Here is a 72,089-nt window from a genome sequence, read left to right on the forward strand (position 1 = left end):
TGTATGTATTTGCATTGTACATATTTGTATTTGTACTCTTTTCAAAGTGAGTCTTTATGGAATTAATTGAATCTTTTTTTCTTCCATCCACCTTCGGTTAGTTTGATCTATAAATTCCTTAACCACCATCCTTGGTGTGTTGTCGTTTGTCAAAATCCCATATTATTTCACTATGCAACTTTCTCTCGGAGTTCACATCTGTTCATCATAGAGAGATGTTCCCACTACACGACGGGGATGTACTGTTGGGCGTTGTGGGGCGCCCGGTAGTGGGGCATAGATCTGAACTCTTACTCTCCACCCATTTATCATTTCAAAAGATTATATCCACTCCATTGCTAATTCTCCAAATCATCCCTTTTCCTAGGAGACCTCTCTCCTCTATAATTGCTCTCCAATCCCATGAGCAGTTCCAACTTCCCAGAAGTTTTATTTTTCATATATTTGTGTGTTATGACTTGGACCTGTACCAATTATTTGGTTGTGTTAAGAATTTTTCATCCAAGTTGCATTCATCCATTGATGGTTTTTTAGCCCCTAACATCCACACATTTTTTTTTTGTTTACATGCTCTTTTCTATCCAATCAAGTTGAAGGATTTTTTTTTTCATTTTTACCCCATATCTAGAGCATAAAGCCTTATATTTTGTATAGATTTGCACTATATGTATTTGTATTTTTTTTCCTTCCAAACTGGGCCATAAGAACAATAATGTCTATAGTTTTTTGTATTTGTATCATGGTTACAGACGATTTTAGGAGGGTACTCTCCCTGCTATTGAAAGTGTGTTTTTTATTTTCCACCCATTGAGCTTTTTTTGAAACCATTTCTTCCAATTTTTAAAAGGTTTGCCTTGTAACCCTTGAATCAATTAGTGAGGCACCCAAATAATTTTGTTTTCTTTCTCCAATTAAAATTTTCAGGGTCCTCGGGATTAAATGTGAATTATTCCATTAAGTCCTTTATTTTTTATTTTTTTACATTTTCTATGCTTGTGTTGCAAAAAAAAAATTAGTCGATCATCTGCAAAAAATTAATATGCCTTTTATTAAACTCTATTTAGTTGTTACAAGGTAGATGAGTACAAAATCTAATCAAGATTGTATACCTAACTCCATTCCTTTGCAACTACATCACCATGAACTCGTCCTCAAAGCGTTCTTTCTTAGTTCGTCTATGCTGTTGGACAACCAAAACTGAGCTGGTGGCACCAAAATCCGAAGATGCCAGAAGGTCTCCAACGGCCCCTATCTCAGGGCACTCTTCCCAATCATTCATCCCCACTGTTAGAGGGGAAAGTCCTCTCCCACCTTTCCCAACTATAAACATAGAGTACTTGTCCTTCATCTCGCGGAGTACCGCCACTGTATCTGCTCCGTTCGCCACTGTCATCTCTGTGTAATTCACCTTCCCCGTTGCCACATACCTATATTTTGCAGTTATTAACAACCATGCATCAGATCAGTAGGCAAAATAATCTTAATTGATGATGATGACGAGGTTGAGTTAGGCAAGAATAAGCCCCATTTGGTTCGCAGGAATAGGGGTTGAGAATCAGAATCAGAATAGGCTATTTAGGCTATTTCAATTCTAACCGTTAGGTTGGGCGGAGTCAGAATCCCATTTCTACTGGAATTGCATTTGCCCATTTGAGTTGGGAATGGAATTTTATTTCTGGTGATTATAATTCTCATTCCCATTCCTCTCTAAACCAAACCAGACAGACTAAGACTGTGGTCAGATGAGCATGAAATGAAGCGATAATTAAACCTGTTATAGAAAGAAGCCAAAAACTCTTGGTCTGCATCGTTCTCACTCTGATGACTTTGGATGGTCATCAAAACTTCCTCATCTTTGGTTATTGCCATCTCCATACCATTAATGTACTCATTGGTGGATGTGGACAAGAACCTAACGAGCGTTAACTTAACATCAGGATGCATGACAAGTCGACTAGCAAAGGCCAAGGCCTCGCGATCATCAACCCCACCGAAGAACAAAACCGCAATCATCTGGCATGGCTGCTGTTGTGCATCAAAGCTGCCCATTGCTTGTAATGTCGGTCCAAACGCACCAAACCCCTTATCAATGAGGATGCCAACGGTGCAAGGAGCGTGACGAAGTACCTTCTGATTGATGGTTCTGATCCCCTCCTTTGCACACTCCATCTTCCCATCGATGCGCATGTACTTGTGGAAGGGGATCAATATGATGGATATTGTGAGATCCTCCGCACCATTGCAAACATCCTCATAAACCGTGGATAGGGTCGATGCGGCCGTGATCTGGTTCATGTGTACACCCGTCTCGCTTGTGAACATATCGACCATTTGGTTGATCTCCATTCCATCATTCCCACCAAAGCATTCATCATCACTCAAGTCATCTTCCTTTTGGTGATACAACAGATTGGATCGTTCCTTCCCGGTAATCTCCACAAGGTGCATCAAGTAAGGTGTAACCGGGGCCTTACATGACCCACTCAACCAGGCAGTGATCCCTAGTAGCGTGGGTACGTGGCGTGGCCCATGCACACATGCTAGCATTCGGAGCTCACTGTCTGGGTTTTGTCGCTCAAGTCCCATGTGCCTATAAGCCATCACTTTTCTTTCTTTTCCCACCACGTAACTCACAAATGGACCCACCACCACCGTGTTCAACACCACCGTTACTAGGAACAAATTATGGACGTTCCGATGCCATCCCTACCGGTACCAAACCAAACCCGAAAAAAAAAATAATATTATTGATTGATTTCATAAGGGAAGGACGAAGGAAGAAAATTAAAAGAAAAAGGAAATTAATTAACTTACATGGGTCGCTGTGGCTAAGCTTATGATGAGAAGATCGACATGGCCTTTGACGTTGAGCAAGAAGGCGAGGATAAGGCCTTGGTTGGGTGGAATGCTTACGTAGTGGCAAGCTGCAATTGTGCCCATGATCTTGCCGCTGATGCTCAAGCAGACAACAAAGACGATGAGGAGGATGTTATGAAAGGTCATGGAATGGCTTATATCGGCCTGAAACCCTGTGTAGCCGAAGTAGAATGGGAGGATGAAGTTGTGGACTGGGTAACTCAATTTCTCTAACAAAGTCCTGGTGGTTTTCCCGTCTCTAGGGAAGAAGACACCCAGAATGAAACAAGTGATGGTGCTGTTATATCCAATCAACTCTGTAAAGATAGAAACAATGGTGATAAAAAATAGAATGCATGCCACTTGTAAGTTGCTAATGTACTTTCGGCTATGATTCCTCCGATTTAGCCACCTGGCTAGTATCCGGTTTGTAAGAATTGCCAAAAAAAGCACAATCAAGCACAAGATAGCGGCTGCTAGCTTTTGTTGGATTCCCCTTGAGTGTGTTTCTTCGCCACCACCTCTAGAATGATGAGGATTGTGGGCACGTGGAACGGGTTTGGATTGGATAGACACAGTACTTATGACCGCCACTCCTATCAAGCAGGTAATGTCGTTTACTATGGATGAAGATATGGCCAGGCGCCCTAGCTCCGAAGTTGCAAGCTTCAAATCAGCTGCCACCCTAACAACTATGGGGGAAGCAGTGTTGGATAACAACATCATCATGATCAACGAGAATTTGAAAATGCTTCCGTGGGCATGAGTCTGTTGGTATATAAACGGTGCGAAGCACGCTGCTAGAATGCAGCATCCCACGTTGCTGCCGTATGCAACTATTGTCGCCAACCGGAAGGAGCGTAGTAGGTAGGGAACGTCCATCTCCAGCCCAATCAGGAACATAAAAAGTATACGACTGAAGGTTGACATGGTTTGGTAGTATTGAACCGCCTCTTCTTGAAACACATGCTCCCTTACAAAATCGATCCGAGACAGGCCTGAGGGACCTAGGAGGAACCCTGCCTGTTGCATGTGACCGGTGACCCCACTCATTATTATAAAATATTTACAAACTTTAGTAAAGGGTCTCAGGCTCAGACCACTTCTAGTCTAGGACCCATTAAAAAAAAGATATACATTTACACATAGAATTAATGGGCAATGAACTGAATAGAAGGGAGTGACAAAACATGGCCGACCCCATATAATTAGGATAAGGCTTTGATGAACTCCATCAGGTTAAATATGGAGCCTAGATCAGCCCAATCCATTGAAAATATAAATAATCAACATCGGCCCATAAGAGAAACCCTACAAATTACATCCAAGGTAGGGGTGTAACTTGGGAGGGCCCAACCTGAGCCTGGACCGACGGGTTGGGCTTAAATTTTTAGTCCTCTGGTTAGGCATGGGCCCAAATCTGGCCCGAGCCTAGACTGAACTTATCCCAGCCCAAGCTGGTTCAATTTTATACATGTATATGTGCATATGTAAACACATATTTGCTTGCATAGATGCATATATGCATATTTTTAATAAATTATATATATATATATATATATGCATACATACACACACACGCACGCACACACACAAGTATATTAATTTTTAGTATAGACTAATTAACCAACCCGAGCCTGGCCCAGGCCCGAACTAAACTTATGTGTATCAAATTTTAGTACAAGCTGGGCTTAGGCTAAATAGTTTAAGCTTGACCTCAGGCTTGGGCTTTAGGGCCTTGGTTGAGCTAAATCCCAACTCAACCCGCCTGACTTGCACCCCCACTCTAATGTGAAAGATAAGATAGAAAAGGAAAGATCATTTTAATTATAACCCTTAATTTTACAAATATGATTAAAATAACAGCTATTTCAAAAGTTGTTGTCTAAAACCCAGTAGAGAAAATTTTAAATTGTTTGTTTGTTTTTTTTCCTCACATCGACCCTAAGGCTCTGTTAGGTTTGTGGGGTGGGAAGGAAAAATATGGAATATTCTAGAATATTTGTGGGATGTCATGAAATGGGATGGTGAAAAGGTAGGATTATAGATCCCAATTCTTGGGATGTGGAATCCCACCATTTTGGTGGGAAACAAGTGGAAATGTAGGAGGAAACTTGTTTAATAGAAAAAGCACCTTGTAGTATTTCTAAGAGTTAATACTAGATCCATGACCTATAAATAAATTATTAATTCTTTAATAACTTATTAATAAAAAAGTAATCAATAAATAATTTAATAATTAAATGTTTTTATTAAAATTATTAATTGTCATAAGTATTAATAAAATAAAAAAACTTATTAATAAAATACAAATAATAGCAATTAAAATATCAATTAATATTAATAATTGATTAACTAATTAATATCGAATTAATGATTACAATAAAATACAAAATCATAAATCGTTATTAATTAATTAAGAATTAACAATACAATATATGATAATGAATTAATTTACTAAGTAATTAATAACTAAATAATTATTTTATACTTAATAATTGAATTAAAACAAATTAAAATGAATAATTTATCAATGAAAAGTAATTTCATAATTTATGAATAAATAATATTAAAATTATTAATTAATCATGTGTATCAATAAAATATAATATTAATAATAAATTATAATCTAATAAAATGCAAAATATTAATTAATTAAAGGGTTATGGATTTTAAATAATTAGTATCTAATTAATAATGAAATACTAAATAATAAAAGTATTATTGAGTAATTAATAATTAACAAAAATATTTTATAATTAATTTACTAAGTAATGAATGAATAAAAATTAAGGATTTTATTATTGGTCTAATTAGTGATTCAATAAAAATAATTAATAATAAAAAATAATTAATAATTAGTTATAGTAAACTATAAAATAATAAAAATATAGCTACTTAATTAATTAATAATTGTTACTAGGTTGATTTTCCCACTATTTTCCCTTTTACAACCAAACAATGGAACATGAAAATTTTTCACCCAATTTTCCTTTTCCCATCCTATTTCATCCCATTTTCTCTTCCAACCAAAATCTTCCCATAAACCAATAACAGCCTTAGGTTTGATGAATGGAAAATTTTAAATTGGTTTGATAGAAAATAAGAGAGAAATAGAAAGTTTCTCCAAGTGAAGTTATACATGTATTAGAAAATTTTAAACCACAGCCTCCTTTCACCCTCCAAAAATTGACAGAAGCTATAGGCTCGCCCAAGTTGTTAAAACCATCTGAATCACTTCCATGGATGTATGTTTTTTTATGTAAAATGCATTATTTATCCATATATAAATATATAATATAAATTTGTATGAATGCAGGCAAAACATATATACTTACAAGTATTTGGGAGATTGTCACAGGTTGACCAAGGGGTTTGAGTAGGAAATGGAGGAAGTGGGAAACCACAAGAATACAGGCAAGCTCGACCATCAAGGATGCAACTGCAGAGCCACCGTTGTCATGGGCGCAGTGTGAAGTTACCCCGCTATCCATCTTTTTGAGAAAAAGAAAGATATGACCACGATGACTCCGACACTCTGTAGTACACACGGTGGCCGCCGTTAGAAGGGAGAGAGTGGTGGAGGAGAGGAATCCCTTCTGTCCTCACCTCTCTCCTTTCCCAGGTCTTGAGTTCTCTAGTGGTTTCTTTATATCTATTCCCCTGTTTCCTTTCTCTTTGCTTTCGTGTGGAAGGGAACCCTTGCTTTCCCGCAAAACTAGTTCTTTGATTCCCGCAAAATTTTACAACCCTTGCTTTCCCCATGGAGGATGTATTCTTAGGCTGCATTTGGCATTAATTCCTTATTTTAAGGATTTCATTAGGAATGACCCCTTACTAAGTATGGAATCATTAATCTAAATAATTTCAAAATTTTAAATTATTTATATTAGATATTTAAGTTAGGCGTTTTATTTGATTTAAGAGAATTACCATATTTTATCTATAGAATGATTCCATACCAAGTAAAGGGAAATTACAGTATCATTTAATTTGAAACTTGTTATTTAACTACAAAAAATTAAATTAGAAAAATTAACATGGGTCTTACATCTTTGTAACTGGCAATATCTATTTTGACCTACTTTATTTGATAATCACTATTAATTTATGTTGTTTTTTATATGATTTAAGAGATTAAATGAGGTCTTATTTCTAAACAATATACCACTTTAATTGGTATTTACTATTTATTTGATAAATTTATTTTTAAAAGCTAAATTAGGTTACGCTTCAAAAAAAAAGTTAAATCTAGTTTGCAATTAATAAACTATTTCATCTAAAAGAATAAAACTCACACCATTTGTATTAATTGTCTAGTCATTTTTATGAATTTCATTTTTTTTATTTTTATCCATTTAATATTTTGAATATTTTTAAGTTAAACTAATTGTTTAATCGTTAGTTTTGAAATGGTTGAGTTTGAATAAAATTCAGTTACTACCATAACATTTGAAGTGACTACATTTTAGGGATTATGATGCTACATGTGTGACTTTTAAGAGAGTGGAGTTGTCACTTTTTTTGTGAGTGGATAAACTTTTTTAAGATTGAGAGTTTAATCTCTTCTAAGATTCTATCTATTGAAATTTTACAATGCCACGTTCCAATGGTTGATTATATCTTCCAAATAATTAAGTAGTTGTTCCAGAATGATTTATATATGGATTATATTATGAGCCCTTTTGTTGCTTTTCTTTGTGTCTCCGCCTTTGAATTCTTAGAATGAATGCAAATATGAAAGCCCCACGTTACTAAATTATAGAGAAATAATAAGGCAAATCACAAATGCATTCCCCTCTTCACAAAGTCACAAAGCACAAGTAGATGAGAAAGCTTATGCATCCCTACATTAGGAGAACCTTATTTTTTTATTATTATTATTTAGGGAGAAAGCCTAGTTCCCTTCAGATTACCTTGCCATCTTATGTGGGTCTCAACATAGAAATTTTTAGTTGCGACAGTTGTTTTTATTTGGAAAAATAAAATCATACAATATTGGCAATTAGCAAATACATCTTAGGGTCTGTGTGGTTCGCAGTTGAAGACCTTCCAAATGCAGCCTAAAATCCCATTGTGAGTTCGAGATTAACATCATCATTGAATCAAATTCGGATATGTTTTGATTATAAATATCTAATTTTGGCTGATTATTTAATTATTATATATTATATATAAAATATTTGAATATAATTTATAATTTATATATATGTGATATTTAAATTATATAATTAATTTACATATTTATATACTTTATATAAATAAAATAATTATTTTATATATTTATTAATTATCTAAAATAATTAACAAGTCAAATTCGAATATTTAATCGAGTTCAAACATTGATTTTCAATATCCGTTGGATATTGAAATTTCCAATAAGATTTGAATTAGGATATTATGTGATTCGATTTAAATTCATCCATTTACAACCCTAGCCAACCTATTTATGTTTATGTCCATGAACCATTAATAAAAATGAGAATGATGAATAGTAAAATAGTTTAAACTACCATTAGGTTTAAGTTGACTAATTCTACTCCTATTGTTTGCAAAATGTCTTAAAGTATTCCTGATTTTTTTATAATAGGACATCTATGTTATTTATTGATGAAAAGAAGGAAATGCCTATAATATTTCCATTTTTCTTTTAAGTTTTCAAAATGGCATTTGTAACTAATTAAGGTGGTCAATGGACTAGTTTAAGGTTGGATCCCATCCAAATCAAAATCAATTTGGATGGATTGCACAGACCAATAAGACATTGAATTAGACCATCCAACCTTAATGGTCCAAAGTTTCTATTGGATTGGATTGGATTAGATTGAACCAATATCTGGTCCATTGATAAAAGATAAGAATGTAGTTGTGGACCAGGTTTGAATTGGAACAAATATCAATTAAAACCAATTTGAACAGATTGGATGGTCCAGACATTCAATTGGACCAGTCCAAAATGGTCCGAGGTATTCATCGGATTGGATTGGACCTGGTCAATTTGTAATGGAGTCATTTTGACACCCCTACTTGTAACTCTTTCAATGTGTACCCTTTCTTCTTTAAGCAAACTATAACACAAATGATCATAACTAGGAGGTGTATAACCTTTACAATTGTGGTTGGAAACTGGTGTATGTAACAAAATCTTACCAATAAGGAGCCCTTACCATATTGAAGGCTATGATTTACAACTGACAAGGATGAGCTTGTGGCTATTGCTTTCTTGTAATATATATGCATTTGTGTGTTCCCCAAGGGGGGCGGGCATCAGCCATTCTTATGTTTTCTGAGATGAGGTACCCATGGGAATACCCATTGGGGAATTACAAACTCAACCCCTTGTCACACCAAGTGTCTCCATATGTTCTGGTTCTGTATGCCTTGGCTTGGAAGTGATTTTTTGATGTAACTCATTTCTGTTGTTTTGCATCACAATTGATACCCTTCCAATTTCCAAATACTCATATCATAATGTTGTGAGTATTCCTATACTTGTTGCATAGATATTCACACTACCAATGAGTCAAAGAGACAAAAAAATACAAATTTTGTGTCAGGTAGGAATGCAAATTATGATTACAAACAAATGAAAACACAATTGAATTGGATGCAAATTTTCATTTTCACCCAATCAAGATTTGCTCTCCATGTTGTATTTAACATCTAGGTTCTTATTTTTATTTTTGAATTAATAAAATTTAATAATAAATTACTAATAAAAAAGTTCATAGTATCCATTACAATATAAAAAATTTACACAATTAATTGTAGCCTATTTCTTTGATATGTTATCATAATGAGAGATCTCCACAAGTTATGGAGCAGCATATTTTGTAGACAAATTAAGATAACAAACAAAAAAAAGTAGCATAGAAAATAAGTATTGTGAACTTCAAGAGTGAATATATAACAATAAAATAAATAAATAAAATGGAAGAGGAGCACATTCAAGGGAGCCTTGGATTGGTGTTGAAGATGAAAAATAAAAAACTTCCAATGGCTTTGTAACCCTTTTTCTATTAGTGGTTTAATTGATCTGAATTTATGTATGTTTTTTCAACAATCTTGATTATTTGGGAGGAGGATCCTTTAGAAACCACAAAGAAGCATCCTTAGTGTATTTTGGTCCACTAGTAAGTTTGCACGTGGCAATTCTAGATGATGATGATAATGATAGGAATAATGTATCCAATTTTTTTCTATAAAATTCATGTATTTTTTATTTTATTTTATTTTTGTTTTTCACTATTAATTGGATGTAGATTGCATAATCTGAATCTGATTACATAAGCAACTCATATTGGGTTGCAAAGTTTTGGGTATCATTGACATGCCTACCTACTTGGCTAGACTCTTCTTTTTGTAATGTTTTATTTTCTTATTATACTTTTTTGTTCATTTATAAAAAAAAAATGTAAGATTTAAAGAGAGGGAATTGAATGATGTGAAAATTGTAATTTAAGCTACATTTTAAACCTCACAATTAAATATGATTAAATTCAAAAATGGATATTTTAGTAAAAAAAAACTCCACAATCTTATTTATATTTTTAATAACAGTGTAAATATGGAGTTATAGATGTGATCAATTTTTTCTATAATTTTTTATTTCTATGTGTGTAAAAATAATACTTTTATGTACACTTATTTTTTGTTTAATATAATAAATATATGATATTATACATGTGCCCAAATGTTTTTTATAAAATTTATGTTTTTATTTTTATGTTTTTTATATGTTATTAATTTTTATTATTTAATTATGACATTAAAGGTTAAAAAAATTGACCCAAAAGTTGAACTATTGATCTCCGATAAATAGGAAAATAATTTAATTTTTTGTTAGTTTTAGATTTTACATTTCATTTTGATCATCAATAAAAATAATTCTTGTTTATTACTCTTTTTTTAATTTAATTAATAAAAATATTATAAATGTTTCTATTTTGTTTACATTTTTATAATTTTCTATATTTATTTCTATTTAAAATTTTGATTATCTAGCTATTACTTCATGGATTAGCTAATTTGATTCGGATAGTTGAATTGCTTAGTCATCAATTGGATAAAGAATGATTTTGTTTTTTATTAAGTTTTAAAATATATGAATTTATATTGTTAAAAGTATTGGACATAAATCTACTTAGTAGCATTTATTAGTGAAAAATGACTTAAATATATGATTTAATAAGAGAGAATGAGAGTTAATGCCTTAAGTACAAGAGTTAATGAGAGAGGATTAAATGAGCTGAAAAGAATTAATTGAAATTATGTTTTCAACTTTCATATTTAGAGATAGACTAAATTACAAATGTGGGCATTTTAGTCAAGAAAAGTTTCAAAATCTCATTCGTACTTTTTATAATAGTATAGATATGACTACAAGAGACGAGTGTGTGAAGAGATGTTTTCTTGGCTCATGGCCTATGGTTGGTGACTTCTCGTACTCAGGTCAATGTGGCAATGGTTCATACACTATAATTAGTTGTGTCCCAAAGCTGCTTAAGGTCGTTCGTCTATTGACCATTTGGTGAGTGGTGGAGAAGCCAAATTACTTAGCATAAAAAATGAACACTTGTTGATTGGCTACCCGATTATTAGTTGACATGTTAGCTAATCGAGTTGAGAGGGATGGATAGTATTTGCATGATAAGTATCACAAATATGGAGGAAGGTTGAATTGATTATTGTCTCTATAGTCTTTTAAGTTGCATTATGTTTCTCCTGTGGCTTTCTCCATCATATTGTTTGTTTGGTTATATTCTTGTTAAACAAAATAATCAATTAATTAGTTATAATTATTTATTTATCTTAATTATGTTTTTGTTTTTATTCTTGTGCATCACATGGGTTTTCTTACTAGTTTTAGATCTATTCATTTTTTTGGAAAGGTGCTTAAATGAGTTTATATTTCTTAGAAAATATTTATCTAAATAAGTGCACTTGTGTTCTTGTGTTTTGTAGGTAACTATTCTTGGACCATTTTTACCTATAAAATGCAATTAATGTTTTGGCAATTTTCCCTTTATGTGGAAAGTTCCACAAAGCAAGGAAAGATAATTCACTTATGGCCCACAACTTACAAAATGGTGATTACAGGAAAATTGGTAGATTGAGTGGTTGTTTTGTATCACTTTAAATATGTGGTGGGACCACACAATAAGTGGAAAGTAAGTACTTATTTGTGTTTGGTAAAAAAAGCCCAGAATAAATACTTATTCGAAAATAAGTGCCTAAAAAATTAAGTTGGCCATGGACGGCTTAAGTGCTTATTTCATTTCAGTGGGACAAATGACTGCCTATACCCTTATGAATGGAGAAGACACCCCCAACCCTATCATCTTCTCCATTTGCACAATAAGCTTGTAGGGGTAGTAGTGGTAAGGAGCAACCAGTGGATGACCGATGACTATCCGACCTCTTTTAATTGCATCATTATTCTCCATTCTTGCATTGTTTTTTTTTTCTTTTTTGAGATTTCTTTGGCCTTTTGGGTTTCAAACACATTCTTGCACCATTTCTTGCCATATCTAAGTTTGGGACAACACCCAACCATCTAGCCAGCAGTGATTCTAGGTATGGTGATTTCTGAACATTTTTTTTTAAACTTTCCTAGCTATATACAAAATTTGACCTTCTTTTTTTGAAATTTTCTACAAACTACTGTGAATGAGCATGATATAATGCCTGAAAATCTCTTCTATAAAATGTGGGATATTTTTTTTGTTATTATTATTAATATTATTTGTTGTCAATAAAAATGATATCTTAATCAATTGCTCTTTTGCTTGTCATAATAATTATTATTTTATTATTGTTATTGTTATTGATATTAAATTTTAAAAGTAATTTTGTGAAAGTACTTATTGAAAGTTATTTTGTAAAAGTATTTTTTAGAAGTGCTTATGTAAAATTACTTATCATCATCACTATTATTGTTGATTTTAATAGTGTCATGTGTGTGATGTGGATCCACGTGCATGCATGCAATGTGGGCCCATATGTGTTGTGAGGGTTAGAGTTGTCATTTCCTTTAAGATAGTTCAATATAATACTCATGAAATAGCAATTATATGCATTTGTTAAGTTGGGGATAAAATTTTTATTTCTGCAAAAATAAGTACTTCTTGGTTAAGTGTCTCACGAAAATAGTGTATTCCTAATAAGTACTAGTGATTTGGAAAGTGACTTGCCAAACAATAAATACTTACGACCATTTGGTTTATTGGAATAGGGATCTGGAATCATAATTGGAATCAGAATGGTCCATTTTGTTTCCAGTGTTTAGTTGGGTGGAATCAGAATTTGATTCCTATTCTGCATGGAATGGCAATCCCCCATTTGATGGAATGACCATTCCTGACCCACCTCCAAGGAATTGGAATCCCATTCCTGTTGGTTAAAATAAGAAGAAAAAAAAACAATTGAACCATGACCTCAACCCATGGCTGGAACCCATGGCTGGTTTGGTCATACCCCTAAAACCAGATTGAGTAAAAAGCTAACCAAAACCGCAAACCCAATCAGTCAAACCAAAAAATTGGTGAACCGATTCTAGTTTTAGAAAACCAACCAGTTTTTTGAAAACTTTTTTAACATGTAAATGCAAATTTTCAGATACCATAACTTTGCACTTGGATGTCCAATTGGGTGATCTTATTTTTAATTTTGGGTAACTTGTCAAGATCTACATGTTTCAAGGCGCCAAAGGCACTTTGTCCCACTATTTTTGCCAAAAAGTGTGTTTTTTAGCCTCAAATCTTAATTTTTAATATAAAATTAAAACTAAAATAAAGTATATATTATAGAAGATTATAATAAATTATATATTATATACATACAATTCAAAATTATTACATATAATATACATATATATTACATCATCACGGTTCAACCCCAATTAAACATTTGACTCGCTAACCTCTGCCTTTTTCGGGTCGATACTTGATCCAATTATCTGATTTCTATGTGTTCAACCCTCTCTCTCTCTCTCTCTCTTTCTCATTGCTTGTCACTCCCTCCTTTAGTGGCTAAAGTTTGAATAACTGATCTATATTGAAACTCTGGTGAGGTTAGTCACCGCCAATTTCTCTCTTCCCTTTCCTCTTCTTCTTTCTTTCCTCTCTCACACTTTTTTGCCCTCCCCTGTTTTTCCACTACAACAGACTAGACCAATAATTTCAAGTGCTAACTCACATCCCTACAACATCAAGGTATGATTTGATTAGATCCTTTTGAAAAAAAGCAAGACCTAACCAAGAAGAAATAGGAAAAAGAAAAATAAGAAAGGCCTAATCAAAATTTCTGTTGGATTATTTCGTTGTGGTTCTCATTGTATATGGGCTGATGTAATTGGATTTCTTCTGTGATACAATACTTTACCTTCTTAAAAAAAAATATTTCACTGTGGTTAAAAGCATGGGTTTCACTTTCTTTTGTATGTTTCATAAATGGTAACAAACTTATTTTAGTTTTTGATTGTAATTTATGCATTAGAGATGGCTTATATGTAGTTGTGTTATACCCTGAAAAAATATTTCATTTTCCTTTGAAACCAATTTCACTTCAGTTCTGGTGTTGAGATTTTTTTTCCCTCTAAGAGGATTACACTCTAGAGTTGTTTTCTTAACGATCATGTGTTAAATTAAGTGACTTCCCAAAATAATGCATATATCAGGCGTCAAAGGAAAATAGAAATTCTATATAAGGACCTTTTCTACTAGATTGTCGTCTTCTTTTTGGTGTAGTGGAAGACAAGGAGAAAAGAAGAAAATAAACGTTAGACAAAAAAAAGCAGAAATCGGAGTAGCTACAATCAAAGAGTTCATACCTTAAAATTCTTACTCCCCTTGTTGAATAAAGATTCATTACCTCAATAATATGCTCAAAAGAAAAAGTAAAAAATAAAGAGAAAAAATAAGGAAAATAAGGAAAATAAGAAAGAAAAGCATTTTCCCCTTACATCCATTTATAACCTTAACATTCCCCAACATAAAGACGATTAACAATCAACTAATTAATCATAATGAATTGATCTCAGCAACTATATCTTGAACAAAATTAGGTGACCTAGGATTCAAGGAACATGGGAACATTTCAGTTTTTTGAATAATAAGTTAGATACCAACTGAGGGTTGGCTTGTTGGTGTGTTAGTTGGTTTGTTCCAGCTAATGTTTTCGAACCGTTGTTGACCCAGACGGTTGGATCGTTTAGACTAGAAATCATTTAGGTGATCGGTTCCATTTTACCCCAAACCCGGTCTTCGGTCAAAAACCATTGAATTAGTCAGTGAACCATTGACCCGAACGATTTGATTGTTGAACCTTTCGACTCGGAGAATGGTTTGTGGTTTACAACAAGGATGAAAAGAAAAGAAGTGAAGAACTCTCAGATCTAAGATCTACTGGGGGAGAGAGAGAGAGAGAGAGAGAGAGAGAGAGAGAGAGAGAGAGAGAGAGATCAGTTGAGGGATGTGTAAGACAATGAGAGAGATCTGGGAGAGAAGGCTAGAGACCTAAGATATCTGAGATCTACTGGAGTCTAGATGACAGATTTGAGAGAGAGAGAGAGAGAGAGAGAGAGAGAGAGAGATATCTAATACTGAGAGAAATCTTAGATCTACTTTCATCGTCACCGCTGGAGTTCGCCATTTCCGTCGCCGTCACTATTGTCATTGTAAGTCACCGTCATCGTCGCCACTACAGCCTACAAGTGACCTCCTCCTCCTTTTTCTTCTTCTTCTTCTTCTAAACCCTCTTAGTCATCGGCAACTTCTCACATCTCTCTCATTCTCAAACACTCAAACCTTTTTTCTTCTTGTATTTATATGCATCTTACCCTAATATTCCAATCTAGTGGGTAAGATGACATATCACCAGTTACAATATTTAAACCGTTCGAACCATTTGACCCAGACGGTTGAGCCGCTAACCTGGAAGCCAGAACGGTTCCATTTCCGGGTCGATTTTTAAAACCTTGGTTCCAGCATTGACACAGAATCAAATCCTGCAACCAGCACTTTGGGGAAAAAGGGGTCAGGGGAAGTTATTAATGGTGCATATCACCTAATACCAAAAAAAAGTTAGATGAAAGAAAATTTATCGTCCTCATGGGGGTATATTTGATTATGTCAAATCTGTTGTTGTATAATCCATGCTTGCCCATCTGGTTCTATGCTTCTCAAAATAAGGCTCCATGTTTAGGATTTTTTATGTTCCAAATCATAATAAGAATTTTGGATTAGGACTACATTTTTCATGCATTGTGTGTTTTTCGTTTTAGAAGAAAAACGTATGAGTTCAAAATTTTCTGTCCTTTGTTTGGATGGATTTGTTAAATAATGGAAGTTAACATTTAGAGTTGTTCATTTGTTATTAGTACCACCCAATGGATTTATGAAAATTTATGTGGACCTATAGTGACATTGCATAATTTGTTGGCTTATGAATGTGTTATCTCCACTTGGTATTATGGCGACAAGCCATTTTCATCTGAGCTTTCATCTTATCTTGTATTGATTCTTTTTCAAAGGAAGGAGTTGGAAGGAATGATCTACAGTTGAGTTGGTGTTGGACAATGCACCAGGCCCAATGGCATTTTTTTTATTGTTGTTATGTTTTTGGGTTCTTTGTTGATTGTTATTGTTGATTAGAGAGATATAGAAATGATAATAAAGGCCATTATCTTAGATATGAAACCATGTATTATTGGTGTCATTGACCCACTTGAGCTAGTGAAATGTCATTGTTGTGTTGCTGAAGTGGAGATTGGAGTGAGGACAACTGTATACTAAAGTTTCTTGATGATAGGGCATAATCTCTTTTATGAGCTTCTAGCCACAAAAAGCTTCCAAGGAAAATGATCTAACTATGGTGATTTTGACATACTAGTGTTTTTTGCTCAAAGATCACCATAGTTACTTTTTGCTCAAAAAAAAAAAAACACTATGGTGATTTTGACCTTTTAACAATGAAGGTTACAAACTAGGCAAATGGTAAGTGGTAATTTATTAACTAACTACCATTGAAGTAAATGATATATTCTTGTGATAAATTGTGCTTGACATCATGGATAGTACCCCCATGGATCTAACGGTATGTGGCCACCAGGAATTTAGCTCACTTGCATGCCATGGCTTTGACTTGCCGAAGCTTGCCTACATGATGGCTTCTGCTTGGGGATTTAAAGTGATTTCAAGTTGCATTAGAAATTTGTTAGCTACTAAAATAGATAGGTTAAAGGTTGTATAGTTCCTTTTTTATTACGAGAATTGCTTCATAAGGTTTAATTCATGTCTCTTGTCAGACTAGTAAATATGCATGGCAATTTCAGATAATATTACTAATTTCAACATCCTTATTAGAACCATTTAAAAATGATAAATAATCAAAGCATAGATTTTATATTTTGTTTTATTATTAATAAAAATACTTCTTATTTGTCATATTTATTTTTGTTTAATATGATAAATATATAATACTAGAGATGTGCACAAATTTTATAAACAAAATTTTGTGTTTTCTATATTTTATTTCTATTTATTTTTTTTGAATTTTTATTATATAATTATGACATCATGTTCTGGCCTATTTGACTTAAAAAGACAATCTCATTTTTGGGCAACTTTAAATTTTTTATTTCTTGTAGATAATTAATTCTAAAAATAATTCTTCTTTATCACACTTATTTTTGTTTGATATGATAAGTTTATAATATCTATGATGTGTCAAAATTTTCTACAAATTTTATGTATATATTTTTTTATTTTTTGTGCTTCTATCTATTTTTTTTTTTAATTTAACCCAGACCACCTAACGCATATGCATTGGACCTAAGGTTTTAAACCAAAGTAAAGCCTAACTTGCCAACTTGGGCCCAACTTGCATTGAAATTTGATGCAATTGGGTTAGTCTTGGACTTTCTTTTGTCAATTAATCCCATGACGGGCATTAAAAATGCATATGTATAACTTCATGTACATGCATGTATGCGAATATATGTTATGTATGTATTTATGATTGTATATATATAGTCAGGCTTGACTTTAGCTACCTTAGGGCTAGGCTTGGACCCAACCTAATGAATAAAAAAGCCCAAACTTTTGAGCCTAGGCTTAGGCCCAAGTCGATGACCGAAAATTGAAGATAGATTGTCTAAATTACAAGTTGAATCAATTTGAGCTCCGGTTAAGCCCACCTAATTTGCCTTCCTATGGACCATTATCAATCAATTAGATACAAAATAGTTTTCTTTTTATGTTAGTTTATTTTTTAATTATATTTCTACCATTAATAAAACTAACTCTTATCTATCACACTTGTTTTTGTTTAATATTATGAATATATAATATTAAAAATGCACCCAAATGTTTTTTTACATAATTACTATGTTTTTAATAATATTTGTATATCTATCTTTTTTTTTATTTTTTATTATTTATTTATTATATCATGGGTTGATCCTTTTGACCTAAAAGGCTGAACCATTGATCCACCACTTGAATAAGAAAGTGGTTTTGTTTTTAGGTCAATTTTAAATCGTATTTCCTTTTGATTGAATAAAAATACTTTTATTTAGCATGCTTATTGTTATTTGATATGATAAATAGATAATATTAAAGATGTGCCTAAATTTTAACTTATTTCTTATAATTTTTATAATATTTATATTCATTTTTAAATTTTTATTGTTTAACTATGAGAACATTGATTAACTCATTTGATGCGGATGGTTGAACTATTTACTTGCCACTCAAACAAAAGGGTTGCTTTTTAATTATTTTGCGTGTTGGTTTTGAACATAGGTTTTACATTATTAAAAATACTAGTAAATGTGGACGTGCATTGCACATTAAATTTTTAATACAAAAATTATTATCATCACTATTATTATTATTATTTAATTATGTATTCCATTTCCATAATAAAAATAATTTTTTATTTAATATGATGAATACATATAACATTAGAAATGTCCCTAAATGTTTTTGACAAAATTGTATACTTTTTTTGTGTTTTATCTATTTTAAATATTTATTATTCAATTATGACATCATCATGAGTTTATTTGAAAAGTTTGATCATTGATAGGAATATAACCTTGTTTTCGGATCAAGTTTAAATTATATATTTCATCTACATTATATAAATAATGTTTATTTATTATACTTTATTTTTATTTGATATAATTCATATATAATATTAGATATGTATCCAAATTTTTTTATAATTTTTATACTTTTGACTCTTTGTAATTTTTATTGTTTAAATATTTGTTACAGTAACTCATTGGTTAATCCATTTTACCCAAACCACTAACCCACCACCCCAAACCATTTATTATTGCATTTCCATCATTGATAAAATTATGTATAATACTTATTTTTGTTCAATATAATAAATGTGTAATATTATAGATGAACCCAGTATTTTATTTTTTATAAATATATAACACCAATTATGTGCCCAAATTGTTCTCTATTTTTTCTTTATTTTTGTGATTTTTTTATATTTTTATTTTAAAAATTTTATTATTTAACTATGACATCATTTAATTTAATTTCAAAGTTTATTTTAGATTTGTAATTCCATTTTCACAGTTAATAAAAATATTTATTACATTTCATACTTAATTTTATTTAGTTTAATGAATATATAATATTAGATATATGCTAAATGATTTTTTGTATTTTATATATTATTTGTTTTATTTTTATTATTTAATTATGGCATTATTGATTAACCCATTTGGCCCAAATGGTTGAATTGTTTACCCGCCATCGAGAGTGAAAAAAATGGTTTTGTTTATGAATTATTTTTTAAAATATTTATTTTTATACTATTAAAATCAATGTTATGGATTTAATTAATATAATTTAATAATGATAAAAATATATCTTAAATATAGGATTTAACGAGAGAATATACCTTAGATATAAGACTTAATGAGAGAGAATAAAAAAATAATTTTATTTCCAATTGATTTTAAATTTTATATTCCATTTCCATCATTAATAAAAGTTATTTCTTATTTATCATACTTATTCTTCCCTAATATGATGAATATATGATATTAAATATGTTCCCAAAATTTTCTTTAATTTCCATATTTGTTTTGTATTTTATCAAGCTTTAATTTATTTATAATTTAATTGTGGCAACAACGCAACATGGGTTGTCCCATTTGACCCAAAATTGTTTATTTTCTTACCACCACCTAGTTCCAAGTCAATTTCAAAAGTACAAGTTTTTATGTTATTAGAATTATTTATGTATGGATTTAACTAGAGGAATTTAGTAATTAAAAGAAACAAAAATGCCTTAAATATGAGGGCGAACGAGAGTTAATACCTTAAATGGGATTTAATGAGAGGGAATTGAATGCAACAAATAATAGTATTAAAATTACATTTCCTGCCTTCGTAATAGATAGAAATCCTATTTAAAAAAGGGTATTTTAGTCCAAAAAAATCCAGAAATCTTAGACCATATTTTTATAGTAGTATAGATTGGATATAGACTTAATTTGTAGAATTTATTGGTGAAGAACAAAAATACTTAAAATAAAGTATAAAGAGAATGAAAGTTAATACTTTAAAGAGGGGGTTTAATGAAGAAGAAATTAGTAGTACTTAATTTTTTTTTTACCCACATAGTTAAAGAGGGACTTAATTCATAAATAGGGGTGTTTTAGTCAAGAATTACTTAATTTTTCTTAAATATAAGATTTAATGAAAGGAATTGAGAGTTAATACATTAAATAGTTAAATATAAGACTTACTGACAAAGAATATAATGGATTTAATAAAAGTAATAGTTCAAATTATTCTTTTACCCTCATAATAAAGAGAGACTAAGCTTAAAAAATAAGGGTATTTTAACAAAAAAAATTCAGAATATAGACCTAATTCACACTTTTAATAGTAATATAGATTATTGTACAAGAAATGCTAATACAACATGCTTTTTGAAGTCTTTTCCGTTTCTAAACTCCATGTCCTCAGTATAAATGATGTTTTCGGGATGAACATTAATGCATCAATGATGTTTCCATTTCTAAATTCCATGAGCAAACACTAGAACAGAATTATCCCTTTCACTATAAGGGTGACACCACATAAGGACATTGTGGTAATTTCTGGCTGAATCTGTTTATGCTCCCATAACAGAAGCTCCAAAAGCATTAAATGCAAATTGGAGTTTTAATCCTTCTAGTTAATCTCCTAATCAAAACCCATATAATAGGAGGCTGGATATGACACTAGAGCAGTTATAAAGCATTTCAAAGAAAAAAAAAAAGTAGAAATGGTCTAGAAGAGCTGGAGAGGTTTACAAATTTGTTTGGGGTAAACTGTAATAGGAAATATGCCATAGTTTGAGCATTCTTGTACAAGATTATAAAACTATAATTTTAATTAATACAAGTTCATAATTGTACAAGATTATAGCTGCTTTTTTTGAAAGATAAAGATATAAACTTGATGAAAAAAATAGGTACCTTGGGCCATTTTCCTCAGGCTGAGTTTGGAAGGAGTACAAATGCAAATATTTAGAGTGCAAAACCTTATATTTTGTATGTATTTATACTGTACATATTTGCATTTGTATTGCTTCCAAACTGAGCCTCAATTAAGCTAAAGCAAATGCAATGCACCTGACCTAAAGCCCAAACTGACTGGATTATTTGTCAAAATTGGTTCAGCTTTGTTCATTTAAGGTTTATCTGCAGATTGGCTGATAATTAGGCCTGTTCATAGGCCGGGCCGGGCTGGGCTCGGGCCGGGCTTTTACTCATCATTAATGGAAATACGTTAGGCCCGAGCCCGAGCCCGGCCCAACCAACGGGCCTATAACTTGGGCCCAAACCCGACCCTAATAAAAAATTCGAAGCCCAACCTAATAAAAAAATTACAATTTTCCCTATTCAAATTAGAATTAAAAATTCAGATGTTTTTTTTTTCCTATTTAAATGAACAATGGGCTTACAAGATGGTTTTTTCCCTTTCTTTTACGTTTTAAAACACAGTTTTACATTCTTAAATAAAAAAATTTATTCAAATGGACATAATCACATAACTCATTTTAAGTCTAATTTTAGGTCGGGCCGGGCTATTTTGACAAAACCCGAGCCCGGCTCGAATTTATTGTGGGTCGGGCTTTTTGGCCCGAGTTTAAGCCCATGGGCCTATAAACATGTTCAAGCCCGTCGGGGGCCAGCCCGGCCCGTCGGGCCACCCGGCCCATGAACAAGTCTACTAATAATGTATACATAATGTCTTTAGTTGGTTCAGCAAATACAATATACATTGATGGACTTAGGATGTTTTAAATTTCAATTAATTAGTTACTTGCTTCCTTGTTGCTTCTTATATGATTAATGGGTAGCAAGTGAACTTAAATGGGATGATTTAATGATTTTTGAATGGGTTGCATTTAGGGTTGTCAATGGGTTGGGTTGGACAAGATGGACCCGAACTGATTGGGTCAGTTTTTGTTCCAAGAACCGGAATTGATAGATTGGTTTTGGTTCTTGATATATTGTCTTGATTCTTATTGGGTTGGAACCAGTTCCACCTAGTTCTGAACTAATCCAGATTCGATCAGATCTATATATAATATTAAATATATAATATATTAAATAAATTAATATTATATATAATATTTACAATACATTTAATATAATCGGGTCCATTGGATCAGATCTGACTATCTGGAAAATAGATCTATTCAGTTTTGGGTCTAAAATTATAGACCCTATCAGGTTTGATTCGATTCCAGGTCCTTAATAATTCTTGTTGGGTTAGTTTTGATTCTACCTAGACCCGACCTGTTGACAGCCCTAGTTGCATTTTTTATGTTGTTTATCCTATTATGTGCATTTTTCATTTTTTTAATCACTTTAATTGAATATCACATTATATATTTATCTCTTTACATGTTAATTGGATTGTGTTGGATTTGGATTTTCATAGATTTTTTTTTTCTTTATATGCTTTTTATTAGGGGCAAAATCGAAAATGATGAATGGTTCTGATTCCAACCTCTTGATAAAGATAAACCAAACAATATCAACCGGAATTCAATTTTGATTCCTGACAAACAAGTAGAGGAATAGGCCGTTCCGATTCAATTACGATTCCAATGGTGAATCAAATTAACTGATTGCTATTTCTCAAGCCACATATTTGCCAAACATAATCTCAACCACTTTGGCAGCTTTCCCTCATTTATGTAAAAGATTTAAGGCTGAATTTGAAAAGAGTACAAATGCAAATATATACTGTACAAATACATATAAAATATAAGGTTTTACATTCTATATATTTGCATTTGTACTCCTTCCAAACTGAGCCTAAATGCAAATATATATAAATGCAAAATACAAATATACAACATAAATACATATAAAATAATACAAAATATAAAAATTTACACTCTACATATTTGCATTTATACTCCATCCAAACTCAAAGGAATACGAATACAAAATATAAAGCTCAAAGGAATACGAATACAAATTTGCAAAAAAAAACTTCTATTTTATATTATTTTGTACATATTTATAATGTGCATATTTGTATTTGTCCTCTTTCCGAACTGAGCCTAAGAACGGGGCCTCAATAGTAATACAAATCAAAATAACACCTTTGCAGTTTGCACTGTGCTTTCCCTGCCGCCGATTGTTGACCGCCATATTATTCTCTGTATTGCCTCCCACGCACGAACGCACGCATACACAGCTGACAGCACATAGTTGCACGCACATAAAAGACGCCCATGGCGGAAGTGGAACCCAAGCAGAAGAAGGCAAGTGGTCGGCAGTGTTGTATCTGTAATCAGAGGAGGGCAGTCCTTAAGAGACCTAAAACACTTGAACAGGTAGGCGTTGAGGTTTTAATTTAGGTTGAACTAAGTCAAAGCTATAACTTATGTTCAATTATCACTATTATTGTTTTAATTTGAAGGGCTTAGGTTACTTGCCTGAATTTAGTCGATGCTAGAGTTCGTTCCTTCCGTCTGATTTGCTGCATCTTTCGCTTAAAGCCTAATATGGTTAATTTCTGAAAGATATGTAGGGAATGCTTCTACGCTGTTTTTGAGGATGAAATCCACAGGGTTATTGTGGACAACCAACTCTTCAAGCCTGGAGAACGTATTGCTATTGGAGCATCTGGTGGAAAAGGTGATTCTTTTTTTGCTTTCCTATTTCTATTGGAAGATGTGAATACTTTGGGGAGAATTATATTGTTTCCTAGTATTTCAATTATTTTAACTACAAACTTGTTCATCAACTTAAATGCTTAAACAATATCTGCTTCAAACACATGCTAAGCCAATTTTGCGTTAGATGCTGCTTACAAACTAGTCATTACTCAGTCATTGTGAATAGGACGATGCATGATTTGTTTGAGGGCTTTTAGGCAGGGTGACCCCCTCTCCCCCTTTCTATTTACTTTGATTGCTGAAGTGCTAAGCAAATTAATTTCTAGAGCGAATTGCTTGCAGCTTTTTAGAGGTTGGTCAGTTGGGAGAGACAATATTTTGATCACTCACTTGCAGTTTGCACATGACATTCTGATATTTTGTGATGGAGAACTTAGGGAGGGGTGGAAAACTTGAGGTTGGTGGTGTAACTCTTTGAGAAGATGTCTAATTTGAGGATTAATTGGTCTACGAGCTTAGTGGTTGGAATGAACATTGAAGAGAATGTTTTGAGGATTATGGCAGATTCCCTAGGTTGTGAGAAAGGAGAGTGACCTATGAAATATTTAGGTTTACCCTTAGGTGATAACCCTAGATCCGCTAGGTTTTGGTCTCCAATGGTGGAAAAGATTGAGAAGAACTTAGCTGGGTGGAAAAGGAATTATATCTCGATGGGGGGGGGGGTGAGAATAACTCTTATTAAATCTACCCTTGCAAATCTTCTAATGTACTACATGTCAGTGTTCAGGATGCCACAAAGGATAGTGAGGAAAATTGAAAAAATCATGAGGGATATTCTTTGGGAGCTGGGGGGAAAAAAGAAGGATCATTTGGTTAGATGGGGAGAGGTGGTGAAATTGAAGGATGAAAGGGGATTGGGAATTGGTAATGTTAGGTTGAAGAATCAGGCTTTGTTTTGCAAATGGCTACGGAGGTTTCCTAATGAAAATGAGAAATTATGGCACAAAGTCGTTGCAAGCATTCATGGCATGTCAAGCAATGGATGGGATGTTGGATGTCTCCGTAGAGCTACCTGGGCTGCTCCCTAGAAGGTCATCCATGATTTTCTTCCTACCTTTCTAAATCAAATCAGGTATGACTTGGCTTTTGGTCAGAAAATCAGATTTTGGGAGGATGTGTGGGTTGGGGATACCCCTTTGGGTGAGAGATTCCCTTCTCTTTTTGATCTTTCCAAGTTCAAGGGTAGGCCTATTTCAGAATTCCTAGGTCAGCATTCTCATCCCTCAAGGCTGAATTGGAACTTTGGCTTTAACAAGAACCTTAGAGAGTCTGAACTTCTTAGTGTGTCTGAATTGTTAGGCTTGCTGAACTCAGTGGTCTTGGGAGGTGGATTGGATTCTAGGGTTTGGGGTCCTAATTTTGATGAGTTGTTTTCTTGTAAACCTTCTTACATTCTTTGGTAGCCACTTCCTCTTCTCCTTTCCCACTCAAAGAAATTTGGTACTGTCCCATTGCCCCCAAAATCAGTACTTTCTGTTGGAAAGTGTTTCATGGTTGTATTAATGCCTATGATCTACTTCAAAGAAAACAACCTATTTGGTGTTTGTCCCCCAATTGGTGTGTCCTATGTAAGTTGAATGGTGAGAGTGTGAGTCCGCACTTCATCTTCTAATCTCGTGCCCTTTTGGTAGCTTTATTTGGAATTGGTTTGCTTCCCTCTTTGGTGGTAGGTGGTCTTTTCCTGACAACTTGGATGGCTTGTTTAGCCCTACTAGCATTAGTTGCACTAAAAGGAGGGGTAGGATCCTATGGAGGTGTACTAGAGCGGCACTACTGTGGACTGTTTGGGAGGAAAGAAATGCAAGAATATTTGAAGAAAGAGAAAAAAGTAAGGAAGCATTTTTGGTTGAAACAATAACTTTGAGAGTGGAACATTGGGTAAAAAGCATGAAGTTGTTTTCAGATTTTAAGGTTGAAGATTTTTTCAGGGCTTGGGGTGCTATTGCTGCCTCTTCACCTACTAGATAGTGTTATGGAAAAACCCAAGAAAATAGATTCGAATGGCACCGAAACTGAAAGTAAAAGTAGAGATAAAGAGAAACAAGCACAGAGAACACACACAGATTTACGTGGTTCGGCTTATAGCCTATGTCCACGGGCGAAGGAGGAACAAGAATCCACTATGAAGATGGAAATGGAGAAGAAGTACAAAGTTGTGCTCTCATAGAGAAAACCCTAAGCCCCAAAGTACACCCAAAGCCTCACTCGTCTCTCACAAGACTTAGACTTTGTATACAAGAGAGAAACTCCCCGAAAAATACATAACTCTTCGTATTCGGTTTGGACCTATAAGATGAATATGGATCGGGTCTGCCCGACCCTATGCATCTACCACAAACCACTATGAAAATTTCCCTTTGGGTTTTTTTCAAATTAATTCGGGGCGGATTTATGAAGTGGGTCGCCACAAAGAATTCAAGGCACAAACATAACAAATCTCCACCTTGGCTTGAATTCTCTCAAGCATCACAGAATAGTAGTCTCCCTCCACCTTCTCTAACAAAAGCCCCAATGGGCAAGCTCAAATGTTGCAAACACCAATCAATTCCAAGCAGTGCTTGAACTTAGCCACAGGAAAAGGCTTTGTTAACATATCAATTGGGTTATCTATAGTACCAATCTTCTTCACAATGATATCTCCGTGTTGTACAACATCACAGACAAAATGGTACCTCCCATTAATGTGTTTCGTCCTCTTATGGTACATTTGATCCTTGGTTAGATGAATGGCACTTTGACTATCACAGTAGACAACAGTCACCTTTGGACTCAAATTGAGTTCACCAAACAAACCTCTCAACCAAATAGCTTCTTTAATTGCCTCAGTCACTACCATATACTCAGCTTCAGTAGTAGATGAAGCAATTGTAGATTGTAAAGTAGCTTTCCAAATAACAGCACAACCGCCAATAGAAAATACATAACGTTTGAGTGATCTTCTCCTGTCAAGGTCACTTGCATAATTTGAACCAACATAACCCATCAATCAAACTGTCACTGCTCCTTCCAAAGTCCAGACAAGCATCTGATGTTCCTTTCAAGTATTTGAGATTCCACTTCACTGCCTGCCAATGTGTCTTGTTAGGACATGACATATATCTGCTCACCACACTAACTGCATGTGAAATGTCAGGTCGTGTGCAAACCATGGCATACATAATACTCCCAATTGCACTAGAATAAGGGACATGCGACATGTATCTTTCTTCTTCATCTATCTGTGGTGGTAAATTTGCTGAAAATCTGAAGTGGGCTGTAAGAGGAGTACTTACTGGTTTAGCATCTTTCATGCCAAAACGCTCCAAGACCTTCTCAACATATTTCTGTTGTGTCAAACACAACTTCCCTGCTTTTTGGTCCCTCTGAATCTCCATGCTAAGAGTTTTCTTTGTTGCACCCAGATCTTTCATTTCAAACTCACCACTCAACTGTGTTTTTAATTTGTTGATCTCAGATATTTCTCTTGCTACAATAAGCATATCATCAACATAAAGCAGCAAGTAAACAAAAGAATCATTTGCAAGTTTCCTGATATAAACACAACCATCATACATGCATCTGGAATACCCAAGAGCCACCATAAAAGAGTCAAATCTTGTATACCATTGTCTAGGAGACTGTTTTAAGCCATACAAAGATTTCTTTAACAAGCAAACATGGTCTTCCATCCCTTCAACAACAAAACCCTCAGGTTGATGCATATAAATCTATTCATCAAGTTCTCCATGCAAAAAACCAGTTTTAACATCTAACTGTTCTAATTCCAAATTATGCATGGCAACCAAAGCAAGAAAAACACGAATAGAGCTATGTCTAACAACTAGTGAGAAAACATCATTAAAATCAACACTTTGTACTTGCCTGTAGTCTTTTGCAACCAATCGTGCCTTATATCTAGCATCCTCTACACCTGGAGTACCTTCTTTTCTTTTGAAAACCCATTTGTATCCAACAATCTTCTTTCCTTTAGGTGGTCTTACCAACTCCCAAGTCTGGCTCTTTTGCAAGGATTTAACCTCTTCATGAATTCCTGTCAACCACTTAGCAGAATCAACAAATGAGATAGCTTCTGCATAAGTATTAGGTTCTGCAACATCAACATTCTCTGCAACTGACAATGCATAGGCAACCAAATCAGCATAACCATATCTTTGAGGTGGTCTAACCTCTCTCATTGTTCTACCTCTAGCAATAGAATACTGCTCTTCATCTTCTTCCTCTTGTACATGTTCTTCTATCTCAGTAGAAATGGGCACCTGGATTGATGTAAATTGAGGTGAGGAAGAACTTCTAACTTCTAACTTCTAACTCCACCTACTTTCTTGAACCTTGTGTTTTATTTGCATCACAAGAAATTGAAGACTCCTTTCTTGGGTGAAGCATAGTAGACTCATCAAAAGTGACATCTTTGCTAACTATGAATTTTGGTGATTTAGGATCAGGACACCACAATCTGTATCCCTTCATCCCTGAAACATAGTTGAGCAAAGCGGAGAACCTTAAGATTTTAATAAGTACTTTTGAGAGGGTCTCCAACTTGAAGGTACATTTTGATAAAAGTTGTGTGGCTGGAGTAAACATGGAGAATAGGGAGATTGAGTCCATTGCAGGATGCTTAGGTTGCAATGTTTCTTCTTGGCCTTTGACATACTTAGGGCTACCCTTAGGAGCCAACCCTAAAGAAAGTAGTTTTTGAACCCCTATTGTGGAGAAATTTGATAAGTGCTTGGCAGCTTAAAAAAAGAATTACATTTCAATAGGGGGTAGGCTGACTTTAATTAAGGCTACACTTGCCAACCTTCCAACCTACTTCCTTTCAGTGTTTAGGATTCCTCCAAGGGAGGCAAAGAAATTGGAGAAGAGAATGAGGGACTTTCTATGGGAACCAGGAGAGATAGGGAACATAGTGCTGAAGAATGTAGCCCTTATAGGGAAGTGATGGATATGGCCTCGAGAGAGAGAGAGAGAGAGAGAGAGAGAGAGAGAGAGAGATTATGGCATGAGGTGGTGGCAAGCATTCATGGTTGTGCAGGAAATGGTTGGGATTCTGGGATATCTCGCCAAGCCACCCTTACTACACCTTGGAAGGTTATACATAGTTTTCTCCCTCGCTTCCTCATACTCATCAGGTATGATGCTTGTTCTGGTAATGCTATTTTGTTATGGGAGGATATTTGGGTGGGTACTCAACCCCTCAAAGATCGTTTCCCCTCGCTCTATTCCCTTTCCCTTCACAAACATGAGCCAATTGCAACTTTTCTCATGAGCCCGTTAAACCCCTTATCTTTAAACTGGGACTTTGGGTTTCGTAGAGGGTTAAGGTATGGTGAGTTGAGTTGTGTTATTGAGCTAATTCATTTACTAGAATCCGTTTGCTTGGACCCCACTTCTTCTGATCAAAGGATTTGGACTCCTCTTCCAAAAGGTACTTTTACTTGCTCTTCTTTTCTAAAATCGCTTAGTTCTAACCCCATTTCCCAAGGATTTCCTGTCAAAGAAGTCTGGGTGCAACCTATTCCTCCAAAATTTGTTGTATTTTGTTGGGAAGTCTTCTATGGGAAAATCAATACTTTGGAAAACTTATAGAGAAAGAGACCCTCTCTTTGTCTTTCCTCAAATTGGTGTTCCTTGTGTAAGTCCGAGAATGAGGACTGTTTCCATTTGCTGATCTTCTGTTCCTTTGCTACAACTATATGGAGGTGGAGCCTTTGTTTATTTGGAGGTAGGTGGTCTATGCATTCTGATTTAAGCTTGTTAATCAACCCATCTGTCTTTGTTTGGCACACTAGAAGAGGTAAGGTCATGTGGAAATGTGTCAGGGCAGCCACTTTGTGGACTCTTTGGGAGGAAAGGAATGCAAGAATTTTCTTAGAGAAGGAAAGAGGGTTAGATGAAATGAAGGATTGTATCCTGACAAGAGCAATCCATTGGCTAAAAACTATGGATATTTTTGATGAATTCTCCTTTGATGACTTATGGAGGAATTGGCTAGTAATAGCTAACACTTCAACAAAGAATGATAGAATTTTGTCAGGATGGGTTCTGCCTTTGGAAGGTGTCAACAAACTGAACTTTGATGGAAGTAGCCAAGGCAACCCCGGGCTTTCAGGTATAGGGGGTATCCTGAGAAATAAGGACAACAACATAATTTCCTTATTCTCAGGACCGGTGGGAGTGGGGGATTCCACAAGGGCAGAAATCCTTGCTGCAGTACAAGGAATTTAGATTGCCAATCAGCTTAGGGTGGAGCATCTCCTAGTTGAAGTGGACTCTCAGGCGGTAACAAGGTGGCTCCTAAACTTGGATACCACCATTTGGGGCTACAAAGATCTCATCGAAAAAGTAAAGTGGTTAACTAGCAATATGAGAGTTGAGATAAAATGGGTTAGTAGGTCTGCTAATTCTTTGGCTGATGCTTTAGCCAAACAGGGGGTTTCTAGGGAAGATCTTTTTTGTGCTTCTTCGTAAGTTGTTATTAATTTGGAAATCTATACTTAACTAGCCCGGAGAGGTTGCAACTCGTGCCTTTCCTTGGGGACTTTGTACTATTGTCTATTGCTGATTAATAAAATTATTTCAATTATAAAAAAATGCACTTTTTTGCTCTAGGCTCAAGCTTGCCTTCATTAACATGTGCATATGTTGGACAACCAAATATTTTCAGAGTTGAATAATTAGGAGGGTTGCCAGACCATACCTCTTATGGAGTTTTACATTCAATGGCAGTAGATGGAAGATCAATTTAGCAGCCTTGGAGAGACTAGCATTTGACAACATGCACCTTGCTCTCTCTAGTAGAGTTCTGTTCATACGTTCTACAACTCCATTTTTCTATGGTGTTTTGACAACAGTACGATGCCTTAACAATGCCTTCATTTTTGCAAAACTCATTAAATTCGTTTTCACAAAACTCTAAACCATTATTTGTTCTTAACCGCTTGATTTGCTTTCCTGTTTGCTTTTCAAGAAAAGTTTTCCATTGTTTAAAAGTCACAAATACATCATTCTTATGCTTCAAAAAATAAACCCATACCTTTCTAGAGTAGTCATCAATGATGGTAAGAAGATATCGAGCATTACCCTTTGATGGAACTCGTGAAGGTCCCCATAGATCTGAGTGAGCATAATCCAAAGTGCCCTTCGTTTTGTGAACAACTGTACTGAAACTGGTTCTTTTCTGTTTCCCGAAAACACAATGTTCATAGAAGTCAAGATTTCTTGTACTTTGGCCACAAAGAAGACCTCTCCTACTTAATATAGTCAGTCCCTTTTCACTCATATGTCTTAGCCTCGTGCCATAACTTGGTGGTGTCAGACTCAGATAGAGATGATGTAGAAATTGCAACAGAACTTGTGTTAGTAGTACCTTGTAGCACATACAGACTTCCTATTCTCATGCCTTTCATCACAACAGGAACACCCTTGCTGATTTTCAGAACTCCACCTTCAGCTGAATATTTACACCCATCAGCATCTAGAGTGCCAAGAGAGATGAGATTTTTCTTCAAATCCAGTACATGTTGTACATTTGTTAATGTTCTCACAACACCATCATGCATTCTGATTCGAATTATTCCTTTTCCCATAGTTTTATAGGAGGCATTATTACCCATCAATACAACTCCACCATTAATAGATTTATTTATTTATTTTTTTATCAATAGCAGATTCATTAAATTCATTGAAACAACATAAAAATAATTACAACAAGAATTCTTTGAAAGAGGAGTGATAAAGCCGGACTTGAATTCTACTTTTATTGCTTTAATTCCGAAGAAGGAGGGGGTTTGTCACCCTAAAGAGTTCAGACCCATCAGTTTGGTTAATAACCTCTACAAGATCATTGCTAAGGTGTTACCCAAAAGAATTAGAGAGGTGCTTCCCTCAATTATTTCCCACAACCAATGTGCCTTTGTGATGAATAGACAAATTGTGGACTAAATCTTAATTGCAAATGAGAGTGTGGAAGATTATAAAAGTAGAGGGGAGAAAGGGCTCGTGTGTAAGTTGGATTTGGAGAAGGCATATGATTTGGTTGATAGGTCTTTGTTGTTGGAAGTTTTAGAGTCCTTTGGATTTGGGCAGAGATGGTGTAAGTGAATAAAAAGGGTGTATCAGGACTTGCCATTATTCTGTTTAGTGAACGACAAGGTGGTGGATCATTTTCCAGCTGTTCGGGGTATTAGGCAAGGGGATCCTCTTTTCCCCTTCCTCTTTACCCTAATTGCTGAAGTGTTAGGGAGGTTTATTGAGAGGGCTGATTCAAGAAGTTTGCTTAGTGGTTGGAGAGTTGGGACTTGGGAGGGATAGGGTTCCGGTCACTCACCTACAATTTGCAGATGACACAATTCTATTTTGTGGTGGAGATGAGATTAGTTGGGTTAGCAAACTGAAGATGGTGATTAAGATGTTTGAACAAATGGCCAACCTCAAAGTAAACCTTGGCAAGAGCTGTGTGATTGGTATTAATATGAGTGCTGGAGAGGTGGAGGAAAGGGCCCAAGTGTTAGGTTGTGAGGTAGCTCAATGGCCACTGAAATACTTAGGGCTTCCATTAGAGGATAATCCTAGAAAAAGGAGCTTTTGGAATCCGGTGATTGACAGATTCACTAAAAGTTTAGCTTCTTGGAAGAAGAACTACTTGTCTTTGGGGGGCAAGATAACCTTGATTAAGTTAACATTGGCAAACCTTCCAGTCTATTTCCTGTTTGTGTTCAGAATTCTTGAAGGAGTCTGTAGGGTGTTGGAAAAACTAATGAGAGACTTCTTATGGGAACCAGGGGAAGAGAAAAGGGAACACAGAGTTAGATGGGATCTAGTTACAAGACCCAAAAGTGAAGGGGGACTGGGGTTGGGAAATCTGCAGAAGAAGAATGAAGCTTTTTTAGGGAAATGGTTATGGAGGTGATCCAAAGAAAGGGAGAAGCTGTGGGCTAAAAGAATCCTAAGTATTCATGGGCAAGAGGCAACTGGCTGGGATTCGGGACTATCATCTAGGGCTTCAAGAGCTTCTCCGTGGAAGTCGATCCATGCCATCCTTCAGTCATTTCTTCCCTTCATCAGGTATGATCTTGTCTCTGGCTTGTCTATGAACTTCTGGGAATACACTTGGGTGGGAGGTACTCCCTTAAAAGAGTAGTTTCCCTCTTTGTTTGCTCCATCAAGGTTTAAAAATAAACCAGTAGCAACCTTTGCTACCTTGTCTAATTTTGCTATTGGTTGGAATTTGGGTCTTAGAAGGGCTCTTAAGATTCTGAATTGGAACCCATTTTGAATTTGCTTAAGATCTTGGATGAGGTGGTTCTTGAACCCTCCAGTGTGGACTTTAGGGTTTGGTCTCTTGTTCCTTCAGGTATCTTTTCTTGTTCCTCTTTTTTCAAAGCATTAACACAACCTAGTTCGGTACCTGGGTCTCCTTTTCCAGTTCGGGAAGTTTGGGGTAGCCCAATTCTTCCTAGGGTAGGTGCTTTTTGTTGGGAAGCTATCCTAGAAAAGTGTAACACTTGTGACCTACTTCAAAAGAAAAGGCCTAATTGGTGCTTTTCCCCGCGCTGGTGCATCTTATGTAAGAAGAAGAGTGAAAGCTGTTATCACTTGTTAGTTTCTTGCCCTTTTGTTCAGATATCTGGTGTTGCTATTTGGTTGCAGGTGGCTCTCCCCTTCAAGTGTGCAAAGCTTGTTTCGTTCCACATTAGTGAGGGGTCTAAAAAGAGAGGTAAAATCTTGTGGAGATGTGTTAGAGTTGCTGTTTGTTGGACGGTCTGGGAGGAAAGAAATCAAAGATTATTTCATGAAAAAGAAAAAAGCAAGGAAGCCATCATAGAACTTATATATGTTAGGGTGGCCCATTGGGTCAAGTCTTTGAAGCTCTTTGAAGCCTATTCAGTAGGAGACATTATAAGAAATTGGGAAGAAGTGGCTCGGTCAGCTCCCATGTCTATTGCTCTTAGACCAGTTTGGACTCCACCAGATTTGGGTTTCATCAAATTGATCTTTGATGGTAGGAAATCCAGGCCCTTTAGGCATAGGTGGTATTTTCAGGGACGAAGAAGGTCGAATTATTGCTATGTTCTTAGGACCTATAGGTTGGGGGGATTCACTGAGAGCTGAAATCCTGGTAGCTCTAGAAGGAATTAAAAGAGCTAAGTAGTTGAATATTAGCAATTTGCTAGTGGAAGGTGACTCTCGGCTGACTGTTAGATGGTTGCAGAAGGAAGAATCCAACCCGTGGAAGTTCTCAAATGAAAGAAACAAAATTAATCAGCTAACTTAGAACATGCTTATAAGGGTTCAATGGGTCAAGAGGAGTGCTAACTCCATGGCAGACACTTTGGCTAAACAGGGGGTGGGAAGAACAAAAAAGATCTTCCTTAATAAAATTACTATTATTGATAATTTCAATCTCTTTTCTAATAAAATTACTGTTATTGATAAAAAAAAAATAATTACAGCAAGGAAGATAAACACTCTTATCTTCCAAATACAACTTAAACCCTCAAAAAAGAAAAGAAGAAACAGTTAAGTTACAACTTGGCCCAAAACATTGCTTCCCTTTCTATCCCTTGTTTAGCTAATCCATCAGTTATAGAATTAGCTGATCTTTTAACCCAACTCATCATGACTTCCATCTCCTGCACCAGCCACATGAATTTCCTCCTCTCATTGCTGTAATTCCATAAGCCACAATTGTCTTTAATCAGCCACCCTATCACCACCTTCGAGTCTCCTTCAATTATGAGTTTTCTGACATTCATCTCCTTAGCTTTTTGGACTCCTTCCATAACTGCCAAGATCTCAACTCTAAGGGAGTCGCCCACTCCAATTGGGCCTGAGAATAGGGCAGAAATGATCCCATTCTAATCCCTAAAAATACCCCAATCCCTAATTGTCCAGGATTCCCCCTACAACTCCCATCAAAGTTTAATTTTAAGAAACCAGCAGGTGGGGGTGGGGGGGGGGGTTCCATGACACCCTTATTACTGGTTTGGTCTGTGTGTGATTTGCAATCTCACCCCACTTCCTCAACATGTCATCCACTGTGTAGTCTGTGAATAGCTCTAAAGATTTCAGCCACTGTACAACCCTTATATGGATCAGCCCTCAATTTTTCAACCCCTTTCATCTTCTGAGAAGATCCTAAAATTTCTTTCTTCCCATAATGACTAACATATTGCATCCCTCAGTCCTCTTCACATAGTCCTTCCCCTTTTCATGTGCCACCTGAAAAAAGAAGGGGAAAAGAGACTCTGCAAGTCTGCTGGAGGGTTCCACCTACGCCCAAAGAGAGAAAAAGCCCACTCCCAAATTGACTTTGCAAATTGGCAAAACACCAGTAAGTGAAAACCAGTATACTCATCCGCTTTGCAAAGAACACACCAATGAGGTGACAAGCAAGTATTGGGTCTCTTCTTTTGGAGCAAATCACCAGTGTTGAATATTTCCAGATAGGCTTCCCAACAAAAACTACCAACCCTAGGAGGAATTGGTTTGCACTAAACCTCATTAACCGGGAAAGGGGAGGTTGCAGGACTGGTGGACTGGCATAGGACTTTGAAGAAGGAAGCACAAGAAAAAGAGCCCGTGGGGGTAGGGATTTGATAAAACTTAGATTAGATGTTTGTATATGTTCAGATCAGAAGAAAGAGAAGGAAAAGAGAGAGGAGGAGAAAGAGAAGAAAAAGGAGAAAAGTCATAGCCGAGCTAGAGAGAAAATCTCGAAACCTCTAGTTGGCCCTTCTTTTATTTATACTCTTCTAAGATATATAAGGATTACCATTGTGCCTTCACTTAAGTGAGAGCCACATCAGTAGAGTAGTACATATATAACTAAACATAAAAGGACTGTACTACCCTTATACAACCGACTCTAACACTCCTCAAGCTGGTGAGTATATGTCATATAGTCCCTGCTTGTTACATATGTAGTCCACTCTTCCCCAATTCAACCCTTTGGTAAACAGATCTGCCCATTGATTTCCCGTGTTTACATATGCTGTACTTATCACTCCACTAAGCACATTCTCACGTACAAAGTGGCAATCCACTTCTATGTGCTTCGTCCTTTTGTGAAACATTGGATTAGAGGAGATATGAACTGCAGCTTGGTTATCACAGTATAGCTTCATAGGAGTGTCAATCGAGTATCCCATCTCCTCTAGAAGATGCTTCAACCACACCAGTTCACATCTTGTATGAGCCATAGCCCTATATTCAGCCTCTGCACTGCTTCTTGCTACCATTGTCTGCTTCTTACTCTTCCATGTCACTAAGTTCCCACCAAGAAAAGTGCAATACTTTGTGGTGGACCTTCTGTTAGATATGGACCTGGCCCAATCAGCATTCGTGTATCCCTTTATCTCAAGACTTCCTCCACTCTTATACAACAAACCACGACTTGGAGCACCCTTCAAATACCTCACAATCCTTAGGACTGCCTCCCAGTGTGGGATTCTTGTGTTCTGCATAAATTGACTCATACACTGACCGCAAATGAGATATCAAGTCGAGTGATGGTTAGGTAATTAAGCTTATCCGCCAGCCTTCTGTACCTTCCCGGATCCTCAAACTCCTCACCTGTATCACTACCCAATCTAGCATTCAATTCCATAGGTGTTTCAGCTGGTCTGGCACCCAACAACCTTGTTTTCTCTAGTAAATCAAGAACATATTTCCTCTGGCACAAATTAATACCATTCTTGGACCTTGCAACCTCTATCCCTAGGAAGTATCATAATTTGCCAAGATCCTTTGTCTAGAAGTGATCATGCAAGTAAGTCTTCAACCTGTCAATTCCTGGTCTGTCATTGCCTGTGATAACAATGTCATCTACATATACCACCAAGAGAATCTTCTCAGCATTTGATTCATAGCTGAATACGGAATGGTCAACCTGACACTGTTTCATTCCAAACTTCTTCACCACTTCACTAAATCTCCCAAACCATGCACGGGGAGATTGTTTAAGTCCATAAATAGCCTTCTTAAGTCTACAAACCTTCTCACCCTCCCCCTGAGCAACAAACCCTGGTGGCTGCTCCATGTACACCTCCTCAAGAAGATCACCATGTAAAAAGGCATTCTTGATGTCAAGCTGAAACAAGGGCCAATCAAACATAGCAGCAAGAGAAATCAGAACACGAACTGATCCAATTTTGGCAATCGGAGAGAAGGTGTCTGTGTAATCAATAATACCATACTGCTATGAATAACCTTTGGCAACTAACTAAGCTTTTAACCGTTCAACACTTCCATTAGGTAAGTATTTAACCGTGTACACCCACTTACGGCCGACCACATGCTTACCAGGAGGAAGAGTAGTAAGGTCCCACGTATGAGTACGAGTCAGGGCTGAGAATCCTTCTTCCATTGCTTGGCGCCACCCTGGAGAATTGAGGGCTTCCTGGATATCCTTGGGAATGGGGACAAAGGATAACATAGAAACAAACTATTGATGGGAAGCCGAAATGTGAGATACAGAAAAATAATTGGAAATGGGATGGAGAGTGCAACTACATTTACCTTTCTGCAAAGCAATAGGAAGATCAAGGTCAAAACTTGGAGTTGGGGCTGGGGTGGGATCAACTGCCGGATCTGTCGATGGTGATGAAGCTAGGGGAGGAGCTGATGCTTGACGATGTGTATACACTTGCCGGATAGGTGGTCTTCTCTCAGGTAGCTGCACTGGAGGCGAAGACTGGGTTACGACCAGAACAAGAGGAACGGGATCCTCAACAGGAACTGGAAGAGGGGGTGATGGCAACAGAGGAGAAGAAGTATCCGACCTGGAGAAGAAGGAACAGACTCAAAAAATGTAACATCAGAACACACAAAAGAACGTCGAGAATGAGGGTTATAACACTTATACCCTTTTTGAGTCCTGGAATAGCAAAAAAAGGCACACTTAGTGGATCTAGCATCTAACTTGTCCATTCCAGGCCCAAGATTATGAACGAAACACACGCATCCAAAAACTCTAGGAGTAAGGGGAAAATGAGACAATGTGGGAAAGAGAACAGAGAAAGGGGACTGACCTTCAAGGATAGACATGGGCATGCGGTTAATAAGAAAGCAAGATGTGAGTACAACATCACTCCAAAAGGGTTTGGGGACATTCATTTGATGTAAGAGGGACCGAGTAGTTTCCAAAAGGTGGCGGTTTTTTCTTTCAGCCACCCCATTTTGTTGAGGGGTGTAGGTACAGGTTTGATGGATAACGCCATGTTGTTCCAAATATTCTTGGAAGTGTGTGGAAAAATACTCGCGGCCATTATCAGAACGAAGAATTTTAATATGTACACCAATTTGATTGCAAATTTCAGCATAAAATTTCTGGAAGATAGAAAACAGTTCACTATTTTCTTTCATAAGGTAAAGCCATGTCATCCTTGAATAATCATCAACAAAAATTACAAAGTACTTGTAACCATTATAAGACACTACTCTGTTTGGACCCAAGATGTTCGAATGGACTGAGGAAAAAGGACTCGATGTACGACTATCAACTCTAGGACTAAAGGAGCTGTTGCCGAACCACCTTCATCAAGATAATACAGTCCACCAGTTTCATGTCCTCCACCAATCTTCATCCCCATCTTGAGATCCTGAAACACATAAGAGGAAGGGTAAAAAGTTATTGAGCAATTAAGAGACTGAGTCAATTTGCTAACAGACATCAGGTTAAAGGGAAACTTGGGAACATATAAAACTGAGGAGAGGGATAATGAGTCAGTGTCAACATTACCAATACCACATATGACTGATGTAGAGCCATTGGCAAGAGTAATAGATTGGGAAGTGGAGGACGGAGAAATGGATGAAAACACACCTGGAGTTCCAGTCATATGATCGGAAGCTCCAAAATCTATAATCCAACTGGAAGATGTGGATGCCAGACAAGCCATACCTGTGTGTGCAAGAGTAGCTGTGTTCTGTTGAGATGTACCTTGAATGAACCGCTCATACTCATCCCGTGAAACACTCACCATCTCCTTTCTAGAAGTATCTGTAGTTGTAGTGGGGATCTGATCAGTGACTTGAGATTCTTGTCTTGAGCTACCACCATTTACAGCTGCATGATTCGCCCAGGTTGAAGGTGGGCCATGGAGATTGTAGCAAAAGTTGATAGTATGTCCCTCCATACCATAATGAGTACACCTTCTCTGAGTATTACCGCATCCCCTACCACGGGCTCCCCCTGAGTGTCGTCCTCCAACACGACCACCACCACGATTATACATTCCACCACCACCACCATGACCATACATGGGTCCACCACCACTACCACGACCATGCTGACCTCCTCTACCACCACGACCTCCCCCTCTCGTAACTGCAAATGCAGACCTATCTGACATAGTGGAAGTCTCTATGTGTCCAACTGAAATCCTCCGAAGACAAGCAAACACTTCCTCAAGAGAGGGAAGAGCAGATCCACCTAATATCTGTGCCCTTACGGGTTCATACTCAGATTTCAGCCCTACTAAAAATCTGGTCACATCCAACTGCTCTCTTTGTTGTTGCTGAATTTTGACATTAGGTGTAAGAGGATGATAAACATTCAACTCATTTCGTAAATTTCTCATATTGGCATAATAGTCCTCAAGACTCTGATTCCCTTGTTGCAGATTGAAGTACTCTTGGTACAGTTGGTAAACCCTAGTAGTGTTATCTTGTCCAGAATATAGTTTCCTTGCATGATCCCAGACTTCCTTGTGTATCTGAAAACATGAAGTTCACACTAATTTTGGACTCCATGCTATTCCATAGCCCAGTCATAATTTGAGCATCTTCCTACTCACGTTCATCATATCCCAGAGAATCAATTGAGGGTTTATCTTCTCTCACATGTTTCACTTTCTTTTTGGCTTTCAGGAAAACTTCAACAGACTTAGCCCAAGGGACATAATTCTCACCATTCAGTTTTATAGAGGCCATCTGCACATTCAGATAATCAGAAGGCACCATCACACTTGATTTGTATTCACTGCTGTCTCCCTTGACTGCACAAAAAAAAACAAAACAGTGGGAGGTTGTACCACTAAATTGTTACTCTACTGCCCTAATAATTCACCACACTCCACACGAATGACTGAACACCACTAGGGTTCCTAGTACCAGGTTTCAGTAGCAACACAACTATTCACCACTGTTTCAGCAATAATATTCACAACTGTTCACCACTTTTAGCAACAACACCACTGTTGCCGTTTACTGTTAGCACTAGAAACCCTCACAACACACCTCACGAATAATATTTTCAGTTCTGCAACATATAAAAGAAACTTGCTACATACCACAACTTAGTTTGAAGATTATGTACCTGTCGAGTAGAGGGTACCAAGTCTTCACCGTCACCATCACAAAACCAGCCATCTTTGAATTGCGAGTAGAGAGTTTTCTACCAACCACACAAAACCACAACGACTACACTCATTGGAGGCATGGAAACCCCCAAAAGGAGAAAACGACCAGTCATTTTCTTCCATTATGGAAAACTCTCTAAATATCAATGAGAATTTTGCAAAACCCTAGAGAGGAATGCGCAGAACAGAGAAAAGGAGTCAACTGATTATCGTGGCTTTGACACCATGATAAAACTCAGATTAGATGTTCATATATGTTTAGATAAGAAGAAACAGAGGGAAAAGAGAGAGAGAAGGAGAAGGAGAAAGATAAGAAAAAGGAGAAAAGTCACAGCCGAGCTAGAGAGAAAATCTCGAAACCTCTAGTCGGCCCTTCTTTTATTTATACTCTTCTAAGATATATAAGGATTACCATTGTGCCCTCACTTAAGTGAGAGCCACATCAGCAGAGCAGTACATATATAACTAAACATAAAAGGACTGTACTACCCTTGTACAACCGACTCTAACAGGGTCCAAATTCTAGAGTCCACCTTAGAGGGGCCTAAGAAAACATTATTAAGAAGTCCAAGGAGGCTCAAAATACTATCGAGGTTTGAGTCCCTCACAGCCCTCCTCAGACCTAGGTTTCATCCAAACCCAAAACTGGAAGAGGCAGGGGTGATGAAAGAAGAAATTGGCTCACTTTTAAAATCAGAGAGAGCATACAAAGAAGGAAACTGGTCCTTAAGAGGAACATTCCCCACCCAAGTTTGTTCCCAAAATTCTATGGAATTGCCTGAATTCAAACATACCTGACAAGAGGGGAGAATACTGGAAGCAGATCATGAATGGCTTTCCAAGGTGAAGTACTTGTGGTCCTTGTTCTGATTCCAACATCCCATCCATTTTGCTCCATCCCATGTATGCTTTCCACTATTCTAGCCCATAGTGTAGTCTATCTTGTCCCAAGAGAACATCCTGTTGAGTTGGGCCTAGTTAGGAAGTTGTTGGGATTTAGCCCCATTAGTTTATGTTTTTAAGTTGTGACTGTTCAACTACATTAGTAGCCACCCTACTAAGGGCATCCTTGTAATATCTCATCCTTTAAGTTAAGTATAAATTATAACGAGGGGTTGGCAGCTAGGGTTAATCTAAGAATCCTGGTTGACTTCCTACTCTTTTTTCCTCCTTTTTTCTTTTCTACTGCTGAAATCTTCATCTTCCTCTTCTTTCCCTTCATAAGGAATTCAACTAAATATGCAATCAGTGATTTTTACTTGGTATCAGAGCAAGCCGAAGGTTCCTTGAGTTGTTTTCTCATGCAGCCCTAGATCGGCCGACTGCATGGTGATTTAAGAGGCTGATCAGAGATCTCAGGTAAGCCCAATTTTTGGATTTTTTGGTGGATCTGTTTGCCCTATAGCTGGTCTAGGGTTTCTCATCAAAATCAGGAAAAACTGGAGAAAGGGGAAGAGTCCTGTTTTTGTTGGACTCTTCAATTTTGACCTAGGAAGTGGTGCCCTAATTTTTTAGGGTTCCTTGGAGTTTTCTGTAAGGGGCGGTTCAAGTCCTGCTTGATTTGGAGGCTTCTAGAGAGAGTGGCTGCCTCTTCTCTCTCTTCTCCTGTCCCGTAGAAAAGGAATATTTTGTGGGAAGACAGTCTAGGACACCAGAAAGGTGTTGTTGGTTTCAGAAGTGTTTCGTTTGGTCTTCTTGCATATTTCAGTTATTTTCTTTATACTTTTTGAGAAGCATGAAAGGTCACAAAGTTGAAAATAAGCCCGGGAGTGAAATAAGACCAGTGGAAGGAGGTGCTGGAGACCTTTTCGGGATTGAGACCATTATTAAGTTAGGTTGGATGGTGCAAATTACTTAGAATGGTCACAATCTGCAAAGATGGCCATTGGTGCTCGTGGGAAATTAGAGTATATCACTGGTGAAGAAGTGAAACCCGAAACTAGCAACTCCCGGTGGGTACAGGAGAATTATATGGTGATGACTTGGTTGTGTAATTCCATGTTTCCCGATATAAGTAAAATTTTTTTATGGGCAAATACAACTAAGGAAATATGGGATGGGGTTGTAGAAACCTATTCACAGAGGGAGAATGTTGCTAGGGCTTATCAGTTGAGAAATCAAATTATTTCTACAAGGCAGGGAGATAGACTTGCTGTAGCCTATTTTTCAGCCCTTAAACCCTGTGGCAGGAGATTGACCATTTAGAGACATTTGTTTGGGAAACCACTAAGAATGCCTATCAGAAACATCTAGCGAAGTATAAAGTGTTTGAATTTCTTGCTGGCCTTAATCCTGAGTATGATATTGCGAGACAACATCTTCTTTCCAGGGACAGTGTTACCCTCTCCTAGGCATATGCATTTGTGTTAGGGGAGGAGAGCAGGAGAGATGTGATGATGAAAAATCCTGTTTTTGATCCGTCTGCCATGGTGAGTACTGTGAAACCTAAACAAGGTAGAGATCGGGGTGACAGTGAAATAAAGAAGGAAGATAAAAGAGATTTGATCTGTGACTATTGTAAGAAGCTTAAACACACAAGAGATACTTGTTGGAAGCTTCACCCACATCTTGTGCCGACTAGACTAAAAAATAAGACGGGAAATGCTCACATGGCAGTTACTGGTGACATTCTGACTCCTACTACAACTGCTCTGGAGTTTGTTGCAGCTGCTGCAGTAAGGGCCGAACTTTAGAGGTATGGGCAACTTCTGAACCAGCGGGATACAGCCAATTGCAGTTCAGGAGCAAGCAGACAACAAGGTACAGGTGGTACTGGTAGAGTCCACTCTACTTCCTTGGATTATAGATTCTGGAGCCTCAGAGCACATGATACAACCCTACTATTTTTTCCTCTTACCAGCTCTGCTCTAGCGGAGATAGGGTCTCCACAGCTGATGGATCCCATGTTCCCTTTACTGGGAAGGGATCTGTCAAGATTAGTGATTCTATTTCTCTTCCCTCTGTCCTTCATGTTCCCAGATTGAGCACTGATTTGTTATCTGCTAGTAGTTTGATTAAGAACCTGAACTGCTCAGTAATTTTTTCTCCTAGTCATTGTATTTTGCAGGATCTGGATTCAAAGATGGCGATTGGGAGTGGTCGTGAAGTGAGTGGGATCTACCTCCTAGATGTGCTTCCTCCTCATCAGAGTCATCATGTCAGCAGGGATAGTGAGCCAGGGTCTATGGGTCAAATTATGCTTTGGCATAATCGTTTGGGCCATTTACCTTTTTCTTCTTTGAGTACTTTGTTTCCAAAACTTTTTGAGTATGTTAGTTTGTCAAGTTTGGAGTGTGAAGGTTGTCAACTTGGAAAGCATTGTAGACATTCATTTAAACCTAGTAATAAAAGTTGTTATTTTTCTTTTGATGTTATTCATTCTGATGTGTGGGAACCTTACCATGTGCCTTCTATGGGGGGCTATTGATATTTTCTCTTATTTGTGGATGATTTCTCATGATACTCTTGGATTTACCTGATGAGATCTCGCGAAAAAGTACCATCCTTGGCGAGGCAATTTCATCAGATGGTGCTAACATAGTTTGGAACAAGAATAAATGTGTTCATATCAGACAATGCCAGGGAATATTTTGAAAAACACCTTGTCTCATATCTATTAGAATATGGTGTTGTCCATCAAAGCAGTTGTCCCTACAGTCTACAACAGAATGGTGTTGTAGAAAGGAAGAACAAACACATTGTTGAGATTGCAAGAAGCATGATGATCACATCTACAGTTCCAGTTCGGTTATGGGGTGATGCAGTTCTCACATCAGTATATCTGATTAATAGGGTGCCCTCTCGTATACTTGGATTCAACACCCCATTCAGTCTCCTTTTTCTTGAGGGGGAGATGCTTCATATTCCTCTCAGGGTGTTTGGGTGTGTTTGTTTTGCACATATCCTTGGTCCTCACTGTTGGAAGCTTGATCCCAAGCAAAGAAGTGTGTCGTCTATGGATATGCAGAAAATCAGAAAGGGTACTACTGCTATGATCCAGTCTCTAGGAGCAGGTATGTTACCATGGATGTCACCTTTTTTGAATTCACATATTTCTTCTCAAAGAATCCTTCTCAGGGGGAGTGTTTTGGGGAAGCGAGTCGACAATCTATTCCTCTCCCAGTTCTAGTCCCTATGTCTACTCTTGTGCTTGGCCCTTCTGTGTCACCTATCTTACCACCTCCTTTGCGTCCTGCTTCTCAGCATTACTTATGACAGAGACTTCACAAGGAGGTTGATTTCACTACAATAGAACTCACATCTTTTCCTGTTGGTTCCTTGGAGACTCCAGATTCAGCTGACATGGATTTAGGTATTCCTCTTGGTCCTACTACTGTTTCAGTTCCCATTGATTCTACTAACCTTGTTACAAATAACCTTGATCTTTCTATTGCTCGCAGAAAAGGGAAGAGAAAGTGTACTGCTCATTGTGTTTCACAATACTTATCCTATAGTGGACTTTCTCCTTCTTACCGTGTTTTTCTTTCCTCTCTTGACTCTGTGTCTATACCCAAGGGTGTTAATGAGGCTCTCTCCAAACATGAGTGGAAGACAACTATGCAGGAAGAGATGGAAACTTTGATTAAGATTTAGACATGGGACATTGTGGATTTACTAGAGGGCAAGGAGACAGTTGGATGCAGATTGGTTTACACGGTAAAATATAAGGCAGATGGAAGTATAGAAAGGTACAAGGCAAGACTTGTTGCAAAAGGGTGCACACAGACCTATGGCATTGATTACTTAGAGACCTTTGCACCAGTTGCAAAGATGACCTCTGTTTGGATACTTCTTTCTCTTGCTGCCTCGTACTCTTGGCCCTTGTTTCAACTTGATTTCCTAAATGGGGATCTACAAGAGGAAGTGCATATGGATCTTCCTACTAGCTTCTATAGTGATGCTGAAAAGGGAAAGGTATTTAGGCTTAAGAAGTCACTTTATGGCTTGAAACAATCTCCCAGAGCATGGTTTGACAGATTCAGAAATGCCTTGATTTCTTTTGGCCACACTCAGACTCAATCCGATCATACCTTGTTTGTGAAGCGAAGGGGATCTTTGGTGTTAGACCTAATCGTTTATGTGGATGATATTGTTGTCACGGGGAATGACCTAAGTGAGATTGATTGTCTGAAAAGGAATCTACATAAAGAATTTGAAATTAAGGATCTTGGAGAACTGAGATACTTATTAGGCATTGAAGTTGCAAGATCAAAACATGGAATTTTTATTTCTCAAAGGAAGTATGTCTTGGATATTCTTCAAGAGACAGAGAAGCTTGGAACGAAGGCAATCAATACCCCTATTGATCAAAACCATAGAATCAATGCATTAGAAGGTGAGCCAGTAAAGGACATTGAGATATATCAGAGATGTGGGTCGGCTGCTATACTTGTGTATGACAAGACCGGACATTTCCTATGCAGTAAGTGTGGTAAATCAATACATGCATGCTCCATGAGTCCAGCATTGGGAGGCAGTTGACAGGATTCTTGCTTATCTGAAGGGACACCCGGGCAGAGGCATATTATTTACTGATCATGGACAGTTGAAACTAGAAGCTTTTACAGATGCAGATTGGGCAGGATGCCTTGATGACAGGAGATCAACTTCAAGAGTGTGCACCCTTGTTGGGGGTAACCTTGTCTCGTGGAAGAGTAAGAAACAAATAGTGGTGGCAAGATCAAGTGCTGAAGCTGAATACAGGGCCATGGCACATGGAGTTTCAAAACTTCTCTGGATCCGTTCCCTATTAGAGGAAATTGGTGGACAAGCAAAAGAACCTATGATGTTGTACTTTGATAAATAGGTAGCAATTAACATTGCCCATAACCCAGTCCAGCATGACCGAACTAAGCACTTTGAAGTGGATAAACATTTTATAAGAGAAAGAGTGACTTCTGGAGAAGTTTGTCTTCCATACATTGCTTCTGATCTGCAGCTCGTTGATGTTCTCACAAAAGGTGTTGCAAAGAACAAGCTGGTGCATGATCTACGCAAGTTGGAAATGTGTGACATTTACTCCCAACTTGAGGGGGAGTGTTAAGTTGGGCCTAGTTGTGTTTATTCTTATTTTAAGTTATTTAGTTAGGAAGTTGTTGGGCTTTAGGCCCATTAGTTTATGTTTTTAAGTTGTGACTATTCAACAACATTAGTAGCCGCCCTACTAAGGGCATCCTTGTAATATCTCATCCTTTAAATTAAGTATAAATTATAATGAGGGGTTGGCGGCTAGGGTTAATCTAAGAATCCTGGTTGATTTCTTACTCTTTTCTCCTCTTTTCTTTTCTACTGCTGAAATCTTCATCTTCCTCTTCTTTCCCTTCACAAGGAATTCAACTAAACCTGCAATCAGTGATTTCTACTCATCCCATCCATTTTGCTCCACCATTAATAGATTCGTAGGTGGAAAACCAGTCCCTATTGGGACACATATGGTAGGAACAACCCGAATCCAGAATCCATTCATTCTTGGATCTGGTTCTATCATCTGTCACTAAGTGAACATCCACGTTCTCATCCTCAACCATACTAGCCTTTGCAAAGTTGTTCTTTTTCTTTTCTTCATTCTGGTTTTTGTTTTTCAACTTATAACATTTTGACTTAATGTGCCATTTCTTGTGACAATAGTTATAGGTCAAGTTCTTATGTCTAGATTTTGATCTAGACTTCGGTTTACTATTTGAGCCCTTATCCTTAGACTTCCCTCTTGCACACAATCCAGAGTCTTGACTATCACCCCTATTTATAGTCAAGTCTTTATCAATCACCTCTTTAGAGAGTAATGCCTTTTTAACATCCTCTATGCTAATGGTATCTCTTCCATAGATGAGGGACTTTGTAAAAGACTTATATGAGGGTGGTAAGGAACAAAGTAACAAAAGGGCTTTGTCTTCATCTTCAACCTTAACATCAATATTTTGCAAATCCATAATAATAGATTTAAATTCATCAATATGAGATTTTATGGGTGTATCTTCAGCCATCCGAAACAGGAATAGTTGTTGCTTTAAGTAGAGCTTACTAGCAAGAGATTTTGAGAAGTATAGAGACTCCAGTTGTCGCCACAAACCCTCAGCGGTCTTCTCATGAACGACTTCCCGCAAAACTTCTTTTGATAGCAGCAACTGAATCGTGATTAGGGCTTTAAAATCCAACTCTTCCCTTTCTTCATCACTCATAGTTGCAGGTTTCTTCTCCTTCCCGTACGAAGCTTTGTGCAGTTTGTCTTGTCTCAAGATGGCACACATCTTGACTTGCCAAATATTGAAACTGATGCTACTATCGAACTTTTCAATATCAAACTTCATTGATGACATTATAAGTGCCAAATGAAAAATAGGGCTCTGATACCAGTTTGTTACGGAAAAACCCAAGAAAACAAATTCGAATGGCACCCAAATTGAAAGTAAAAGTAGAGATAAAGAGAAGCAAGCGCAGAGAACACACACAGATTTACGTGGTTCGGCTTATAGCCTACGTCCACGGGTGAAGGAGGAATAGAAATCCACTATGAAGATGGAAATGGAAAAGAAGTACAAAGTTGTGCCCTCACAGAGAAAACCCTAAGCCCCAAAGTACTCCTAAAGCCTCACTCATCTCTCACAAGACTTAGGCTCTGTATACAAGAGAGAAAACCCTTGAAAAATACATAACTCTTCGTATTTGGTTCAGACCTATAAGATGAATATGGATTGGGTCCGCCCAAGCCCTATGCATCCACCACAAACCACTATGAAAACTTGCCTTTGGGTTTTTCTCAAATTAATTCGGAGCGGATTCATGAAGCGGGTCGCCACAAAGAATTCAAGGTACAAACATAACAGACAGATCTGTTGAGACATGGTCTCCTCCAATAGATGGCTAGAAGAAGCTGAACTTTGATGGGAGTTGTGTGGGTAATCCAGGCCCCTTTAGGCATAGGGGGGTGATTATAGATGAAGATGGGAACATCATTTTTCTATACTCTGGTCTTGTGGAACAGGGTGATGTGGCAATGTCAGAGTTTCTGGCTGCAGTATACGGGGTTGAAAAGGCAAAAGGGCCGGGTATTAACAGACTGATCATTGAAGGAGACTTGAAAACTATTATAAAATGGTTGCAAAAGGGGGAGGGGGTGACATGACAGTTGAGAAATGAATTCAGGAGATTTAAATGGCTATCAAAGGACATGTCAATCCAAGTGAGGAGAACTGCCAACAGCTTGGCAGATAGCTTAGCTAAGCAAGGGGTACAAAGAATGCATCTGTTTTGGTCTCAATTGTAATTTTGGTTTGGGTCAGCTTTCTAAAGCTGGGTTTCTTTTACAACTTCTTGTTGTAAACTTGTTTTCTTCTAATCAATGAAATCTTTTCTGTGTTTCTGATAAAAAATTGCATTAGATGCTACAATAGTCATCTTTTCAGTGTTAGTTATGGAAACAATTAATGCTCGTTTGAATGCACATGTGCATTGTTAACAAAAGATATATTTCAAATTTCAAAGAAAAAATGTATGAAGTTCATTTAACTGAAAATCTTTAAATACCTTTCTTTTAAACAAGTCTACTTCCATGACAGGATACCGTGTTTTTCTACTATTAGTTTGGAACACTAATTTGATGCTTTATGCTTTTGGAGGGAGTGATCTAAATATAGCCTACTCCACAACAAAGCTTAACAATGGTATTAGAGAACCATAAAGCTTGACTGCAAACAAACAATGGTATCAGACAATGATATTGATCCTAGGCAATGTCCATTTCATACTAAAATGGAATATGTTAAATGTATTTTCTTTGTTGTTGAGGAGATTATTTGGGGTCCAGATTCTGAGAACCAGGTTGAGTCATGGACATGATGAGATTATTGTGTCCAAGAGAGCTTTTATGGTCTTCTCAACTGGTGTCTGGAATAGATAAAAGTAGGAGTATTGTCCATGGTGGGTAAGACAAAAGAAAGATAAGTGCAGAAGAAGAAACAAGAGGGAGGAGAATTGCACCTTCAAATCCATTAGAGAGAAAAAGTAGAAGTTCAAGAAAGTTGAGAGGAAGAGATCGAATAACGAGTCAGGTCTCAGCCTAAAGCAAGCCAGTTCTGCATGTATTCGTAGAGCCTAGGTTACATGTGTTGGACCTTAGTTGAAGAGAGGGAGGTTCATGTCATGACCCAATTAAGAGTTTGAGTTCATCCATGCATGAATTGTGCTGAAATTTAGTTGTGGTTCAAGTCTAAAACTAACTTATATTTTAAGAATGTATAAATTTGTAGTTAAATGGGATGACCTAAACTCTCTTGCAATTGGATAAAGCTTAAGGAATGCACATTTGGATTTGTTGCCAACACTCAAAAGTCCTGTGAGGCAAAATAGTTATGCCTTGCTATGTCTTTGATCTTTGGAGGATCCAAATAAAAACACAAGGCTCCTGCTTCTCACATGTGAAGCATTTCGAAAACCAGAGTCAGCAAAGGAACTATTCATCATCAACGATTGGGCTGTTGGACCATATTCCTGAAGCAGTATGAAGACATAGAAGTGTGGATTTGCTGCACATGGGTGCCATACGCACAAGGGTGGGTATAGGATGGTATAAAATTGGGAGACATAGTGAAGAACAGCAGGTAGTTCCAATTTTAACTTGAAGTTGGGCAGTTACCTTATTTCGTCATGCTTCTTGTAAGGACTAGCTTGACAGTGTTAGAGTAAGAACAGCTGGTGGGTCTCAGATTGACCATTGCAAGATGCTACTAAGGTTGCACATTCACACTTGATATAAATGGACTTTCTCTACAATCTTCCCTACAGGAATCAATCTCCTGCAAAGTTCCTTTGGCTGATACTATTGATGCCTTAGATGTTCTCTAGGTGATAACTTACTGGGTTTGGATATACACTTCGTGAAGGGATCCTTCATTTCCACTTTGCATCCTGGGTTGGCATCGGCTTGGTATTTCTATAATTGGGAGACATAGTGAAGATTGGCATTCACTATATCATATTTTAATTGGGTTTCTTTGAATTATTTAATATCTGGTGTACAAAAAGTTATGAACTCAAGTTGATTAATAAAAGCTATGAACTGGGATCCATATTTACTACTATCATTTTTAATTACTGTGTGCAGATTCTACAGTCCTTGCCTATGTTTTGTCAGAGTTGAACTGCCGGCACAAATATGGCCTGGACCTCTTCCTGTTGTCTGTTGATGAAGGGATTACAGGGTATAGGGATGACTCACTGGAAACTGTCAAAAGAAATGAAATTCAGGTAATCAGATGCACTATTATATGAAACACTTTTTTCTTATAGCTTCTACTTAGATTTCTTAAAATTTTTATTATTTTATTCATTGACATCAAGCGTGTCACACGGTGAAGATTTGACAAGAATTTTACAGTTCTGCCAATTCAAACCATGCCTTCCAAGTCAAAAGATCATTGCTTGAATCAGATTTTCATAAATATTTTCCACCTTGCAGGCTTGCACTCAAGATCTGCAGGTTACCTGTGTGTGGGATTCATTGCTGGATCCCCCCAATAGGAACCCACCTACGAGTGTGTAAGTACATGAGATACATTCCTATTGGGTATCCAGCAATGGATCCTGTTAATAGGTAACCAGCAGATTTGTACGCTCCACCTTGTTTTTTCCCAGTTTCTCCATGAAACTGAACTTCTTTTGGTAAAGAAGATTCCCAAGACATCTATATAAGTTGTATAGAGCATTTTCCCTGGAGTTGTTAGTATACTTTCTATGGAATACTAAAATTGTAAATGATTATTGATTCTATTGCCACAGAAATGTTTTTACAGTTTTTGACTGTTGAGGCTTTTCATTTTTGTCTTTATTGGGTTTTTAGTTATTGATTTCTATTCTCACCATTGCTTTGAAAGACATTTCTTATTTGTTCACCATTTGTTTTCATTCTGTGCTACTTTTCTGATACTTATCTGTGCTATCCATTGTTTCAGTATGGCCTGCCCCTAAAAGTTGTCTCATACAAGGATCTATATGGGTGGACAATGGATGAAATAGTGAAGATGATAGGCTTGAAAAACAATTGCACTTTTTGTGGGGTTTTTCGTCGCCAGGTATTTGTAGATCTGTTCTTTGGGTGCACAAGCACATGCATCTTTTTTGGTGGAACTTTTGAGTTTTATGCTCCCCTTTTCCATATAGATCCTTTTCAATCATATATAGGAATTTGTAAAACTGAAAAATTGAAAAAAAAATCGAAGATCTTCTATACCTTATGGCAAGCACAGGTTCATGGTGATTTGGAACATACCATTTTGAGTCTCACAACCCCTTGACCGTTTTTTTCATAGGCTTCTTTGTATTATGACTGTCGTAGCTTCTATTTCAGTCACTGGAGGCTTCTTTAACCCAAGTGTCTTTATAGTTTCAACTTGTGAAGTTCCTCAATTAAATAATTTTTTTTTTCTTTTGACTTTTGTCCTTATGTCAGGCCCTTGATCGAGGAGCTGCACTTCTGAAGGTAGACAAGCTTGTTACTGGGCATAATGCAGATGATATTGCTGAAACTGTTCTCTTAAACATATTGCGAGGTGACATTGCAAGGTAATGCATCATTCCGAAAATCTCTCTTTCTCTCTCTCTCTCTCTCTCTCTCCCTCAGCACAGAAAAAAAATGAAAATGTGATTTTATACTTTCTGCTTTGTAGATTGAGTAGATGTACTTCTATAACGACTGGTGAAGATGGACCAATTCCAAGATGCAAGCCTTTCAAGTACACATATGAGAAGGAGATTGTTATATATCCTTATAGTTGAATTCCACATTTTCTATGAAGTTGTTTGCATGATTTCTGTCTCAATTTATTATTGTTTACTGCACACTGCAAAGCCTTGACCAGAAATTCACGTATGCATATTTTAAAAGGCTGGACTACTTCTCCACTGAATGTAATGGCTCTAATTCCTACTTTTAACTTTATCTTGTTCTTCATTTTTTTTTAAAGTTTCTCTACATGGTTTTGTTTTGTCCTATGTTTTCACATTGTAAATCAAAGTACAGTTTGAAATGATAGTTCAAGGCACCTTCAAGCTAGAATTTTCTCAGAAAAAAGCTATTTTTTATCAGCAATAAGGATTGATTCATTAATTAAAATATGTGGAGTTAAGTGCAGACTGATGACCCAAATGTCATCCCCATAAAAAAAAAGCTGTTTTGGATTTAAAAATATGACACTGTGAAGCTGTTTGGTCACCCACCCATTTTATAATGATTAGGTTTTATCTAAAAAGGTGTACCTAGAATTGCATGCAGAAATTTTTAAGGAACTAAAAGTTATTGTCTTAGCAATCTGTTCTTTCTTTTTTCCTCTACAGTCAAAACAATCTAAAAGAATATGGTATTTTTCAGATGAAAGGTTAAAATTGTCTATCAAATAGACCTAACTTGGCTTGTGGAAGGGAGACTGATGGTGGATGGGGTTCTGGTTGCAAATGAACTTTTAGACTCGAGGCTGAGAAATGGTAGGGCTGGCCTACTTTGCAAAGTGGACTTGGAAAAGGCGTTCGATCTTGTGAACTGGAATTTTTTAGACTATATCCTTAGAATGAACTTTGGACCTAAATGGAGAAATTGGATGAAAGTTTGTGTTACCACACCCTCTTTCTTGATTTTGATAAATGGAACTTCTTGTGGGAAGTTTAAAAGTTCAGGAGGCTTAAGACAAGGGGATCCACTCTCCCCTTTCCTCTTCATATGTGTTATGGAAGTTCTCAGTAAATGGTGAAAAGGGCTGCTACAGGAGGTTTTATAGAAGGTTTTGAAGTGGGGAATGAGAGGGTGGAAGTAGCTCTTCTGCAGTATGCTGATGATTGCTATTTTGTGACGCATCCAAAGAACAACTACACCATGTAATGGATTTGCTGAGGTGGTTTGGAATTGCTTTACATCTGCAAGTAAATCTGCATAAAAGTGAGTTGGTAGCTGGCGGGAGGTGCAGGAACTATCCTAATGGGCAGAAGAGTGGGGATGTTAGGTGGGGAAGTCACCTCTAAAATACCTAGGAATGCCTTTGCGTGCATGGTGCAACTCTAAATCTATTTGGGAGTGAATTGTTGAAAGAGTTGAGAAAAAACTCACTTCCAGGAAATCAAAATACCTCTCCTATGGGTGAAAAGTGTGTTGTCCTCCCTCCCTTTGTATTTACTCTCACTGTACCCAATACCAACAGGACTGGCCAATATCTTAGAAAAGAAAATGAAGGATTTCCTTTGGAGAGGTTGGAATGAAGAGAAGAAGTTTCATGTAGTTAATTGGAACAAAGTTTGTAGACCAGAAACCCCTTTTGGGGTGAGAAGAGCAAAAGATTTTAATACTGCCCTTTTAGGAAAATGGTTTTGGTTTTTTGGGGAAAATCAATGGGGTTTGTGGAGAAGAGTGATCCTTGCAAAATATGGCAACAGAAATCTAGTGTGGGACCCAGGAGCTGCTAGCCAGTCCTACGGATGCTCAGTCTGGAAGGGAACTGAAAAGGCTTATGGTACTTTTGCAAAAGGGGTGAAATTCAAGATTGGGGATGGGTTGAAGGTGAAGTTTTGGAAGGATGTTTGGTGCAGAGAAAGGCCACTTGCAGATGCTTTTCCTGATCTCTTTGATGCCACGGTAGATAAAGAGTCCAAAGTATCTGATTGTATGCAGCTGCAAGGTGGAAGCGGGGTGCGACTTCCTCAATTTAGAAGAAATTTAAATGACTGAGAGGTGGATGCAATGATGGAAATGATGCATTTGCTATATAACACAAGTAAAAGTTGGGAGGGCTGACTGTACAGTTTGGCAATGGGACAAGGCAGGAAAGTTCACAGTCAAATCTTTTCACAATGCTTTAACCAATAGAGAAGAGCAGTTAGTTCCTGTCAACACCATTTGGTGCAAGAATGTTCCCTCAAAAATTGATTTTTTTTTTGTCTGGACGGCTTTGGTTTATTTAAACAAAATCCTAACCAGGGATAATCTCCTATCGAAGGGCATGCTTTTGGACTCAACAGATTGTGTTCTTTGTGAAGGCCACTCAGAACCTGTGGATCATCAGCTGTTACATCATCGTTTCTCTTTTGAGATATGGTCCAGAATAGCTCAGCTTTTTGAGGTGCAAAGCTGTTGTCAAGGATCAACAGTGGAGTTTATAAAAGGTTGGAGGGTGGTAGGTCTGAGCAAAAGAGGAAAACTAATCTAGAACATAGTCCCAGCTGTGGTGTTTTGGTGCTTATGGCAGGAGAGAAACACAAGAATCTTCAAAAATGCATTCCTGCAGTGGTGTTTTGGGAAAAATGCATTCCTGCCTTATGGGCCATTTGCACTTTAAGAATATAGGTTTCAGTTCACTTTTTTTTATATGAAAATCTTTTTGCAAAGCAGGGTGGGGGCATAGTGCTGCCAGGGCAGTTTTCTGATCAGTCCCTGTGTACATCATCTTGTTGTACATGTTTTGTTTTTCTTAATATATCCTTACTTTACCTTGTCTCAAAAAAAAAAAAATAATAATAATAGTAAACTGTGCTTGAGATAATTTGAGTCAATTTCTCAAGACAACCTTGAATAACCCTGAATTTAGTTCCTTCAATTGGATGAGATTTTTCGGTCCTGATCCTTTGTAGAGGGGAAATGTGCCCAAATGCAAAGTTTATTTCTTTTAATTGGATTAGATTCTTCTATCCTGTTCATGCTATCAAGTCTTATCTTCCTGGTTTGCAACATTCCTCTGGCCTTGCTGTGAAATAATTTTTATCAATTCTTCAAAATATTAATATACATATATAATATATTTTGATTCTACTTTCATAGGTTTTAACAATTTTCTTTTTCTTAAATAAACACTTGTATTATAAAACTACTAGTATGGTTTACATAATTATCCCCTAGAAAGATGATTCTTGAATTTCCTAAGGATTTGGTTATTGGATGCAAAATTTATTTTGATATTGTGTTGTTTTTCTGATTGTCCATCGTATGAGATTTTCTGACTCTTCATTTTAGATTGTACAAAGTCAGAAATGATATATCTAATGCCATGTGCTAACTTCTCTAGCCTATACTGATCCATGTTATGAAACTTATATCATTTGAATTACAGGTATTTATTCACCTAATGCATACCGTGGTTTTGCTCGTGAGTTTATTAAGGATTTGGAAAGAATCAGGTTATTCTTTAAAATCTTTGATAAACATATTTTATTAGCATCTCTGACATGGAATTGGTTCAATCTATAGAGTTCTATGTTTTGTTGACATAATTATGTTATGTGTTAACCTATTGTCATTTGTGTGTGTGTACGTTCTTCAGGCCTAGAGCCATACTTGACATCATCAAATCTGGCGAGGATTTCAGGATATCCACTTCTACGAAAATGCCAGAGCAAGGAACATGTGGACGATGTGGTTATATTTCTAGCCAGGTATACCTTGTTTCTAGTGTCATTTTTTTTTTTTAATTATCTCCCTCATTTATCTTTTGATGTAAAGGCACAACACAATAAATTATCTACTGCAGATCTAACATTTCTGCTGACATTGGAGCACTTAAAAAGACACGTAAATTCTAGCAGACTTGGAATACCTTCTGAATACAGAAGGTACTGTCAGACTTGGAATACCTTCTGAATACAATACCTTACCATTTTCGTGGGGGAAAAAGCAGACTTGGAATTGCTTTGCTGAATAATAATTAACCAAGATGGCACGTTCATGAGAAATTTTGAATCCCTAATCTGTTGACTGTGCAAAGAACAATCAACTCCTATTTTTCCTCATAATTATGAAAATCTAGCATGGTCCCTGTTTATATCAAGTTGTCTACAATTATTTTCAGGGATGATTACTTAAGCCAGTCCTTGTGCTTTAAGAGATGTTTGCACCTCAAGTGTGCCTAGGCTCACAAGTGAGGCTTGCATTATGGGATGCACCTCACCTGAACCTAGGTCCGACTAACCTGATGTGTTGCTATTTTTTGGAAAAAAGTGACCTTGAGTTTGATGTCTAAATAAGTTAATTACTGTAATTTATCAGGAAGAAGTTAATTACTGTATTGTAGGTCATAACTATGGTTTTGACTTTAAACAACCTTCAAGGCTACAATTTTAGTAATGCAACAGTAATTAATTTAGATATGATTTTATTTCTTTCAAATTTTAGATTTGTATGTTTTATATATTGAGTTTTCCTTTTAATTATTTTTCATAAGTGGCTCCGAGCTTTGTTCAGGTTTGCATCTCACCTTGTTTCCCGTGCCTCCAGTTCTGCGAACCCTTTGCGTTTTAGTTACTCTTCTTGCTTTAATATCACTGACTTAAACATCCTTTGGGTTGTCTAACAAATATTGGACCTCCCTTACACCATAAAATATTAAATAATGTCTCCTATCAAACAATCCAGATGCTTGTTTTGACAGAATGTTGTGGAAACTCTAAAACACCCTTGTCGGATGTCAAATACCCCCTGATACACACTAGAGAAACATATTGCAGCTGGAGAAGAAGGTATAAACCAGTCCAACAAACCACTGTTTAATAGTCCAAAATTGCTAATTTTGTGCAACCTACCTCCAACACTCCCCTAGTTTCACCAAAGAAGATGAAAGCAAGTTGCCTAAATTATAAGTTGCTGAAGAATATAATTAATTGCAAGTTCAGACAAAATTCCTTGCAACCACCAGAGAAGACATGTCAGTCGAAACAGGATGTCAGAGTCATTTTAGAAATCCCCTGATGTTTGTCTTTGTTTGCAGACTTTTAAATCCAATGGACCATGTTCTAACCTTTCTCTTTGCACCTAATTATCTATATTGATTTTCTTCAAACCTATTACAGGCTTAAATCAATCATCATTTAAGGCTTGTTCCTACTATATGGGGTCGGATATATGAATCCTGTTGCTGTTCTGCACTTCTGCCATTCCATTCTATCCAGTGGCACAAAATGACAGTTCAGTCCCTTTTAATAAGAGTTTGGCAAAAGTATACAACCTTCCCCTATCTGAGCTTGGGACCCACAGTTTAGTGGGAGCTAGAATAATTTTCTTACAGGCTAAAATAATTCTTTTTTCCACATTATTTTGATTCTGATAATTTCTTGGCAGCTAAGTGGTTGCCTTGTTGAATAATACATATCTTCTCCAAAAGTTAATCTAACACTTGAATACCCTGATGTTTGTAGGCTTTTAAATCCAATAGACCATGACCTAACCACTATCTTTTCACATAATTATCTATATGGTTATCTTCAAACCTCTTTATTACAGGTTTGTGTAATTTTCCTTGTTTCCACATTATTTTGAATCTGTTCATGTCTTAGCAATCAAGGTGGTTACATTATGTTGAATAATAAGTATCTTCAAAAATTGTTTACATCCACAGAAACATAAGGACATGCTCTGCACTGCTGAAACCTCTTGCACATCATATTGGTCTGGAGTCATTTGATTCCTATTTTTTCCATCATTTTCCCCTAAGAATGGCATTAGATTGTCTTTATTGTTTCCTTTTTTGAAAAAAAAACATTAACATTTCTTAAGAGAAATATTCCTTTTTTTTTGGCTAAAAGACATATATATATACCCTGAGTTTGCATAAATTGACTCAAAAGTACCCTGTGTTTTTCAAATAGACGTAAGTATACCTTGTGACTCTTCTACTCTTTAATTTCTTTCAAGTTTTTCAAAATATACCTTGATTTTTTCAAACTCATGTGGTGGTGGGCATATCTGGCTGTGCCCACCCCCTGTCTCCCCTCTTATGTGGGTGATGGTGGAGTTCACTGCAAGCTTGTAAACTCCACATCTCAATCCTACAATCCTACAAGCTTGTAACTCTTTAAAGCTTATTAAACTTATTTTTCAAGCCTACAAGCCCTTCACGTTTTAACTCTTGTCTGAATTAGCAAAACTCTGTTTTGCTAGTTTTCCCACCAAGACACCCTACTATTTTAATTTGTTTAAATTAGTTTACTTCCAAGGAGATTTCATTATTAAGGGAACTGGGCCTTGGATTTTAGTAAGGACAGGTGTAGGGGATCCCGTAGTCCTATTCCTCCCAATGGCTTGAGGTCTTATGGAAAACCACCTGAGTACCGACAAACTGTGCTTGTGGTACATATGTGATCTCAAATACTTGCCCACACCAGATATAAGGTTTGGGTTTCTTGAAACCCTGGGTTTTTCTCTCTTTTGGCGCCATTGATGAAGATGGGCCGACTCTCTGCTACTCTATTCTCTCTCTCATTGAACAAACCCTAAAGAGATTGCAATAGAGGCAGTAATGTAACTCTCTTCTCTGAAGGGAAATTGTAACGTCAAAGTGGGAAGATGCAGCAGTGATTTGAGACGGTATTGTTACTGTGAATGGCACCACTCTCTGGCCCAATATGAGGCATTGGCTGAGTGATTAGAGGTAGTATTGTCACTATGGTTGTAGCAGTGATTAGAGGCGGTATTCTTCTCTCCTCTCACGTTCTTCCTCTTCTTCCTTCTTGCCTAGTAGGGCAAGACATGATTCTAAAAACTTTAAATGACCTCACATGTGATGTTTCATTGATGGAGGTTATATTTAAGTCCAGTGGGGTCAACCCACAAGGTATATTTAAGTCTATTTGAAAAACTGGTATCTTTTAGTCAATTTATGACAACTCAGGGCATGTGCATGTCTTTTACCCATTTTTTAGTAACCAGTTCTGAATTGTCACATGCCAAATTTTTATTTTGCAGAAATGGTGTAAAGCATGTGTGTTGCTTGAGGGGCTGAACAGAGGATTGCCAAAGTTGGGCATTGGGCGAAGTCGAGGGCTTAATGGGCATGAGAAGGATATTGAACAAATAAATCAAATGAACAATATCCAGAGCAAACCGTGTGGAACCTTAGACTTTTGATGGATATGCAAAACCTTAGGAGTCCATTGAGGAATGCTAATTACATCCATTTATTAATAATCTTTGTCAAGAGAACTTCTCTCTCTCTCTCTCTCTCATTCATTATGTTTTCGGCTGTTGTCAATCTGGCGTATTAGTTTTCTTCGGTTCTTTGATTCTTAAAGCATATCTTTTTTTTTTTGTTTTTTTTTCAGCCATTTCAACTTGCCTTGTTAATCTACTATTCGAGATGGCAATTAAATGCCTTAATTTTATCTATTCCTTGATCACGTAAATAACTGTGGAAAATAATGAACGTGTTGTGAAGCATTTGAACTTTTAGGGTACAAATCTTCTGTTTCATATGATAAAAATGAGGTTTAATCATATCTGTTTCATATGATTAATGCTCAGTAGTTGTCTTTGTCCAATCTAAGAGAGATGACATATTTCTTTGGACCTCCCAATAGAACATGAAAACGCCAGCGATCAAGGATAAAAACAGATACTTACACTTGTTCATATCCTAAATTTGGCTGCACACTGCAGGATCAGTGGAATTTTCCTCTCCTTCCAAACATCTTGTTATATGTTAGGAAATTGCAGTGAATTACAAGTTTACAACTAGGGAGAGAAGTAGAGACCACTACTATAAATTGATAACAAAAATCCAGGGATGGGTTCTTTGTTTTTTTGGTAAAAATTCAGGGATGTAGGATCAATGTAAAAGAATGCTAAACTTGTGCTGTTTTCGAGTATGACTTCCACATTGTCCTACAAATTTCTAACATTATCCTGCATAGCACAAAATAAAATTTGCATCTTATATCCAACCATTTGCTGTTTTAATTTTATAACCAAATTCCAGTGCTTGTTTACGGGGCTTTAACACAACAGCGTGCTTCTGACTTTGTGATGTGGGCCCCACATGGATAGCCTATAAGCAATGTATGGTGAAAATCTGGAAATCCCGAATATGCTGTTGTTCAACAGTTGCATTTGGAAATGATGTAAATGGAATGTAAATCTGGGTTCAGGGTAAATTTGCACTCTGGTTCAGTTTTGTCCATATGCATTAATAAATTACAGAAAACACATTTTCCGATGCATGTTTACATGGATAATGAGATGTAAAAGTATATCAGTGAAAAAGAAGTAAATTTGCATTCAAGTGATCTTTTGATAAAAGAAGGATATATTTTATTGGAATTTGTGTTTATAGCTCAAGTCCACATGACCTACTTTTTGCATCGCTCGAAATGGCTCAAAGAACATGGTTAACAACTTCAATGGTTTATAGGCTACAACGCTGCTTTGTTTATACAGTTGTAAGCAGAGATACACCGTATCACCAGTGTTGAATTCTTGTTCAATGTGGTGTTTGTCTATAAGCTTCTTCATCTTGTTTTTGGCCATATTCGGATCATCCTTGACTTTGTCTACTATTTGATTGTTCTTTAGTTCCTCCTCAACTGACTGAACCTTCGTTGTTCTTGGAAGAGCAGGGTAGGTGGAGGATAACCATACACCAATTGGAAGGGAGTGGATTTAGTGATAGAATGGTATGTTTTATGTACCACCATTCAGTCAGGGGAAGCCATTTACATTAATCATTAGGCTAAAGTGGTGTTTGATTGCACTTTTCAGATGTCTGAATCTGAAAACGTTGCTTTTCAGACGCCACCAAGCGTTTGGTATACTCTCTTATTAGAGGTTTGGAATTGGATTTCAGATCTTAATTTCTAAAACATAGAGCTGTTGCTTAATGTATCAGACGTAATTCAGAGGTATTTAAAAGACATAAATAACTTCAAATAAATTTTAATATTATATGCTTTTTTGTCCTTCGTGTACCTCGAATCGAACCTCGCAAGTCTACAACCTAAGGAAGCTTCACTGCCACCACCATTGTTGCACCTCACTGTGAGTTTGCAACCTAACTTGAATTGAACCTCATTGCGAATCTGCAACCTAACGAAGCTCCACCGCCTGCCAACGCCGCTACAACTTGCAGGGGCAATTCCTTCTCTCTCTCTCTCTCATGTGCTCTTTCTCATGCTCTCTCTCTCCCCTGCCTTTCTGTCACCGCGGTTGCAAGCTACAGCGCGGCGGTTCCTTCTCTCTCGCTCTCTTTCTCTCCCCTTTGTTTTCCCGTCACCGCCGCTGCAAATGTTTCCTTCTCTCTCTTCCCCCCCTCTCTCTCTCTCTTTCTCTCTCTTTCTCTTTCTCTCTCTCCCCTCTCTTGTCATCACCACTACTGCAAGTTGCATCAGTGGTGGTTCTGCGGTTCCTTGTTTCTCTCTTGCTCTTTCTCTTTCCCTCACTCTCACTCTCTCTCTCACACCTATCTTCTCACCACTACCACTGCCACTGCAACTTGCAGCGGCAGTTCGGTGAATAGTAATAATAATAATATTATTAATTATTAATTATTTTAATATTTTTTATTAAATGTTACTAATTATTAATCATTTTTATTAACTAGTAATTTGTAATTATTTCATTAATTTTTATAAATTATTTTAATTTTTATTTGTATAAATTATTAATTATTTTAATATTTTATAGTTATTAATTATTTTTTTTTAATTTTAATCGTTTCATTTAATGATTAATAATTAGTAACTTTTAATTATTAATTTTTTATTTGTATTGTTACAATACTATTTTGAGGTTGAAAATTATTTTTATGAGATAATGCAAATTGAATTCAACATTTCCAAATAGTATATTTTAAGGGTAAAATAGTAAAATCAGTAAATTTCAAATGATAAAGGGTTGATTGAATACAAATGAACTTGTGGATTCAGGGCCTCTAAAAAGTAGAAAAGCATCCATTGCCTCTTTTCAGATTTCAGACACTTAATATCTTTTTAACTTTTCAGACTTCAGATTTCAGATTTATTAAACACCACCTAAGTACTAGTGAAGCATGAGAGGTATGCTTCTGATGTTCTATTGAACATTTCCATCCGACTGTCAGATTGAGGATGATAAGCAGAGCTCATACACGATTTAGTACCTTGCAACCTAAATAACTCCTTCCAAAATTGACTTGTGAAAGTGACATCTCAGGCACTAACAATAGACTTTTGCTACTACTTGGGCCATCCAACGATAGGCCTCTAGAATTGTTGTATGTTGTATTCCTCTAGAATTGCATGAATCCTTAGGTCTCTCACCTCCTGGGTAAGCACTAAATCATATTTCAACATCTGGATTACGAAGGCTTGATGACCCTTCTGTAGTGATTTGGTGGCTTTTGGGGGCTCAAAGTATTTGGGCCCAACTTCTTGCATCCCCTTCAACAAACATGTGCCCAAGGCTCCTTGGTAGCTTAGGCTCATTGATGTGAAATCCCAAACCATGGGCCCTAAATATTTAAGCCAATTAACCCCTAACACTGCATCATATCTAGGAAGGGGAAGTGGATAGAAATTGGCCTTGATGGTAAACCTTCGCACCTTGATGGGTACTTAAAAGCATTTGCCCGCTCCTTGAAGCTTCTCCCCATATGCCTTATCAACCATTTTTGGGTCCGACAAATTGTAGATTGACTATCTACTAGTATTACCACGGGATGGGTCAAGAGGGCATGAAGAGAGATTTTAGACAGAACATCAATTTCTGTTGATAGCTTAGTCAGTGCGGTGTGGATCTCGACTTCCTTGTTTCATCCTCCGAGCCTATCACCCAAAAGAGTTTCTGCACTTTGCACTTGTTTTGGGGATGATAGACTTCATGGATTTTATAGAAGAGCCCTTGGCTTTGCGCTCCTAGGCTTTTGTAGGAGAAAGCTTCTTAACCTCTGGCACCCGAACTGATGTTTGGGTTGGTGGAGGTGGTTTCGACCTGGGAAAGTCTACTTTACTCATTCTATGCCGAGCACTCAATTCTTCCTCTTCTAATAACAAATCATCCACCCAAGTTTTCTTCAGTCGAACCCTTTACTCAACTAAACAACCTTTGAAAAGTTCTCCAAATAATCCTATACACTAGAGGTCTGCACCAACTTAGTCAACCGAACGATGTGGTTTCCTCCAGAGGGTCCATTGAATCCATTGTCAACAGCTACTATAAATTGCTCCCAAGTTGGTGTGGGTTGATGGTCTCAAATAGTCATGTGGGTTAGGCCTCAGCCCAGGGAGGTATCTATATCAAAAAAGCTCCTGGAAAACCAAATTTTTAATTTAACAACATATTTGGGATTTCCGGATTTTTTCACCAAACAAAGCTTATAGGCGGCTGTCCATGTGGAGCTGACCTTAAGCCACTATGAAAGACCTCCCAAACACATTGAGGGTCTAATTAGGAGGTTTTTGGTTGATTAAGCAACTTCAAAGAAGCTATCTAAGATAGCCTAAGATAGCTTCATGGGAAAGTCAAATTTTGTCTCATTAAGAATATTTTCGGTTTGCCTATTTTTTCACTAAATATGGCTTAACAACTTTTTAGGTTTCTTAGCTCATGTAATGCTAGAAGTCATTGTGTGAAAACCCTTCCAAACAGTCGCTTAGTAGCTTCTTTAGAGCAGCTCAATTAACTTACAAACGGGTCACAACCTTTACTGAAATGGAATGAAAGTTTTCTAAATTTAGCACTTCAAAAAAAAAAAAAAAAAACTCCAATGATCAAATACATTTTCTTAGTCCTTCAAACATTTCAATAATTTGTCAATTTCTCAAAGTGTAATGTTGCCATATCTATTGCGAAATAATATAAAATATAAGTTTGTGATCATCTTTTTTTTTCCTTTTATCCTTTTATATTTTTTCTTTGGATAAATCATAGACTACCACTAGGGGTGAGCATTCAGTTTATTCAGTTAAAAAACAACCCAGATAAACCAAAAATTTAAAAATCAAACTAAAAAATAAAAACCAAAGCTGAATTATAGAAAAATCAAAATAACTGAAACCGAAAATTTTGGTTCAACTTTCGGTTAAAACCAAACTTTAATAATATATACTCCATTATATACATATATATATATATATATATATATATATATATATATATAATATTTTGAAATCAAATTTCATTTTATTATATATTAACATATAAATGTATAATATATTATATATTATATATAATAATAGAAATTTTGATTAATTCAGTTAACCGATTTTCTAATTCTAAAAACCGGAATTGAATTAAACAAACCGATTTAACCAAAAATTTTTTGTTTGGTTTTTTGGTTTTAACCGAATAGTGATCACCCCTAACTGCCACCCTGCCCTGCTTCATTAATAGGCTTGATGGTAATGACAAAATACTAAAATGGCCAAGCTTAATGGGTTGAGAGAAGAAAATATCAAAATAATGAAAATAGGCATGCAAAGCACACTCTCTTGTTTTTTAGTTTTTTTAGTAATTATCAGTGTATTTCTATATTTTCTTATTTTTTGTATTTCCTCTTTTTTCTCCAATTTTCATTATATTTCTTGTATTATCTACAATTTCCTATTTTTTCTTTATATTCTATCAATTTTTTGCAAAATGGTCTCATAAATGACATAAGGGCAGTCTAGGGTTGTAGAAATGTTTAAACATACACATGACAATCACAGAAGAATCTTTTCTAAACTAAACTGAGGAATACTAATGAATAACAGGTGAGTAAAGTGCTACTGTGCTAGAATCTGAAGGTCCATGAAGGATACTAATGAATAACAGGTGGGTAAAGTGCTAAAATCTGAAGGTTCAGGTGGGCAAAGTGTCACTGGAGGGTGCAACTTGGACAGGCTTTGGTTGGGTTTTTGTCAAAATATGAATGGTCTTAGCCCAAAACTCTGTAAAATGCTAATCTGGGCCAAAGTGTCACTGCCCACAAAGTATAGGATTGAGGTCTGTATTTTACCCTTTTGTTTCTATGCCTTCGAACTATATGGACAACTTTTGACCATTTGCTAGGCATAATTGTACTGTTGGTTACAAGCTCAGAAATTCCATGATCATGGAATACAAAATTCAAAATTTTTTTGAACAATAGAAATTCTAGTATGGTCGTAGAAAAATGATAACCATTAACCCTACAAATTAGGGGCTGTCCTACGACAGGGATTTTTTATTTTCATTTTTTTATTTCAACTATATGGACATCTTTAAAATAGAAATTCAAGCATATGTTTTTTATTTCAACTTTTAAAACAAAAACACACATAACTAGACATGTTTTCTGTGGTTTTCATGTTGAGAAAATAATTTATTTCTTTTTTAACCATAAACATTAAAAACCAGTTCGTTTCCAAACCAAAAACGGTACCATAGGTGTTTTTTTTTTTTTAACTGCAGAGAAGAAAATTGAAACAATTAATGTAGAAAAACACCCCTGTGACGTTAGCACATTCAATTTCCCCTATTTTTAATACCCAAAAAGCAAAAGGATAAATTTTTTAAACTTCCTTAAGGTTTAAAAAATTGACTAACTAGTTTCAATATTGTCTTCAAGTATCTTTTGTTTTGGACAATTGACTAACTCTGCCCTTGTCATTATCATCCGTTGTTATTCGGCCAAATTCCGTATATACGTGCCATCATGTGATATATAATTTTTTTAAATCCAATTTTACCCCTCACTCACTCACTCTCTCTCTCTCTCCCTCCCCTTCATTCTCTCTCCTGTTTCATCACTGCTGCTGTAATCCAGCAGTGAACCCCTTCACCTCCGGCCTCTCTCTGTCCTTCTTCCCCTTCTATAATTCGTCTCAGATTTGTTGAGTATCTCTTAGATCTGCAAGAAACCCGGATCTGAGACCTGAGAGATACTCGAATCCACTGTCGGTGGTCAGAGGAAGTGTTTGTAAACCCCTATAGAGAGAAAGGGTTGGAGCAAGGGTGGATGCACTGGTCGTAGCACTGGTGGCCTCGGTTCCTCCTTTCTCGTTCTAGCAGCCGCCCTCTGTTATCAGACTCAAACCTTGCTCCCTCAATCAAGCAACAACTATTTTACGCAATGGAAAAATGAAATGAAGAAAAAGAACTAAAAGACAGATAAGATCTCAATATCAAAAGAATCGTTCATGGGGTGCTTTGTTCTATAACGTTTTCCTTACCAGATTTTAGTCTCGGCAGATAGTTGTTTGGGTTGTTGCTAACAGGGAAAAAACCCCTTACAAAGAACTCTTCCGGGAGTTTTACTGTCGTTGACGATGGGAATATTGTTACCCCATCATCGTCTCCGACTCCGACTCCGACTCCAACTCCAACTCGGACCCCATCTCCGTCTCATCACTGTCTCTGATTCCGCATCCGCCTTCGTCTCCGACTCTATCATTTGAAAGTTCCGAATGTGATTGCATTCCCGATCAATCTCAGATATTCCACTTTGGCTTCAATTTTGAACAAACTGTGTTCGCCGGTCTTTAGCGCCCCTTGATATGTTCTCCCCCATCAGTCCGGTAGTCGGATGGCACCCATGGTCTCATAAATAAACTAGTAGCAACACTACTGCTCTCGAGTTTGAAAGCTTGAAGAAGTACGAGGGCTCGTCGTCCACCTGATGTATCACTTGGGCCCCGTCCTCACTGCTTCCCAGTCGGCTCCACCCTTCCCTATGCCATTGAGGAGCACACTCAGGCTCCCATTTGGGAGGTAGTTGTAGAAGCAACAAATGGAAGAAGAGAAAGAAGTTGCATCTTTTGGACCGATTAAGAAAGTCTGGAATGCGAGACCATTTGAGGTAGTTGTTGTAGACATTGCAATTGCAAGGGCCAAGGGGGCCTAATGTTGTGTACGGCAAACGACCTCGCTTTTATCATTTGAACCATCTCACATTTCAATGGAGCAGAGGAAAAGCTGAGTCGCGACAATAGGGGTGATATATGGGAGCTATTGGTGGGGAGGAGCTGATGCTATGAGAGAAGACGCAGGAGCAAGGCACCCGGGAGGATAAGATTTTTTGTTTTTGTGAGGTTGAGGCCACTAAATGCAAAGGAGATTGCAAGACATTAGCTGTTAGGTTGAGAATGCATCAACGATAACACTATTATTTGCAGGAATTGGTGAGGGGGGCCCTCCACTATATTACGCCACCAGAGGACCTTAATCATTGCTTAACACCTCGCGCCATGTAGGCATTTCGGCTTAACATCTCTCTGCCGATTTGGTTAGAATGCTATTGGCGACCTATAAGACGTGGTGGTCGATTCGCGTTACAAGTCATTGCCTCAGATTTCTCTGGGATCATGATGTTTGACTGTTAGATCCATCTTTCCGCATTATCCACATTGGAGTTGATCGGACAGACTTAATCCCTGTGTGGATTTTATATCTGACTAAGTGATCTACTCTGAACATGGCGAACATGGTTTCTCTGGAATCTCAAGCTCGTTACAAGAAGTTCCTAGTTTCTTATGCCTATATATAGGCATTCCCTCCCTTAGAAAATGTATGTGTGATTTAGCTCTCACAATATTCTAGTTCTCCTATATATTTCGTTAATTTAAGCATTGGAGTGCTCGACCCAGGTAAAGCAATCCAAGTACTTTGATACTGTCTTTTTGTAGATCGACCTAACAAATTCGCCAGCTCAATATCTGAACTGCCTTACAACAAGGAACTGCCAGATCACACATCATCGAGAACAATCTTGCTGAACGATCCATATATTTGGTTGCCTATACATTTGATAGAGTATTTTGGTGTGATTGCTCCACTAAGGAGGTTTACGAGTTAGGAGCCAAATTAATTGCTCCACTAGGGAGGTTTACAAGTAAGAAAGTTGCTCTTTTCAAATGGGTGTCTGAAGTCTATTATGTTTGCTCTTGTGCATTAGAATTTCTGATCATACCACAGATTTTTTTTTTTTTTTTTTTTAAGCAATAACACTGAAGTTTGTTCTGTTTTATCATCGAATATTTCTATAAGTGATAATGATACATGAACGTATCCAGGACTCCTAACCTCTCTTTATATCCTATTCCTTTTCATACTCTATTAATCATTTTTGTAATGGATAACTCTTATCCTAGTAATAATTATCTTTGTAAATTGTCTTTATATTCTTATCCTAGTAAGATATGTATCCTAAATAGGATTGCATCTATTCCTGTCCTAAATGAAATAGAATTCAATCCTTGTATATTCCATCTGACCCCGCTGAACCGTCATTCTCCCTGTTTTTATGGGGTGAAAGTCAAAACTTACGTGAGAGGCGACGTTTAGGATGGCTGTTTGTTTCAAGGAGCAGATTTAATCAATTGTCAGAAAATATAAATAATTTAAGAAATTTCTTAAATATTAAGGGTAATTTAAGAAATTTACCCAAAGCAAAGACAACCATCGCGGGACAAACAGCGGAACGCGAGGATGGGGTTTCTTATCCTCAAAAATCTAAAGAAAATACGCCCAAACACAAAGCAGAAGGATCCGGAATCAAATCAACCTCTCAGACTGAGACTGAAGAAAACTGATACCCTCCGATCCCACAAGCCAGACAACAGCCATTTTCGATGGACGCTCTCTTCGTAAATCCATCTCTCTCTCGTCTCAAGCTCCCATCTAAACCTACCTTCTCATCTCAAATCACGACACCTCCAACCTTTATCCCTCTCCACTTCCCCTCTGTTCGTCGATTCAATTTTCTCCCTCACCACTCCCACCCTGCCCGTCGATTCAACTTCAGAGCCTCCGCCGTTGGAAACCAATCGAAGTTTCAATTTCAAGACCAAGAAATCCAAGAAGACGAATCCTACGGCGAAGTAAATAAGATAATCGGAAGCAGAGCCGTCGAAGGCGGTACAAGAATGGAATATCTAATCGAATGGAAAGACGGCCATACTCCTTCATGGGTACCCGCTACGAACATCGCCAAAGACGTCATCGCCGAGTACGAGACCCCTTGGTGGACCGCTGCCAAGAAAGCTGACGAGGCTGCCCTTCGACAACTGTTGGCAGCCAACAACGACGACGAAGAAGGGCAATTGGGCACTAGGGATGTCGACGCAGTAGACGAAGATGGGCGTACTGCGCTCCTCTTCGTGTCGGGTCTCGGCTCCGAAGCCTGCGTACGGCTTCTAGCTGCGGCTGGCGCTAGCATCGACCACAAGGACAACAGTGGTGGTCTGACTGCCCTCCACATGGCCGCCGGTTACGTCAAGCCGGGCGTAGTCCGGCTGTTGATAGAGCTCGGAGCGGACACCGAGGTGGAGGACGATAGGGGACGTACGCCGTTGGATCTTGCGAGGGAGATCCTGGGGGTGACGCCGAGGGGGAACCCGGTGCAGTTCGCTAGGAGGTTAGGGCTTGAAAATGTGATAAGGGCGTTGGAGGAGTCGATCTACGAGTACGCAGAGGTGGAGGAGATACTGGAGAAGAGAGGGAAGGGCGATAAAGTGGAGTATTTGATCAAGTGGAAGGACGGTGGAGACAATGAGTGGGTCAAAGCTGGGTTGGTCGCGGAGGATCTGATCAAGGACTTCGAGGCAGGGCTAGAATACGCCGTGGCGGAAGCAGTGGTGGATAAGAGGGACGGGGAGGAGGGTAAGAAAGAGTATCTGGTGAAGTGGGCGGACATCGAGGAGGCTACATGGGAGCCGAAAGAGAACGTTGATCCTGAGTTAATCAAGGAATTTGAGATGAGAGGATCTGGCAATGTGGGACCCAACACTCTAACGTTTCAGGATTCGATCGGCTCGTGATGTTTTTGTGGTTTTGACTCTCTCCTCTCCTCCCGTGTAATGTTCGTTTTGGCTTCAAATCTTCTATCTTCAATCTACGTGGGCTGAATGTAACTGTATTTTAAAGCCTTAAGTTCTAAAAGTCCATTTGCTTGAGCAATTTTCGTTTCTTCCAAGATACGATATCAAAAAATGGTTGATTGATGGAAATTTATTTGGGCTGTTATTGTTGGATTTTAATCTCATTAGAGATTAAATTCAATAGGGTTTGATTGGTCAATTACACCAAAAAATACATTTGCACATGTTTTGAAAAATAGTTTTTTTTCTTACTAAAATCATATTTTAATTTGTCCCACATTGGAAAATTATAATAATTATTTTAGGCTTTTTAACAGTCATTAATTGTTAGTTACTTTTTTTAATAAGAAACATTTTTCTGAACTAGTACCTTCCTCTGTTTCATGATTCTCCAAAATTTATTTAAAGAGCATGAATCAAGCATTTGCACATATACAATTTTGAAAATCACTTTGTCTCTCTCTCTGTCCGATCTATTACTGTCTTACGGAAAGTTTTTTCGGAGATTCTTCAACTTTGTTAGTTGCAGATTCTCGCCTAAGGTTGTGCTGTACCTAGGAATGGATTTACTTGTAATCCAACAGCAAATTCAGTAGAACTGAGCGGGGGCAAATAACGTAATAAAGACAGTATCTTCAGACATGCCTCAGAGCTTCTCCTTCAAGTTTTAGTGACATCATTTCCCAACACTTATTATTATGAAATTATTCACTATTTCTTTTCTTAGCCCCCACTAGCCTGTAGTGTTATTGGGGTTGGGTGTGGGTAGGGGTGAGCAAGAAAAACCAAAAAACTAAATTGAATAAAAAATTTGGTTAATTGAATCTGTCGGTTTGGTATTTTTAAAAAGTTGAAGGTATCAGTTCGATTTTGATTAATGAGTTTTTATTATATATTTATAATATATAATATAAATTAAAAAAAATAAAAAAACAATGAGTCAAATCGACGGTTAATCGAATTAGTCAACTGGTTAATCGATCGACTTTGGTTCAGTTTTGATTACTAATTTTTCAGAAACCAGTCATACCAGTTCGGTTTCAATATTAGGCCCAACCAAACCATGAGCACCCCTAGGTCTGAATAAGTGTATTTACCTGGAAAAATAGGCTCCTGATGCTTAGTTTGGAAGGTACAAATGTGTACCTTCCAAATAATACAAAAACAAATATTTACAGTACAAATACATATAAAATAATACAAAATAGAAGGTTTTGCACTCTACATATTTGTATTTGTACTCCTTCCAAACTAAGCCTTAAAAACAAATAAGGCCTAAAAATAGAAAATGATAAAAGAGAAAAGGTGCAAGGCACAAATTGAGGACATTGTCAAGGGCGTTTAGCTCCAACCAAATAGAGCTATGCAGCGCTAGATACTTCAAGCAAATTATTTCAATGTCTTATGCTATGTTTGGTTGCAATGTAAATAAATTTGCACTAATTCAAAACTATAACAATGCAAATGTTTTGGGTGTAAATTTAGATTTATTTTTGTTTCAAATTTTACCTTACTTTGTTTGGTTGCAATACAAATGAAGTAAGACCTAAAGCAGAATAAAGTAAAATCTAAAACAAGATTAAACCATATTTGGCATTTTTTTTTTCATTTGCACAATTGCACTCCCATACATTTGTACTACTACAAATAAAATTGCATTGCAACCAAACACACCCTTATAAGTACATTTGCAAGGAATTCGTCATTACATTATCCTTCTAAGATTTTCAAAGCTATTTTCCATGACCGTACAAATGAACAACATTTTCAACCACATAACTGAAAATGTCTCTAGGGGATAGTGGGGTTCAATCCTTTGGGCAGCTTGCTTAAGATTAACACGAATGAAACAAGTTGAAAGCAGTTTCATCCAAATTAATTGCAAAGAGAAGTTTGGACTTAGAACTAGAAAACCAAAAATTGCTCTTTCTCAACCTACTTGTATCAAATGGTTATAGGAAGGGGAAAACAAAGAGAAAGTTAACTATTGAATTAAGTTAGGGGTGAAATGGATCAGATCATGACCCAATCCAAGACCGATCCTATTTGGTCAAATTCAGATCACCCCTGTTTGGATCTTTGAATTGGACCAAATCAGATAATAGA

General features: G+C 36.9%; 3 protein-coding genes and 1 long non-coding RNA gene across 5 annotated transcripts; 2 read left to right on the forward strand and 2 right to left on the reverse strand.

Moving 5' to 3' along the window:
• Positions 1-1,025: 1,025 nt before the first annotated feature.
• LOC148849407 (cation/H(+) antiporter 2-like) lies at positions 1,026-6,570 on the reverse strand. Its single transcript, XM_088949025.1, has 4 exons — positions 6,195-6,570; positions 2,815-3,879; positions 1,772-2,706; positions 1,026-1,427 (listed from the first exon to the last, which is right to left on the reverse strand). Exons 1-4 carry the CDS (start codon positions 6,348-6,350, stop codon positions 1,130-1,132), a joined length of 2,454 nt encoding a protein of 817 aa, XP_088805151.1. The 5' UTR covers positions 6,351-6,570; the 3' UTR covers positions 1,026-1,129.
• A 16,851-nt stretch (positions 6,571-23,421) lies between these two features.
• LOC148849408 (cytoplasmic tRNA 2-thiolation protein 1) lies at positions 23,422-59,579 on the forward strand. Of its 2 annotated transcripts, none has more exons than XM_088950765.1 (10): positions 23,422-23,733; positions 23,923-24,037; positions 50,539-50,681; positions 51,386-51,505; positions 51,883-51,995; positions 52,100-52,192; positions 52,300-52,340; positions 55,520-55,586; positions 55,730-55,841; positions 59,143-59,579. In XM_088950765.1, the coding sequence occupies exons 1-10, from the start codon at positions 23,632-23,634 to the stop codon at positions 59,302-59,304; spliced, it is 1,068 nt and encodes a 355-aa protein (XP_088806891.1). In that variant the 5' UTR covers positions 23,422-23,631; the 3' UTR covers positions 59,305-59,579. The 2 variants fall into 2 exon arrangements, with proteins under 2 accessions (XP_088806891.1, XP_088806893.1); XM_088950767.1 differs by lacking the exon at positions 59,143-59,579 and adding an exon at positions 55,937-56,552 and having other exon boundaries at positions 23,424-23,733.
• Positions 59,580-65,905: 6,326 nt separating this feature from the next.
• On the reverse strand, positions 65,906-66,924 carry LOC148849409 (uncharacterized). The gene is made up of 2 exons (XR_016101009.1): positions 66,339-66,924; positions 65,906-66,202 (listed from the first exon to the last, which is right to left on the reverse strand). It is a non-coding gene; the product is annotated as an uncharacterized LOC148849409 (long non-coding RNA).
• Positions 66,925-68,489: 1,565 nt separating this feature from the next.
• Positions 68,490-70,062, forward strand: CAO (chloroplast signal recognition particle component (CAO)). The gene has a single exon (XM_088951053.1). The coding sequence runs from the start codon at positions 68,736-68,738 to the stop codon at positions 69,921-69,923; it is 1,188 nt and encodes a 395-aa protein (XP_088807179.1). The 5' UTR covers positions 68,490-68,735; the 3' UTR covers positions 69,924-70,062.
• Positions 70,063-72,089: the final 2,027 nt, after the last annotated feature.

The sequence above is a fragment of the Nelumbo lutea genome, chromosome 6 (assembly GCF_056320005.1).
Source record: "Nelumbo lutea isolate HS-2025 chromosome 6, American lotus-T2T, whole genome shotgun sequence".
Taxonomy (NCBI): Eukaryota; Viridiplantae; Streptophyta; class Magnoliopsida; order Proteales; family Nelumbonaceae; genus Nelumbo; species Nelumbo lutea.

Coding starts and splice junctions, on each gene's coding strand:
- LOC148849407 (XM_088949025.1), bottom strand. CDS start 6,350: ATGGATAGCGGGGTAACTTCACACTGCGCCCATGACAACGGTGGCTCT. Junction 3,880..6,194: donor TGACAATCTCCCAAATACTT/GTAAGTATATAT, acceptor CACATGCAACAG/GCAGGGTTCCTCCTAGGTCC. Junction 1,428..1,771: donor TTGGCTTCTTTCTATAACAG/GTTTAATTATCG, acceptor TGCAAAATATAG/GTATGTGGCAACGGGGAAGG.
- LOC148849408 (XM_088950765.1), top strand. CDS start 23,632: ATGGCGGAAGTGGAACCCAAGCAGAAGAAGGCAAGTGGTCGGCAGTGT. Junction 51,506..51,882: donor GTGGGGTTTTTCGTCGCCAG/GTATTTGTAGAT, acceptor TCCTTATGTCAG/GCCCTTGATCGAGGAGCTGC. Junction 51,996..52,099: donor TTGCGAGGTGACATTGCAAG/GTAATGCATCAT, acceptor TCTGCTTTGTAG/ATTGAGTAGATGTACTTCTA.
- CAO (XM_088951053.1), top strand. CDS start 68,736: ATGGACGCTCTCTTCGTAAATCCATCTCTCTCTCGTCTCAAGCTCCCA.